The following is a 65,173-nucleotide window of genomic DNA, read 5'->3' on the forward strand; positions in this document are numbered from 1 at the left end:
TGCCCAGAACACTCTACGCAAAAGATGCATTTCACTGCGTGTTTCGATGTACATGCGACTAATAAAGAAATCTCTATCTAATATCTAGTTAGCGCTTCCATACGGGGGTCCTGGCCTGGTTACAGGAGTACTGGAGGAATGCCGTACACACCACCCCCTCCCCACCCCAACCCCCCGGAGTGTGGGGGGGCGTGTACGGTGTTCCTCCAGTACTTTGGGATGTCCGCCGTGGGTAGCCCAAGTCTCAAACTTACAGGAGGGTAGCTTGGGACTGAGTTTGGGTTCCTGACCTTCAGACACCCGAAGGTTGTCCTGATGCAGGGCTTCGACCTGGAACGTCGACAATTCCATCCCCCCCCCCCACCACAGATGCTGCTCGAGCCACTGAGTTCCTCCAGTAGTTTGTTATTTTGCTCCAGATTCTGCAGTGTCCTGTGTCTCCCGTGTACCCAAAGGTTGTGCTGCTGTATCACAGGCATTGGTAAATGTCACCCGCAATGCCTGCCTTTGCTCAGGGATAGGGATAATACGGTTGACAGTAAAACCCTTTTTCCCATGGAGGGGTGTCTAAGTCAGAGTCACACAGCCCAGAAACAGGCCCTTCAGCCCAACCGCTCCATGCTGACCGAGATTCCCATCTAAGCCGGTCCCTTTTGGCCCGTATCCCTCTAAACCTTGCTCATTCATGGACCTGTTCAAGTGTCTTTTAAATGTTGTTAATGTACCTGCCTCACCCACTTCCCCTGGCAGCTCGTTCCACATATGGACCACCCTCTGTGTGAAAGAGTTGCCCCTCGGGTTCCTATTAAAATTTTCCCCCTCACCTTAAACCTGTGCCCTCTAGTTCTTGATTCCCCAACCCTGGGAAAAGACTGCGCATTCACCCTATCGATGCCCCTGGTGATTTTATACACCTCTGTAAGGTCACCCCTCAGTCTCTTACACTCCAAGGAATAAAGTCCCAGCCTGTCCAACCTCTCCCTATAACTCAGGCCTTCAAGTCCTGGCAACATCCGTGTAAATCTTTTCTGCACTCTTTCCAGTTTAATGACATCGTTCCTACAGCAGGGCGACCAAAACTGAACACAGTACTCCAAGTGCGGCCTCACCAGCGTCCTGTACAACCGCACCGTGACCTCCCAACTTTTATACTCAATGCCCTGACAGATGAAGGCCAGTGTGCCAAACGCCTTCTTCACCACCTGTCTGTGACTCCACTTTCAGGGAACTAGGTACTTGTACTCCCTCTGTTATGCAACACTCCCCAGGGCCCTACCGTTCACTGTGAAAATCCTACCTGGATTTGACTTTCCAAAATGCAACACCTCGCACTTATCCGAATTAAACTCCATTTGCCATTCGTCAGCCCACTTACCCAGCTGATCAAGATCCCCCTGTAATTTTTGATAATGTTCTTCACTGTCTACTGTACCACCTATTATAGTGCCATCTGCAAACTCACCATGCCTTGTGTATTCTTATCCAAATATAGATGACAAACAACTGGACCCAGCATCGACCCCTGGGGAACACCACTAGTCACGGGTCTCCAGTCCGAGAAACGACCTTTCACCATCACCCTCTGCTTCCCGCCATCAAGCCAATTGAGTATCCAATCAGCCAGCACTCCCTGGATCCCATGCGATCTCACCTTCCGGAGCAGCCTGCCATGTGGAACCTTGTCAAAGGCTTTACTGAAGTCCACATAGGCTACATCTACTGCCCTGCCCTCATCAACCTTCTTGGTCACATCATCAAAAAGCTCAATCAAGTTCGTAAGACATGATCTCCCGTGCACAAAGCCCTAACCAACCCCTGTCTTTCCGGATGTTCCTGTATCATATCCCTCAGAATCCTCTCCAGTAACTTACCCACCACAGATGTTAGACTTACTGGTCTATAATTCTCAGCTTTTTCTTTGCTGCCCTTCGTAAATAAAGGCACAACATTCACTCCCCTCCAGTCTACCGGCGCCTCACCCCTGGCTAACGATGGCACAGATATCTCAGCCAGAGCTCCTGTGATTTCTTCTCTAGCCTCCCACAGTGTCCATGGATACACATGGTCAGGCCCCAGAGATTTGTCCACCTTCATACATTTTAAGGCACCCAGCACCTCCTCCACTGTAATGCAGACTGTCCCCAAGACCTCCCCATTTCCCTTCCCTTGTTCCAAAGTCTTCATGTCTTTCTCCACGGTAAAAACACAGAAGTATCCACAAAGGACCTTGCCCATCTCCTGTGGTTCCACACAAAGGTGTCCCCTTTGAGGGGCCCAATTCTCTCTCGTTACCTTTTTCCCTTAATGTACATAAAATCTCTTTGGATAATTTTCTCTGCCAAAACTGTCTCATGCCCCCTTTTTGCCCTCCTGATTTCCTTCTTGAGTACACTCCTGCCTCCCCCTGTACTCCTCCAGGGAATCACTGGATCCCAGATGCCTGTACCTGACCCCCGCCTCCTTCTTTTTCCTGGCCAGGGCCTCAGTATCCCTTGTCATCCAGGGTTCCTTCCAGGGTACAAACTGTGAAAGGCCATCGTGAGAGCAAAAAGGCAATTCGGTGTGAAGACGGAGACACAATCGGACGCACGACAGCTGTAGCAGAGTTTATACGCCATGACTTCTGATAAGGTGAAACCTAACTGCATAAATAGCAGTGATGCTTCACTCCCTGATGAGCTCAACGCCTTTTGTGCACGCTTTGAAAGGGAGAACAACACTACACCTGTGCGAATCCTTACAGCATCTGACAACTCTGTGACCTGGAGATATCTTATCTCTCGTCTCTGTTTCGGAGGCCGACATCAGAACATCCTTCAAGAGGGTGAACCCGCGCAAGGTGTCAGGCCCCGACGGTGTACCTGGCAGGGAACTGAAAATCTGTGCCGACCAACTGGCTGAAATGTTCAAGGACATCTTCAACTTCTCACTGCTGCAGTCGGAGGTTCCCACCTGCTTCAAAAAGACATCAATCTTAAGAAGAGCAGGGTGAGCTGCCTCAGTGAATATCACCCGGTAGCGCTCACATCCACTGTGATGAAGTGCTTCCAGAGGTTGGTCGTGGCTAGAATTAACTCCTGCCTGAGCAAGGACCTGGACCTGCTGCAATTTGCCTACCGCCACAACAGGTCTACAGCGGACGCAATCTCACTGGCTCTCCACTCGGCTTTGGAGCACCTAGACAACAGCAAAACATACGCCAGGCTGCTGTTTATATCGATTACAGCTCAGCGTTCAACACCATCATCCCCTCGTACTAATCAACAAGCTTCAAGACCTGGGGCTCTGTACCTCCCTCTGCAATTGGATCCTCGACTTCCTTATCGGGAGACCACAGTCAGTGCGGATCGGTGATAACATCTCCTCCTCGCTGACAATCAACACAGGCGCACCTCAAGGATGCGTGCTTAGCCCACTGTTCTACTCTCTCTACACTCATGACCGTGTGTCTAGGCACACCTCAAACACCATCTGTAAATTCACCAATGACACCGCTGTTGTTGGCAGAATCTCAGACGGCGACGAGGAAGTGTACAGGAGTGAGATAGATCGGCTGGTTAAGTGGTGTTGCAACAACAACCTCGCGCTCAACATCGGTAAGACCAAGGAACTAATTGTGGACTTCAGGAAGGGGAAGTCGGGAGAACACGCACCAGCCCTCATTGAGGGGGGTTAGCGGTGGAAAGGGTGAGCAGCTTCAAGTTCCTGGGCGTCAACATCTCAGAGGATCTATCCTGGGCCCAACACATTGATGCAATCATGAAGAATGCACGCCAGTGGCTCTACTGCGTTAGGAGTTTGAGGTGATTTGGTACGTCACCAAAGACTTTTGCAAATTTCTACATATGTACAGTGGAGAGCATTCTGACTGGTTGTATCACCGCCTGGTACGGAGGCTCCAATGCACAGGATCGCAAGAGGCTGCAGAGGGTTGTAGACTCAGCCAGCTCCATCACGGGCACAACCCTCCCCACCATCAAGGACATCTTCAAGAGGCAGTGCCTCAAGAAGGCGGCATCCGTCACTAAGGACCCTCACCACCCGGGACGTGCCCTCTTCTCGTTACTACCATCAGGGAGGAGGTACAGGAGCCTGAAGGCCCGCACTCAACGATTCAGGAACAGCTTCTTCCCCTCCACCGTCAGATTCCTGAATGGTCCGTGAACACCACCTTGTCAAATTCCTTTTTTTTGCACTTTTTTTTGTAATTTATAGATTTTTAGGTACTTGCAATGGGTCCTGCAGCCTCAAAACAACAAATTCCACATCATATGCAGTGATAATAAACCTGATTCTGATCTCCTCCCTCAGTGCTGAAGTGACTCACTCCCCCCTCTCTCTCCCCCGAACGTCCTGCCCCCTGGGATACTGAGTTACTAGTCCTGCCCATCCCTCAACCATGTCTCAGGGACGGCAACAACATCATCGAGCCCCTCGTGTACATTTACCCCCCCATTCTGCCTGCTGGACTTGCCAGTCTTTTCTCCTCAAGGTGACTGGACATCCCCATCGGGACATCTGAGTGCCTCTCCCCTGCCGTCTCAGTTTAAACCTTCCCCGACAGCCCTGTAAACCTCCCCACAGGGACAGAGACACGAGAGTGCAGATGCGGAGCAACACGCACAAAGCACTGTCCATCTCCCTCCATAGGTGCTGCCTGACCCGCTGAGTTCCTCCAGCATTCCCCACAAGGATGTTGGCCCCGGTCCACAGTCCCACCTTCCCCAGAAAGGGTCACAATGATCCAGGAACATACAGCCTCCTGCCCCTGCACCCCCCTCCCTCCCCAGCCACACATACTCCACTCACCCGCTTGTGTGGCCCTGAAACCAATCCAGAGATTCCAACCATCGAGGTCCACTCTTCAAAGGCTGCCCAGGGCAGGCACAGTAGTGTAGCGGTCAGTGTAACACGCCAGCGACCCGGGTTCAATTCCGGCTGCTGTCTGTAAGGAGTTTGTACGTTCTCCCCGTGTCTGCGTGGGTTTCCTCCGGGTGCTCCAGTTTCCTCCCGTATTCCAAAGACGTACGGGTTAGGAAGTTGTGGGCGTGTTATGTTGGCGCCGGAAGCGTGGCGACACTTGCGGGCTGACCCCCAGAACACTCTACGCAAAAGATGCATTTCACTGTGGGTTTCGATGTACGTGTGACTAATAAAGAAATCTTATCTACTACTTATCTTATCCTCAACCTCCTACTGCAGGACCTAATCTCTTCTCCCACCCATGATCTGGTACTCTACATGGACCCCATCCTCTTTTGGGATGTCCCGCAGCCCCCTCGGACATCCTTGACCCCAGGACCAGGGAGACAACACTCCATCCTGGAGCCTCACTTGCGGCCGCAGAAATGCCTGTCTGTCCCCTTACGGTCAGAAATCCTAACCACAGCCGCTCTCCCAGACATGTCTCCCCTGCTGCGTAGCAGATCCCTCCGTGATGCCACAAACGTGTACCCGTGAGAGAGGGGCATGACTACAGGGGACTGCGGCACTACCTGCCTGGTGGTCACCCGTCCCCCCTCTGCCTGCGTCCACAGTGTGACCATTACACGCACAACCCGTCACATTTTCCCCATGCGGATACTGCAGCGGGAGTTCCGTGTGGGTCTGACGGGAGCTGTAACTGGACACACTTCCCACGTTGGAAGTGTCCCTGATCCCCCGCATCCTGCATCCCAATGCTCAACCTTCCGTGACCTGAACAAGAGAGAAGAAATAAGGACCTGCCTTGTCACTGCTCACCGTCCTCACCAAGGCCCACACTTTGACCTCACTGGTCCTCTCAAAATGGCCACACGCGACTGCATGTGATGGGTTGATGTAGAGGAGCTTTACCCTGTGTCTGACCCCCAGAGTGTGTGATGGGACGGTGTGGAGGGAGCTTCACTCTGTGTCTGACCCCGGGAGTGTGTGATGGGACGGTGCGGAGGGAGCTTCACCCTGTGTCTGACCCCGGGAGTGTGTGATGGGACGGTGCGGAGGGAGCTTCACCCTGTGTCTGACCCCGGGAGTGTGTGATGGGACGGTGCGGAGGGAGCTTCACCCTGTGTCTGACCCCGGGAGTGTGTGATGGGACGGTGCGGAGGGAGCTTCACCCTGTGTCTGACCCCGGGAGTGTGTGATGGGACGGTGCGGAGGGAGCTTCACTCTGTGTCTGACCCCGGGAGTGTGTGATGGGACGGTGCGGAGGGAGCTTCACCCTGTGTCTGACCCCGGGAGTGTGTGATGGGACGGTGCGGAGGGAGCTTCACCCTGTGTCTGACCCCGGGAGTGTGTGATGGGACGGTGCGGAGGGAGCTTCACCCTGTGTCTGACCCCGGGAGTGTGTGATGGGACGGTGCGGAGGGAGCTTCACCCTGTGTCTGACCCCAGGAGTGGAACAGTGTAGAGGGTGTGGTGGGTGGGCTGGAGGGGTGGAGGGGGTGATGGGACTATTCTGTCTCTCGCCTGTCTGTCTCACCGAACGCTCCCGGCGAAGGGACTGTCGGAGAGAAGCAAGGATTGCATCACAAGTGCTTGCAATCCCTCTGCTCCTCTCCCCGAACGTTCCCCCTCCGTCCCGTGTTAACGAGCTGCAACTGTCACTGGCAGGGCCGTCGGGAGGTGAATTGGCCGTGACCAGCACTGCTCCCAGTTGTGTGTGTGTGTGTGTGTGTGTGTGTGTGTGTGTGTGTGTGTGTGTGTGTGTGTGTGTGTGTGTGTGGTATTTGTGCGTCTGTCTATGTGGGAGTATGTGCGTGAGACTGTGTATATGTGTGTGTTACTTTGTATGTGTATTGTGGGACTGTGTGTCTGTTGTGTTTGTATGTGTGTCACTGTGTGTGTGTGTGGGAGTGTGTATGTGTGTGTGTGTGTGTGTGTGTGTGTGTGTGTGTGTGTGTGTGTGTGTGGAGCTTCTCAGAGTCAGTGAGATGAACCTGAATCACATTCCCGTTCCCCAAGGCCAGGCTCCCACGGAGACAGATACAGACCCTGTGAGCAGGGACTGTGAGACCTGGTCTCGGGGGGTGGGGGTGACCCAACCCGATCACAAGCAGCACCGACCGACAGCTCGAGAGACGCAGCAACCTGTTCTGTACACAGCAGGTCGCAACACCCCCCCTCCCTCTCCCCTCCCACCCCCTCCCTCCCCCCTCCCACCCCCTCCCTCCCCAACCCCCACCCGTTCCCTCCCAACCCCTTCCCTCCCTCTCCCCTCCCACCCCCTCCCCCTCCTCCTCCCTCTCCCTCTCCCCTCCCACCCCCTCCCCCTCCTCCTCCCTCTCCCTCTCCCCTCCCACCCCCTCCCACCCCTCCCCCTCCCCCCCTCCCCCTCCCCCCTCCCTCCCCTCCCCTCCCCCTCCCCCCCTCCCTCCCCTCCCACCCCTCTCCTCACCTCTCCCTCCCCCTGCCCCCACCTCCTGCTGTCCCCCTCTGCTGCCTCCCTCCCTCCACCCTTCCCGGGTTGCTGCCCAACCCTGCTCCCTCTGGGAAACGAGGTCCCTCCCGCAGACCGCGGGAGTTCACGGAACGGCAGGAGGCCCCTCAGCTCCTTCCCCCACCATCCATGCTGCATGAGAACGAGCCAGATTAATCCGCCTTCCTGCTCCTGCAGGGAACGTCCCACCCAGGAGCCTTCCTGACGGACACCAGCTCTTCCTGATCCCAGGAAACCCCTTAAATCTGTCCGCTGGCCACCGGCCACTGACGTCCCCTGAGGGTGAGGGATAAGGGGATGGCAGTCGTCGCGACACTGCCGGAGACCATTTGGCCCACTGAGTGTGTACTGGCCCCAGGCGAGGACCATCCGGCCAATCCCACTGCTGCACTCAAGTGGAGGGAGGGAACTCCACGGGCACTGGGGAACCAAGCACGATGGAGAGGGTACAGGAGGTTCACCTGGACGTTCCTGGGACTGAAGGGCTGGAGTTATAAGGAGAGGCCGGACGGGCCGGGACTGTTTTCCCTGGAGCAAAGGAGGCTGAGGGGTGACCTTATGGAGCTTGCTAAAATCATGAGGGGCATGGATAAGGTGGACGGGCACAGTCTTTTCCCCCAGGGTAGAGGAGTCTAAAACTAGAGGGCACAGGTTTAGGGTGGGACGGGAGAGATTTAAAGATAAGATTTCTTTATTAGTCACATGTACATCGGAACACACAGTGAAATGCATCTTTTGCGTAGAGTGTTCTGGGGGCAGCCCGCAAGTGTCGCCACGCTTCCGGCGCCAACATAGCACGCCCACAACTTCCTAACCCGTACGTCTTTGGAATGTGGGAGGAAACCGGAGCACCCGGAGGAAACCCACGCAGACACGGGGAGGACGTACAAACTCCTTACAGACAGCGGCGGGAATTGAACCTGGGTCGTGGGTGCTGTAATAGCGTCGCGCTAACTGCTACACTGAGGGGCAAGTTTTTCACCCAGAGGGTGGTCCGTATATGGAACGAGCTGCCAGAGGAAGTGGTTGAGGCAGGTACATTCACAACATTGAACAAACACTTGGGCAGGTCCATGGATAAGTGACAGGTATTAGAATTGGTTTATTATTGTCACTTGTTCCGAGGTACAGTGAAAAACTTGTCTTGTATACCGATCGTACAGGTCAATTCATTACACAGTGCAGTTACATTGGGTTAGTACAGAGTGCATTGAGGTAGTACAGGTAAAAACAATAACAGTACAGAGTAAAGTGTCCCAGCTACAGAGAAAGTGCAGTGCAATAAGGTGCAAGGTCACAACAAGGTAGATCGTGAGGTCAGAGTCCAGCTCATCGCCACAAATACGGGCAAATGGGACTGGCTGAGAAAGGCCACTTGTCCGGCAGGGACGAGTTGGGCCGAAGGGCCTGATTCCGTGCCGTCCGACTCCGTGAATCGCTGACAACTGGGGCGTCCGCAGATTCCCCAGGGCTCGCTGAGAGGCTCCAGTGGGACTCTGCCCGTGGCCCCGTCCCGCAGAGAGGTCCCTGGCTCCGGCGTCAGTGCCCCAGGTCCACGCCGTCAGCAGGCCCCGCGGCATCCAACAAACATCCGGATCCCAGGGGGTGAGGGACAGATCCCACCTCCGCTACCAGGAGCCCAGAGAAGGGGAGTTTCAGGTACGGACCTCAGCTGCCATGTAGTAGCTGCCTCAAACCACGAGGGCGATGCGAGGGTCAGTCCAATGCCGTCAGCTGCACCGAGGCCTCTCCCTGGCCAAGTCCTCCCTGGACCCCCCCACCCAAAGGCCAGAGGTCGGAGCTCCCCAAACTTGGGGGGGTAGTGGGGGGGGAGCAGGGCCACCGTGGGCACCGTTCTCCCTGGCACATTGGCTCCCGAGAGGCGCGCACGATCTCCCGGCTGCGGTCTTCCCTCAGGAGGGACGGCCTCGATGGGCTGAAGGGCCTGGGGCATACCTCTGCCACTGGGGAGCACCCTTTCCAGAAGCAACTTCACTGAGTCAGTCCATTCGGCCCATCTTGTCCCTGCCGACCGTGCGGCCCGTCTACACTGCTCCCGTTTGCCTGCGTTAGTCCCGGATCCCTCCACACTTTTCCCCTCCGTGTGTCTGTCCGGTGCCTTTTCATTGCGCCCGCCTCTACCACCTCCTCTGGGAGCTCGTTCCAGAAACCCCCCCCCCCCCCACCCCAGCCCTCTGGGTGTGGAAAACTGATCCCTCGGGTCCCCTCTTAAACTCCTCCCCTCTCAACTTCAACCTGTGCCTTCGAGTTCCAGACTCGCTTACACTCACCCTGGTCAGGCCGCACTTGGAGCACTGTGTGCAGTTCTGGTTGCCCCATTACAGGAGGGGTGCGGGGGCTTTGGAGAGGGTGCAGGAGAGGTTCACCAGGACGCTGCCTGGATTCGAGGGCACGAGCTATAAGGAGAGGTCGGACAAACGTGGGTTGTTTTCTCTGGAGAGGTGGAGCCCTGATGGAGGTTTATAATATTATGAGAGGCACAGATAGAGCAGACAGCCAGTATCTTTTCCCTAAGGTCGAAATCTCAAGTATGAGAGGGCATGTACTGAAGGTGAGAGGGGGAAAGTGTGGGGCAGGTTTTTTTTACACAGAGAGCGGTGGGTGCCTGGAATGTGCTGCCAGGGGTGGGGGTGGAGGCAGATACGATGGAGAGGGTTAAGAGGCCTTTAGATAGACATGTGAATGTACAGAGAATGGAGCGAGATGGGTCAAGATGTATAGATAGATAGAGGTATAGATAGATGTATAGATAGATAGATAGATAGATAGATAGATGTATAGATAGATAGATGTATAGATAGATAGATGTATAGATAGATGTATAGATGTATAGATGTATAGATAGATAGATAGATAGATAGATAGATAGATAGATAGATAGATAGATAGATAGATAGATAGATAGATAGATAGATAGATAGATAGATAGATAGATAGATAGATAGATAGATAGATAGATAGATAGATAGATAGATAGATAGATAGATAGATAGATAGATAGATAGATAGATAGATAGATAGATAGATAGATAGTTAGTTCAAGTTACTTTATAGTCATTCATCCATGCTATAAAATGTCGTCTCCCCCAGACTCACACAACATACATAGAACAGAAGACATACAATAAACGCAGACAAAAAAAATAGTGGAAGCGCAAATAGTGCAAAGAACAGAATATACAGAATACAAATTTAGTGCAGGGTTAGTGCAAAACCGAGTTGGACAAAGAAAAATACAAGCTCAGTGTGCTGCACTAATTGTAGACATGTCCAGCAGCAGCCAAAGTTCTTATACGCCGTTGTGCAAACCAGGGCTTTTGACGGGGCATTTGTCTGAAACTGTCTCCAGGGGATTCAGGAGCCTGACAGCCTGGGGGAAGAAACTGTCGTGCAGTCTAGTAGCTCTGGTCCGGATGATCTGGTACCACTTGCCAGACAGCAGTGGGACAAATAGGTCGTAGGAGGGATGAGAAGGGTCATCTATGATTCTGTAGACCTGTAGATAGATAGACAGATAGAGAGACAGACAGACATAGAGATAGATAGACAGATAGATAAAGATAGATAGAGAGAGAGAGATAGACCGAGCATGTGTACACCAAAACACACAGTGAAATGCGTCAGTCTGCGCTACCGAGCATGTTCTGGGGACAGCCCGCAAGTGTCGCCACGCTTCCGGCGCCAACATAGCATGCCCACAACTTCCTAACCCGTACGTCTTTGGAATGTGGGAGGAAACCGGAGCACCCGGAGGAAACCCACGCAGACACGGGGAGAACGTACAAACTCCTTACAGGCAGCGGCCGGAATCGAACCCAGGTCGCGGGTGCTGCAATAGTGTTACGCTGACCGCCACACTACCGCGCCGCCCTCTGGTTTAATTCAGCGCCCTCAGACACGGTGGGCTGAAGGGCCTGTTCCTGAGCTGAACCGTTCCGTGTTGGATCTGCGAGGTCGCCTGCCCCCCGCCGCACGTCGCACCCTGGCCACCGCTTGTCCAACAGCAGAAGCCCACCGTGAGACCCCGGCACACCCGGACCCCGGCACACCGTTCTGTGTGCCAGCGCTGACCTCAGCCGTCCAAGGAAAAGTGCGAGTGAAGATCACATCCTCCCTCAAACCTGGCGCGAAGCCTGTGGACTGCCAGCGGCTGACTCTGGGACACGGGCCACACGGAGCGGGCACTGGGATAGAACCCCCCCACTGCCTCAGCAAGATCCTCCAGACGGCCTGGAAGGACAGGTGAACCAGCGCCATTCCCAGCGCCAAAGGCCTCACTGCAATCAGTCAGCCCCATCGGACAGGCAACGTCGCTGCTCTCCTGACAGCAGAACCCCCACTAGGGACCTTCTGTCAGAACACAGAGCAGTACAGCACAGGAACAGACCCTTCGGCCCATCGTCTGTGCCGACCAAATTAAACTAATCCCGTCTCCCTGCACGTGGTCCATATCCCTCCATTCCCGGCCTGTTCTTGGGTCTGTCTGAATGCCTCTCAAATGTTATCGTTGTATCTGCTTCCCCTGGCAGCAATTCCAGGCACCCACCACTCTCTGTGTTAAAAAAAACTTTAAACTTTTCCCCTCTCACCTTAAAGCTGTGCCCTCCAGTATCTAACATTTCCATCCTGGGAAAAAGATTCTGAATGTCTACTCCATCCGTGCCTCTCATCATTTTATAAACCTCTACCGGGTCTCCCCTCAGCCCCCGCTGCTCCAGAGATAACAACCCAATTTGTCCGACCTCTCCTTATAGATGCTCTCTAATCCAGGCAGCGTCCTGGTGAACCCCTTCTGCACCCTCACCACACACCCTTCCTGTAATGGGGCGACCAGAACTGCGCACAATACTCCAGAAGTTTTACACAGCTTCCCGATTTTATCCTCAGCGCCCCAGCTGATGAAGGACAGTGTGCCGCACGCCTTGTTTACCGCCCGGAGGGAGCTGTGGCCCTCGCCCTAACATCCCTCTGTACATCAGTGCCCCTCAGAGTCCCACCATTTACTGTAGACTTTCCTCTTACACTTGAACCTCAACTCACACTTGTTCAGATTAAACTCCATCTGCCGGCTCTCTGCCCACGTCCAACTGATCTGCTGCACCCTTTGAAAACTCTGCTCATTTTCGTGTCATCTGCAAACTTACTAAACAGCCCACCTGCCTTTCTGTCCAACTAATTTCTATCCATCACACACAGCAGAGGTCCCAGCAGGGACCCCTGCGGAACACCACTGGTCACGGACCTCCAGCCGGAATAAGTCCCCTCCACCACTACCCTCTTCTGTGGCCAAGCCGATTTTGCATTCAACTTATCAGCTCGCTGTGGATCACATGTGACTTATTCTTTTGGACCAGTCTTTTCCAATAAGGGACCTTATTGAAAGCTTTACTGAAGACCACATAAACCAACATCCCCGTGAATTATCTTTGTCACCTCCTCAATAAACTCAGTCGTTGGGAAGACGTGAGCTCCCCTGTACAAAGCCATGCCGACTGTTCCCAGTAAGTCCATGCCTTTCCAAATCCTACCCCTACAAATCTCCCCCAGTAATTCCCCTCCCACTGAGGTAAGGCTCACTGGCCTATCATTTCCCGGTTTGTCCCACTTACTGGGGACTTGTCCACTTAAGGAGACGCAACACCTCCTTGATCTGAGCATGTCCGAGATGATCAGTAACCCCCACACTGACCTCCCCACCACTCTGTCCTTCTCCTTGGAGCCCAGGAACGGGACAGACAGGAACACCTTGTCCATGCCGACCGTGATGTTTACCTACTTGCTTGCGTTTGGCCCTCCAAACCTTTCCAATCCACCAACCTGCCCGAAAGCCTTTTAAACCTTGCAATTGTACCCACCCCCGCCACACCTCGTTCCATGTACCCACTCCCTCTCTGGGTGAAAAAGTTGCCCCTCAGGTCCCTTTAAATTCCTCTAAACCTGGCTTCGTGCTCCCCTGCCCTGGGAAAAACATTCTGACTGCCCACCTTTGTCTTTTTGCCCCTCGTGACGTTATGAACCTCCGTAGGGTCCCCCTGCAACCTCCCGCAGTCCAGTGGGAACAAACGCAGCCTTATCCAGCCTCTCCCAATGACTGCAGCCCTTTATTCCAGGCACGTCCTTCCTGTACTCTCTATCTTTCACCTCTCTCTCTCTGACCCTTGCCTCTGCCTCCATCTCTCCCTCCCTGCCCTCTTATCTCTCTCTACCTCTCTCTTCCTCTCTCTCATGGAGTCACAGAGCCCTACGGCGCAGAGGCCCTTTGGCCCATCCAGTCCATGCCAGCCTGATTTTCTGCCTAGCCCCACCTACCTGCACCCGGACCATATCCCTCCAAACCCCTCCCATCCGTGTACCTTTCCAAACCTCTCTTAAATGTTACAATTGAACCCGCATCTACCACTTTCGCTGGCAGCTCGTTCCACACTCGCACCACCCTCTGAGTGAGGAAGTTTCCCCTCAGATTTCCTTTATATCTTTCACCTTTCACCCTAAACCTATGTCCTCTAGTTCTAGTCTCACCCAACCTGAGGGGGAAAAGCCTGCATGCATTCACCCTATCTATATCCCTCATCATTTTGTATCCCTCTATAAGATCTCCCCTCATTCTCCTGCGCTCCAGGGAATAAAGTCCTCACCTATTCAACCTTTCCCTATAACTCAGGTCCTCAAGTCCCGGCAACATCCATGTAAATTTTCTCTGCACTCTTTCAAACTTACCGATATCTTTCCTGTAGGTAGGTGACCAGAACTGCGCACAATACTCTAAATTCGGCCTCACCAACGTCTTATACGACTTCAACGTAACATCCCAACTCCTGTACTCAGCGCCCTGATTTATGAAGGCCAAAGTGCCAAAAGCTCTCTTTACGACCCTAGGGACTTATAAGGAACTATGGATCTGTATTCCCGGGTCCCTTTGTTCTACTGCACACCTCAGAGCCCTACCATTCACTGTGTAAGTCTTACCTTGGTTTGTCTTCCCAAAGTGCATCACCTCACACTTGTCTGCATTAAATTCCATCTACCGTTTTTCAGCCCATTTTCCTAGCTGGTCAAGATCACGCTGCAACCTTTGATAGCCTTCCTCGCTATCCACTGCGCCCCCAATCTTGGCGTCATCTGCACATTTGCTGATCCAGTTTACCACGTTATTATCTAAATTATTAATATAATGATAAACAAGGCCCAGCACTGATCGCTGTGGCAAGTTTGTCCGCTTTGCCTACAATAATCCTTGCATTGAAATAGCTGCAACTCAGAACATCTGTCCCACCACACTCAGGTTCCATTTTTGTTTGTAGTCTTAACATCTACTTTCCCCGCAGCCCTCTCCACTAGCTGCCCTATCTCTCTGGTTCTCTCTCTCTCCTTCTGTCTCTGTCTCTGTCCCTGTCTCTGTCTCTCTCTTTCCTCTCTTGTTGGGAGGTGTATGGGATGAGGCCTGTGTCGGCATCAATAGAGAAACGATAACCCGGTTTGGTGCTAGCGTCCACAGCCGATGCCAAGATTGGGGGGTTGAACTCGGATTGTGGAGTTTTCGGCAGCCGGGTGAACAGGTAATTCCCGTGTGACAGAGACACGGAGGCAGATCGTCCATAAATCCCTGGATCGCCTGAGATGAATCTGCAGAGAGCTCGGACTCCCGGTGACAGGGAACCTACTCGTGGAGAATTGTTATTGGATGTGTTTCCGAACAAAGAGAAGACACCAATTGGGAGATCATGTTGCATCCGCAGGGAACTTCGGTTGTACACAGAGCACAGTTGGAGTCATGGAGAGATCCAGCAGGGGAAGAGGCCCTTCGGCCCACCCAGTCTGTGCTAACCACCAACCACCCACTTCCACCCATCCCCACGCCACTCTCCCCACACTCCCACCAACTTCCCCCAGGTTCTCCCCCTCACCCACACACTAGGGGGGGGGGGGGCGATTCACAGCAGCCGATTAACCCATCGACCCCGCATGTCGGTGGAGTGTGGGAGGGAACCGGAGCCCCCCCGGGGGGGCGAAACCCACGGGGTCACAGAATGAGAATCAGGTTTATTATCACTGACTTCGATGATGTGAAATGTGTTGTTTTGCGGCAGCAGTACAGGGCAAAGATGTAAAATTACTTTAAGTTACAAAAATAAATAAATATTGCAAAAGAGGAATAACGAGGGAGTGTTCATGGGTTCATGGACCGTTCAGGAATCTGATGGCAGAGGGGAAGGAGCTGTTCCTGAATCGTTGAGTGCGGGTCTTCAGGCTCCTGTACCTCCTCCCCGATGGTAGTAACGAGAAGAGGGCAAGTCCCGGGTGGTGAGGGTCCTCAGTGACGGACGCCGCCTTCTTGAGGCGCCGCCTCTTGAAGTTGTCCTCGATGGCAGGGAGGGTTGCGCCCGTGATGGAGCTGGGCTGAGTCTACAACCCTCTGCGGCCTCCTGTGCATTGGAGCCTCCGTACCAGGCGGTGATGCAACCAGTCAGGATGCTCTCCACTGTACGTCTGTAGAAATTTGCAAGGGTCTTTGGTGAAATACCGAATCTCCTCAAACTCCTAATGAAGTAGAGCTGCTGGCGTGCCTTCTTCGTGATTGCATCAATGTGTTGGGCCTGGGATAGATCCTCTGAGATGTTGACGCCCAGGAACTTGAAGCCTGAATTTGAGGAACATGAAGAACGTACAAACGATGCACAGAGAGCACCAGAGGTCAGGATCGAACCCGGGTCTCTGGAGCTGTGAGGCAGTGGCTCTGCCCGCTGTGTCACTGAGCTGCCCTGTTCTGATCCACATTACAAGTGGCACTGGAGAAAGTCCAGAGAGCATTTACCCAGATGTTGACAGAGCTGTATCCAACTGTGCCAAGTGTGTCCTCTCCAGCCACAGGTAAGAGTCCCAGAGGACTGGTGAGTAGCTAATGTTCCATTATTCATGAAGGGAAACCGGGATAATCCTGGAAATTATAGACCGGTGAGTCTCACGTCAATGGTGGGGAAGATATTAGAGAGGATTCTTAGGGATAGGATTTATGAGCATTTGGAAAACTGTGGCCTGATTAGATACAGTAAGCATGGCTCTGTGCAGGGCAAGTGTGTCTTACTAACTTGAGTTATTGGAAGAGGTAATGAAGGTGATTGATGAAGGTAGAGCTGTGGATGTCATCTACATGGATTTTAGTAAGTGTTTGACAAGGTCCCTCGTAGGGGGCTCATCTGGAAGATCAAGCTGCATGGGATCCACAGTGACTCGGCCGTTTGGATTCGGAATTGGCTCGCCCGTAGAAGACAGTGGTCGATGGGAGTTATTCTGGCTGGAGGTGCGTGACCGGTGGTGTTGCGCAGGGATCCGTACCGGGATCTCTGCTGTTTGTGATGTATATATAAATGACCTGGATGAAAATGTAGATGGGTGGATTAGCAAGTTGACAGACAATAACAAAGATTGCTGGTGTTGTGGATAGTGTAGGAGGTTGCCAAAGGATACCGCGGGAGATGGATCGGTTGAAGATATGGGCGGAGAAATGGCAGATGGAGTTTAATCCAGGCAAGTGTGAGGTGTTACACTTTGGGAGATCAAATGTAAAGGGACAGTGCACTGTTAATGGCAGGACCCTTAATAGTCTTGATGTACAGAGGGACCTTGGGGTCCAAGTCCATTGCTCTCTGAAAGTGACTTACAAAGATTGACAGGGTGGTAAAGCATGGGTATGGCATGCCTGCCTTTATTAGTTGAGGTATTGAGTTCAAGAGTTGGGAAGTTATGTTGCAGCTGGATCGGCCTCATCTGGAGTATTGCATTCAGTTCTGGTCGCCCTGTTACAGGAAGGATGTGTAGGCTTTGGAGAGGGCGCAGAAGAGGTTCACCAGGATGCTGCCTGGGTTAAAGGGTATGAGCTATAAGGAGAGGTTGGACAAACTTGGGTTGTTTTCTCTGGAGCAGCGGAGATGTGATAGAGGTGTATAAGTGTAAGATTATGAGAGACATAGAGTAGACAGCCGGTATCTTTTTCCCAGGATTAGAATGTCTAATACTAGATGGCATGCATTTAAGGTGAGAGAGGATAAGTTCAAAGGAGATGTGTGGGGCAAGTTGTTTTACACAGAGGGTGGTGGGTGCCTGGAATGTGCTGCCAGGGGTGGGGGTGGAGGCAGATATGATAGAGGGGTTTAAGAGGCTCTTGGACGTGCAGGGAAGGGAGGGAGATGGACACTGTGTCGGCAGAAGGGATGAGTTTAGTCAGGCGTTTAATTAGCTCAGCACAGCCTGATGGGCTAAAGGGCCTGTTTCTGTGCTGTACCTGAGTGAATCACCCCAGCCCACAATTGACACATCCTGGCTGGACTCGAAGCAGCCGAGGCCAGGCCAACCACGGAGGAAGAAGGTGTTAGGTGCCATGCATCTGCTCACCCCGGTGTAAGGGAACACCCAGAGTCATGCAGCAGCGTTCTTGTGAGGAGACGCGTCCACTAACGAGGAGCTGAGCTGGGATTGGACGGGAGGCCGGCGAGCACTGGGAGACAGAACGTCCCCCGCCACACACCGGACAAGAGGACCTCCTGCAGGGTCCCCAAGAACCAACACAGTCAATCCCCGGGATCCAGCGCCGTGGTGAGAGGCAGACCGGGTAATGCCACCTCGTCCATCCCCTGACCAAGGAAGAGCTGCGTGTGGCTCAGTACCTTGACTACAGTGACTGGCGCATCCGTGGAGACTTTGGTGAAGGACCAGGAAGGACTGAGCAGGAGTCACATGCAAAGCCTTTTAGTGACGAGGATGAGGTTTCCTGCTCAGAGAGACACAAATATTGGAATTGGTTTATTATTGTCACTTGTACCGAGGTACAGTGAAAAACTTGTCTTGCAAACCCATCCTACGGGTCAATTCATTACACAGTGTAGTTACATTGAGTTAGTACAGAGTGCATTGAGGTAGTACAGGTAAAAACAATAACAGTACAGAGTAAAGTGTTACAGCTACAGGGAAGTGCGTTGCAGGTAGACAATAAGGTGCAAGGTCACAACAAGGTAGATTGTGAGGTCGAGCGTCCATCTCATTGTATAAGGGAACCGTTCAATAGTCTTATAACAGTGGGATAGAAGCTGTCCTTGAGCCTGGTGGTACGTGCCCTCAGGCTCCTGAATCTTCTGCCTGATGGAAGAGGGGAGGAGAGAGAATGACCCGGGTGGGTGGGGTCTTTGATTATGATTTGGTTATGATTATAAAGGCACACAGATCAATGAGAGAGCTTAAGAGGCTGGGACTGTTTTCCCTGGAGCGTAGGGAACTGAGGGGTGACCTTATAGAGGTGTATAAAATCATGAGGGGCATCGATAGGGTGAATGGTCTCAGTCCTTTCCGTAGGGTTGGGGAGTCTAAAACTGGAGAGCACAGGTTTAAGGTGAGAGGGGAGAGATTTAAAGGGGACCCGAGGGGCAAATGTTTCACAGAGAGTGTTGCGTATAGAACACAGAACAGTTCAGCACGGGAACAGGCCCTTCGGCCCACCTTGTCTGTACCGAACACGAAGCCAAATTAAATGAATCCCTTCTGCCTGCACACGACCCACCTCCCTCCATTCCCTGCGTACTTGTGTGTTTATCTAAAAGCCTCGTGAACCCCTCTATCGTATCTGCCTCCACCCCCACCCCTGGCAGCACATTCCAGGCACCCACCGCTGTGCGTGTGAAAAGACTTGCCCCACAAGTATTTGACATTAATATTTGACATTTCCACCCTGGGGGAAAGGAAAAAGATTACCTCCCCTTTCTAAGCCTCTCATAAACTTCTAATCCAGGCAGCATCCTGGTGAACCTCTTCTGCACCCTCTCCAAAGCCCCCACACCCTCCCGTAACAGGGCGACCAGAACTGCACGCAGAGCTTTTTTTTTAATACGGCTGCAAGGTGACTTCCCGACTTTGATACTCAACGCGGTGACCAATGCCATACTTACGGAACGAGCTGCCAGAGGAACTGGTCGGGGCGGGTACAATTACAAGGTTTAAATAGCACTTGGACAGGTAGACGGATGGGAAAGGCTGAGGCGGGCGTGGGACTGGCTGAGATGGCACCTTGGTGGGCATGGACGAGCTGGGCCTGTTTCCGCGCTGCGCGACTCTGCGTCTCGTGTCCTCTGCGCTTTCCGTTACCTAAATCCTATCAATCGCAGATTTCAAGTAACCATTTGACCAGGTGGCCACTACGGACGGAGGTTCCCAACTTCCACAACCCTTCTGTACTTGAGTTTGGGGTGTGAAGGGTGCAGGGCGACAGATGTGATTGGGCTGGGGGAATGGGGCAGAGGCGGCTGCTTGGGCCGGCGGGGATGCAAAAGACTCGTTAAGGTTTGCACAGTTGAATTGTTAAACATTTCTACGTAATATTCCTCTTGCCTGTCACGTTCCAGTTGGAAATGAATGTAGACACTGCTTCTGTTCCCTGGTAGATGCAACTCCCTTGTTTAATCAGAGACACAGAGACTGCAGATGCTGAAACGCAGAGGGTTGTTTTTTCCTCTTTTATTTAACGAACATATAATCGCTGTTAAGCTGGGAGCAGTCTCCTTTCCAAACATGCCCAGCCGGATAGCAGCTTTTCCAACCTCCAAAGCACCTGAACCCACCGTTGAGGACATAAGATCAGTCTTCCGGGGAGTGAACCCGCGGGAAACATCTGGCCTGGATGCTGTCCCCAGCCGTGTCCTCAGATCCTGCACAGATCAGCTGGTGGGGGGATTTGCAGACATTTTTAACCTCTGAGGTTAAATCCTTCAATCTGAGGTTCCCACCCGCTTTAAGAAGACCACTATCATCCCCGTATCTGAGAAAGATATGGAAACGTGCCTCACTGACTCCCGCCCAGAGGCTCTGACATCCACCATCATGAAGTGCCTCGAGAGGCTGGTCACAGCACGCATCAACTCCAGCCTCCCAGACAACCTCGACCCACTGCGATTCGCCTATCGCTGAAACAGGTCTACGGCAGACACCATCTCCCTGGCCCTACACTCAGCTCTGAACCCTGTCCCTGTTATGTTTTGGGGGGGGGTGGGGAATGGGGCGAGGGCAGACATACGGGAAGTAAGAGAGACGCCGGTGAGGCTGCATCGATAGCAATGGGGTGGGGATGTGGATCCCCGTTTGCTTAACAAGGGGGACATCTCGGATGTCCTGGAATGGAAAGCCTCATCATCACAACAGATGCGGCAGAAGCAGAGGAAATGAGAGAAGGGAACAGCGTCTTTCTGAGCGTGACGGTGGGAGGAGGTGCAGTGGAGGTAATTGTGGGAGTCAGTGGGTTTGTAGAAGATGTTGGTGGATAATCTGTCTCCCCGGATGGAGACAGAGAGATCAAGAAAGGGGAGGGAGGTGTCGGAGATGGTCCAGGTGAACCTGAGGGCAGGGTGGGAGTCGACAGTGAAGCTGATGCAGCTGGCGAGCCCTGCGAGGGCGCAGGAAGCAGCCCCAGTGCGGTCGCCGGCGCCGCGGAGGAGGGAGCTGGGGAGCGGTGCCGGTGTAGGTTTGGAACGTGGACTGCTCTACGTAGCCAACAAAGCGCCGCTGGGGCCCGGCCCAGAGCTGCCGCGGGCGCCGCTCAGCACACGTCACGGGCGCCAGCCTCCCCTCCCGCGGGCTCCGTCTACACTTCCCGCTGCCCCGGAACAGCAGCCGGCCTCGTCAAAGACCCCCACCCCACCCCACCCCACCCCACCCCGGACGTCCTCTCGTCTCCGCTCTCCCGTCGGGCAGGAGGTACAAACGCCCGAGGGCACGTACGACCAGGCTGAAGGGCGGCTTCCACCCCGCCGTTATAGGACGGTTGAACGGTAAGGCGGACTCTTGACCTCAGGACCCCCCCTCGCCGTGGCCCTCGCACCGTACTGCCCTCTCCCCGTAGCTGGGACGCTCTACGTCCCGCACGGCTTCCCCTGTGCAATGAGGGGAGCTGGGCGGACGGCACGCAGGCCACGGTGCTCCACGGCGGACCGGGGCGCGGTGCCGGCCCCCCAGCCCCCTGCCTCCCAGCACTGGGGGGGGGGGGGGGGGGGTGCCCAGGGACCATCCCAGCGCCCTTCACAAGATGGCCGCCGTTCCCTTACCAAGATGGCCGCGGGCTGACCCCACCTCCCCTTCACAAGATGGCGGAGGATGGGCCAACCTTCCCCTCACCGACGGGCCGAGCGTCCACCGAAGCGCTGTCGCCTGGAGGGACCTGACGGGGCGGCACCGGCGGCACCGCGGCCACCCGACGGCCGCTCACGTGGTCGGGAGGCCCGGCGGCGCGGGGACTACATCCCCCAGAGTTCCGCGCGCGGCGCTTCCGGTGCGGCTTCCGGTGGCTCCGACAGGATGCTGAGGCCCAAGGCTCTGACCCAGGTCCTGAGTCAGGCGAACACGGCGGGGGTGCAGAGCACCCTGTGAGTGAGGGTCAGGGGGCAGGGGGCAGGGGGCAGGGGGGAGGGGTGGGCACCCTGTGAGGGAGGGGGGAGGGGTCGGCACCCTGTGAGGGGGGGAGGTGGGTCAGTACCCTGTGAGAAGGGTGAGGGGTCAGCACCCTGTGGGTGAGGGGGGAGGGGTCAGTACCCTGTGGGTGAGGGGTGAGGGGGTCAGCACCCTGTGGGTGAGGGGGGAGGGGTCAGTACCCTGTGGGTGAGGGGGGAGGGGTCAGTACCCTGTGGGTGAGGGGGGAGGGGGGGTCAGTACCCTGTGGGTGAGGGGGGAGGGGGGGTCAGTACCCTGTGGGTGAAGGGGGAGGGGGGGGGTCAGTACCCTGTGGGTGAGGGGGGAGGGGTCAGCACCCTGTGGGTGAGGGGGGAGGGGTCAGTACCCTGTGGGTGAGGGGGGAGGGGGGGTCAGTACCCTGTGGGTGAGGGGGGGTCAGCACCCTGTGGGTGAGGGGGGAGGGGGTCAGTACCCTGTGAGTGAGGGGGGAGGGGGGGTCAGTACCCTGTGAGTGAGGGGGGAGGGGTGGTCAGTACCCTGTGAGTGAGGGGGGAGGGGTCAGTATCCTGTGAGTGAGGGGGGAGGGAGGTCAGTACCCTGTGAGTGAGGGGGTGGGGGGCAGAGTACCATGGTTGGGGTGTGGGGGATGGATTTCCCTGTGTGGTTGTGGGGGGGGGGGGGGGGGGGGGGAGTGAGGTCAACATGGCAGGGGTGCAGAGTTCATTGGGGGTGGGGGGGGGAGGTGGGTGTCGGTACCTGTGAGTGAGGGGTGGTGTGAGGGAGCCTATGTGTGTGTGGGGGGGGGCGGTGGTGGTGGAGGGCAGTCAGGCCAACGCAACAGGGGTGCTGAGTACATTGTGACGGGGTGAAGGAGGGGGGCAAGAGGGAGGCAGTGGGGGGGGCAGAGTACCCTTTGAGTGCACGGGGGAGAGGGAGGGAGTTGGGGGGAGAGGGAGCCTGTGTGTGGGAATGGCGAGGGAAGGAGGGAGTGGGGGGCTGAGAGAGGGAGGGAGCCTGTACGTGCATGGGGAGGGGGGGGAGTCGGGCCCAAACAGTGAGGGTGCTGACTACCCTGTGAGTGGGGAGGGGATGGCATCCTGTGTGTGTGTGTGGTGGGGGGTGGGGTGGGGAGCACTCGGGGTGGGGCACTGGCGTCCTGGGGGGTGGGGGGAGGGAAGGGAATGTTGGGTGGGAATGTTTTGAGGGAGGGAAGGGAGGGTCTGACACCTGCTGCCATTTCACCGGGTTCCCTGGTCTGCTCCACAGCCCAGTGACTATTCAACTGTGGAAGGCAGCACCAGCTACATGATGCTTTGCTCCATTTGGCTCCACATTCCCCCTTGCCTTGCTCCCTCACCCCCCCCTTCCCTGGCTCTCCCCGCCCCCGTTCCCGATTACCCCACAAAGAGAAACATTCCTCATCTTCCCTGTCCTCCCTGTGTTTGGGGAGGATCCCCTTCACCTTGCGTTCCCAGCAGACCCGCCCTGCTTGGGGATCGGCTGCCAAGCTGCACGAGCTGGGTCAGGGTTACCGAGCCTGCAGGGACTGGTTCACCCAGTACGTGTGTCCAATTAAATGACTGAGAACAATTCGTTGGTGAGACCACACCTGGGGTACTGTCTGCAGGTTTGGTCGCCCTGCTATAGGAAAGGCGTCACTAAAGTGGAAAGAGTGCAGAGGAGATTTACGAGGATGTTGCCAGGACTCGAGGGCCTGAGTTATAGGGAGAAGTTGGGCAGGCTGGGACTTTATTCTGCAGGAGGATGAGGGGTGAATTTATAGAGGTGTAGAAAATAACGAGGGGCATCGATAGGGTGAATGCGCACAGTCTTTCCCCCCAGGGTTGGGGAATTGAGAACTAGAGGGCACAGGTTTAAGGTGAGAGGGGGAGAGATTTAATAGGAACCTGAGGAGCAACTTCTTCACCCAGAGGGTGGTCTGTATGCGGAATGAGCTGCCAGAGGGAGTGGGTGAGGCGGGTGGTCAGTGGGTTAATCGGCCGCTGTAAATTGTCCCGTGTGTGTGGGTGGGGGGTAGAATGTTGGGGGAGTTGGTGGGAGTGGAATGGGGATGGGTGTAAGTGGGTGGTCGGTGGTCAGCACGGACTGGGTGGGCCGAAGGGCCTGTTCCCGAGCTGGAGATGACCGACTCATTGGCCATGGTCCCCCGGCTGGGCTGACGGGTGGATTTGAAAAGGTTCAGCAGTGGGTCGGTCGTAAAGTCCGGAGTCGCGCTTGTGTGTGTACATGCGCGCGCAAGGTGAGTCTGTGTGTGTGTGCGCGCGCGCGCGGTGTGTGTGGTGAATCTGCGTGTGTGTGCGTGTGCACGCGGTAAGTCTGCGCGCACGCAGTGAGTCAGTGTGTGTGCGTGGTGAGAGCTTGCTCTTCCTGTCTGACCGCCTGTAGTACACCCGCCCAGTTGATGCTGCAGGAGCTCTGACTGTGCTTCCCCACCCCCCACCACAGGCTGCTGAATAACGAGGGCTCCCTGCTCGCCTACTCCGGCTACGGAGACACAGACGCGCGGGTCACCGCCGCCATCGCCAGCAACATCTGGGCGGCGTACGCCAAGAATGGACACCAGGCCTTCAACGAGGACAAGCTGAAGTTCATCCTCATGGACTGCATGGTGAGGGCTGGTGTGGGCCGGCGGGCTGCCTGAGTGGTACAGCTGCCGGTGTGGCCACCGTTCCGCACACCGAACCGCGCGCCCTTCCGGCCCCGTTACCCAGGGAACGGTGCGGTAATGTGGGGTTAGACAGGGCAGATGTGGGGAGCTTTCCACCAGTGGGAGACTCGCAAACAGAGGGGAGGGGGAGGGGAGGGAGGTTGGGAGGGTGAGTGAGGGAGGGTGGAGTGGAGGAGGGACAGGAGGGGAGGGATGGAGGTGGGACGAGGGAGGGCAGCCCGTGTGTTGACGGCCTCTCCTCTGTTGCAGGAAGGCCGAGTTGCGATAACGCGGGTGGCCAACCTGCTGCTGTGCATGTACGCAAAGGAGACGGTGGGCTTCGGCATGCTGCAGGCCAAGGTACCCGGTCGGGGAGGGGAGGGGTCGGTCGGGGAGGGGAGTGGGGGGCTTCGGTGGGGGGAGAGTCAGTTGGGGAGGGGGTGGTCAGTCGGGGAGGGTGGGGGTCAGTGAGGTGGGGGAATCTGCCGGTGAGGGGAGCGGTTGGTCAGGGAGGGTGGGGGTCAGTGAGGTGAGGAGGTTGGGGGCTGCTGGTGAGGGGAGCAGGTTGGTCAGAGGGGGCAGAAGACCCTCTCCGTTACCTGTGCTCCGCTGGCGCTCAGACCCCTGGCAGTGGGGCACCTGGGGCACCTTTCCCTGTCCCCGGGACGTCCCGAAACCCTGGCAGCCAATGAGGATGGTCCAAGTGCGTGGTCCAGGAAAGGCAAACCCTGCAGGTGTGGGTCATGGGGTTAGCTCCTTCCTCCTTTCAGATCCCTCCAAGCACCAACACCTTTCAATCTCTCATTGTTTAAATAAAATACGCTGTATTCTACCCGGGAGCGTGACCCCGGTGTTGTACCCGGGAGCGTGACCCCGGTGTTGTACCCGGGAGCGTGAACTCGGTGTTCCAGCTTGTCCATCACTGAGCCTGCCCAGATCTCCTCAATCTTGCAGCAGGCTATTGCCTCCGAACTTTGGGCATCAGTAAAATTGTTTATATTACACTTGATACCCTCTTCCACACCATTGCAACAGGTGGTGAGTAACTGTGGCCTCAATAGCCATCGTGTCCCAACCCACCGTTTCCCATCCGTTATCCAGGCCCAGTCTGGATGTCACCCCAGCCCCTGCACACCAAGGCTTTCTGCAAATAAATGACTGACCCTCACCCGTTGCGACCTTGCCTGGAACCGCTCCGTGAATTCATCCTCCCCTCTGAAGGCAGTCCTTGTCATCCTGGTGATGCATTTCCCCTATCCATGCGGTGTTTGACCGCTGCCGTTTGGAGCCCTTTGTACCACCTGCAGCAATGTTCCTGCCCCTTGTTTCTGAGCTCCACCCCAACTCGTTCTCAGCCGGGGTGCCCTCCTCCCCCTTGACTGCCTTCCTCCCAGTATCAGGCTACTCGTTTTCCATTCGGTCAGCCACATTCAAGGCAAAGTAATCCAGGAATATTTCATTCCAAACCTTGGTCGCTTTGCAGCCCAGTCTCTGTATCAGCTACAGATGAGCATGTGGGTATAACAGCTACTCAGGATACAAATCTTACCCATTTATGTCCACATTCCATGAGTTCACAGACACTTGTTTTGAATGCAGTGTACATTTGGATAAAGAGCCTTCAGTTTTGTACAACCTTGCCCTGTTCTGTAACGATACTGGTGCGTCTGTATATACCATCCCTTCCTGACGTACTCTGATTATCGTTACCTGTTACACCATGTTGTTTTGCCCTCTAACCTTAAATTTCTCCTTGGAACCTCTCCCTCAGGTTAGAACATAGAACAGAAAACAGTACAGCACAGAACAGGCCCTTCGGCCCACAATGTTGTGCTGACATAGCTAATCCCTCCTACCTACAGAATGCCCATATCCGTCTTCATGTACCCATCCAAGCCCCTCTTAAAAGCCCCCAATGAATTTGCCTCCACCCTATCAGGCAACGCATTCCAGGCATCCACCACTCTCTCAGTTAAAAAACGTACCCCTCGCGTCTGTTCTGAACCTACCCCCTCTCAAATGCATGCCCTCTGGTATTGGATCACTCAATAATGGGGAAAAAGATATTGCTTGTCCACCCTATCTATGCCCCTCATAATTTTATACACTTCCAACAGATCACCCCTCAGCCTCCACCGCTCCAGAGAAAAGAGCCCAAGTTTGTCCAACCTCTCCTGATAGCACATGCCCTCTAATCCAGGCGGCATCCTAGTAAACCTCCTCTGCACCCTCTCTAAAGCCTCAACATCCTTCCTGTAGTGAGGTGACCAGAATTGCACGCAATACTCTAAATGCAGCCTAACCAGAGTTCTATAGAGATGCATCAATACTTCTTGACTCCTGTACTCAATACCCCGATTAATAAATGCAAGCATTCCATAAGCCTTCTTAACCACCCTGTCTACCTGTGTAGCCACTTTCAGTGAGTCATGGACTTGCACCCCAAGGTCTCTGCTCTTCAACACTGTTAAGGGTCTTGCCCTTAGGGTGTACTGCCTCTTGGCATTAGTCCCACCAAGGTGCAGCATCTCACATTTATCCTGGTTAAACTCCATCTGCCATTTCTCTGCCCACATCTGCAGCTGATCTATATCACGCTGTATCCTTCGCCAGTCTTCTACACTATTCACAACTCCACCAATCTTGGTATCGTCTGCAAACTTACTAACCCACCCATCAACATACTCATCCAGGTCATTTATGTACATCCCAAACAGCAGAGGTCCCAGCACAGATCCCCGCGGAACACCACTACTCACAGGGCTCCAGCCTGAATAAGTCCCTTCAACCATCTAAGGCCTTATCCACAGGCTGAGGTTATTTGATCCCCTCGGATTCCAGTTCGGGTGACGCCAGACCCAGTGGACCTGCTCCCTCCTCCCTCAGTACCGGTGCCCCCACGGAGTTAACGGCCTTTGGCCACACCAGGCTCTAAGATCAAAGATAAGGGCAGATAAGGGCAGGAGTCAGTCACTCAGCCCTTCCAAGTTATTCCGTCAGTCCATCTGATCCTCTACCTCAATCCTGGATCTCACTCCTGGATCTTTCCTCATCTGCCGTTGGCTCCCGGGTGACCGTCCCTGGTCTGCCGTTGGCTCCCGGGTGACCGTCCCTGGTCTGCCGTTGGCTCCCGGGTGACCGTCCCTGGTCTGCCGTTGGCTCCCGGGTGACCGTCCCTGGTCTGCCGTTGGCTCCCGGGTGACCGTCCCTGGTCTGCCGTTGGCTCCCGGGTGACCATTCCTTGGCTCCCATTGGCTCCCACGGGTCCATGCCCACTGGATCTTTTCCCCTCCCCGTCTGGCGCTGAGGAGATGTCCCCAACCAGGCGAGCGGGGGTCGTTCTCCAGGAGGGTTTGATAGAAGGGGAACAAGGCGGACGGGTTTAGAAGGGGGGGAGAGCTGCTCCCATTCCTGGATGGAAAGGGACCAGAGGACACGTGAGATTCCGGCAAAAAGCTGGGCACAGGAGGTGAGAGAATCCCATGGAACGCAGGCTGCTGACAGTCAGGAGCTCTGCCTGTGTCCCACCGGAAGCTGAACCATCCGGAGGGGAATTGGACAGGTGGTGAGAGCGAGGAATGTGTCCACTCCGGGGGGAGAGGCTGACTGCCGTTTCTCTGCCCAGGAGCAGGCACAGGTTTGATGGGCCGAACAGCCTCCTGTTCTGTAAGGATCGCGTGTCTTGGGTGAAAAGGTGCGTCTGATTTTTCTTTCCCTCTCTCTCTCTCTCTCTCCCTCTCCCCCCCCCCCCCCCCCCCCCCCCCCCCCCCCCCCACAGGCTGAAGCCCTGGTTCAGTACCTGGAGGAACCTCTGACCCAGGTGGCTGCGTCGTAGGAGGGGTCATTGGAGCGGTGTTCTGGGAGGGAGGGAGCCCCAGGGACCTGGGGGATTTAACGGGATGGGCTGGAGACAGGGCCCTCTGCACTTTGCAAAACTGCTGGAAATTCTGCCAAGTTCGGTGTCAGTGAAAGAATAAACGTGGAAGGAAGGAGTCGGGTGGACTGTGTGGAACACCAGCCAGAGGGGCTGTGGCTTCGTGCCCGGCGGGGGGGACGGGACGGGGATGGAGGGGCTGTGGGTGGGGGTGGGGTGGAAGGGATGGAGACGGGAGGGGGTGGAGGTCCCGGGGACGGGACAGGGAGGGGAGGGGGTGGGGCGGAGGGGAGGGGATGGGGACGGGGAGGGGACGGAGACAAGGGGAGGGGACGGGGCAGGGAAGGACGGAGAGGACGAGGTGATGGGGAGGGGACGGGGCAGAGGGGGACGGGGTGGGGAGGGGAAGGGTCGGGGCTGAGGAGGGGAGGGGATGGAGACGGGACGGGGCGGCTGGGCTCAGGCATCTGATTCCACAGACTGACTACGCCCCTTGTGTTGGTCGGTCGCGACCCGGACGTTGTCCTGGGGCGGGAGGCTCCCGTTTGGGGCGGCATCTCAACCGAGTTCCAGCAGTGTAAACTGGCAGCGCCCCCTCCCGCCCCTTTCCTGCCGACGTCCCAAAACGTTTTGGGATGGGTTCCCCGTGTCTAAAGCGTTCCTCTCCTGTGGTCCAGCTGAAGCTTACGGAGCCCGTGGGCGTTGTGGCGAACGGCTGGCTGTGCCATGAGTCACAGGAACACTGGGAATGGAGAGGGGAACAGGCCATTTGGCCCATTGCACCCAGTCTACCTCCCCGTAGCACCATGGCTGACCCTCACCCCACGTCCCTTCATTCCTTTAACAATGCAGCAGTATAGTGAGCGCAAAACATTGGAATGGTGCAAGGTACAGTGGGGCAGTGCGGGGCAGTGCAGTCTGCACCTGTGCAGTGCGAGACAGTGCGGTGTGGGGCAGGTGAGGTCTGCGCCAGTGCAGGGCAGTGCTGTCTGCGCCGGGGCGGTGCGGTCTGCGCTGGTGTTCGGGCCAGTGCGGTCTGTGCCGGGGCGGTGCGGCCTGCGCCGGGGCGGTGCAAAAGGAAATACTAAAGTGACAATAACAGAATCACCGAGAGGGAGAAGTCAGAGTCCGAGAACGTGGGACCACCGGGAAGGGGATATGAGAGAGACGACTGGTTCAGGAGTCTGACCGCAGTGGAGAAGGAGCCGTTCCTGAGTCTGGACACCCGGAGCTTGTATTTTCTCCCAGAAGGCGGAAGAGAGGAAATGGAACGGCCGGGGTGGGGAGTGGGGAGGGGGCATCCTCGACGGTACCGTCGGCCTTCCTGACACAACGCACGGTGTAGACAGGCCGGATGGAGGGAAGGGAGGAGCCTGTGACGGACTGGGCCGTGGTTACCGCTCTCCGCAGGTCCCGCGGGCCCAGAGCAGTTGCCGTACCGGGGCTGGGATACAACCCGTCAGGGTCCTGGCTGTAGAAGTTCGAGGGAGTCCCCGTGGACAAGCCGAACCTTCTCTCACACTGAACAAAGTGCAGAAGCTGGTGTGCCTTCCTGATCACTGCATCAGTGTGGAGGTATTAGTATTGGTTTATTATTGTCACTTGTACTGAGGTACAGTGAAAAACTTGTCTTGCATACCGATCGTACAGGTCAATTCATTACACAGTGCATCGAGGTAGTACAGGTAAAAACAATAACAGAATACAGAGTAAAGTGTCACAGGTACAGGGAAGTGCGTTGCAGGCAGACAATAAGGTGAGGGTCACCACAAGGTAGATTGTGAGGTCATCTTAGTGTACTAGGGAACTGTTCAATAGTCTTCTTACAGCAGGATAGAAGCTGTCCTTGAGCCTGGTGGTATGTGCTTGCAGGTAGACAATAAGGTACAAGGCCATAACAAGATAGATTGTGAGGTGAAGAGTCCTGACCAGGACTAGGAGGGGTTGCTGGTGACATGGGTGCCCAGGAACCTGAAAGCTGTTGATGAGATCAGGGTTGTGTTCACCCCCTCCCCACTTCCTCAGGTCAACAACCAGCTCTTTGTCTGTTGACGTTAAGGGCTAGGTTCTTTTTGTTTAGACAAATGTTTATTCGCTAAAAGCACTCCAAACGGACATCCAGTGTCAAAACTACAACTAATACAAGAAAGAAACTATGGAGGCAGATTCTAACTACAGCAAATAACTATCAGAAAACGCACCACTTCAGATGAGAATCCCATTCACACCATCCACGACACGCGATCCCGTGAGGGGCCCACCCATTGCAGAACTCAACCAGGGTGCCCACGGAGACTGTGCGCTCCCTCTCTAGGGACACCTGCGCACGGACGTAAGCCCGGAAGATGGGCAGGCAGGCGGACCGGCCGGAACCCTCAGCCACCCGCCGCTGGGACCGTGGATGGCCAGCTTGGCCAGGCCCAGCAGAAGACCCACCAGGAGATCCCCCGGGCGACTCGTTCCCCGCCACACCGGCTGAAGTGCAGCCAGAACTTGAGCAGCAGCCCCTTCAAATGGGCGAAGAGGGGCTGCAACCTCTCGCGCGCTCCATATAGACGTGGTACACCGTCTCCTCCCGGCCACACAGGTGACAGGCGTCTGGGGTAGGTTGTTCTCACACCATGACACCAGGTTCGCGATCTCCCCTGTACCCTGTCTCGTTGTCGTTGACCCGGATGCCAACGGTGTCATCGGTGACCATGAAGATTGGGCTGCTGCTGTGGTTTGGCCACACGGTGATGGTTGTACGAGAGAGAAGTGCAGGGGACTGAGCACGCAGCCCTGGGGAGCGGAAATGTTGAGGGGGTGGGAACTGGCGGGAAGGGTTCCCTAAAATTAAAGACTCCTTGTGGTCCCAGATTCCAGCCTCTGCAAACCTCGCGTCCCCAGGAGTTCAACTCCCTTCCATCTTCTGAACTATGGTGTGTCGGCCCACACCTCAAACAGGTAGCCCTTTGTGGCAACTATCTCCTCCCTTGTACCTGCACCCAGTTCTGCACCAGGGCTCCCGATGATCGGAGTGAGGGAGCTGGAATGTCGTTGCTCCCACAGTTAAGACCAACCGTCAGTAACTGGGGAACAAAGATGCCGTGCTCTCTGTCCTGCAGGACATCATGGAGCAACAGCTGCTCGCCCTGCTCAAGGCTGACTGGTGAGGAGGAGCCACCGACTGCCCAGGACAGTGCGGGGGCGGCGCCGAATCAGCACAGTTAAGGTTAATGTATGTCTGGGGTCCGTCCTGTCCGTGAGCTTAGCCAGTCTGTGTCACTACTCGTTTCACCACTTTTGTGACATCACCCAACTGCCCCAGTCTCAGGTGAGCTGTGTCCAGGTGAGGGAGGCAGGGAAGGGTTTCAGTGATGTGTCCAGGTGAGGGAGGCGGGGAGCGGTTTCAGTGATGTGTCCAGGTGAGGGAGGCGGGGAAGGGTTTCAGTGATGTGTCCAGGTGAGGGAGGCGGGGAAGGGTTTCAGTGATGTGTCCAGGTGAGGGAGGCGGGGAAGGGTTTCAGTGATGTGTCCAGGTGAGGGAGGCGGGGAAGGGTTTCAGTGATGTGTCCAGGTGAGGGAGGCGGGGAAGGGTTTCAGTGATGTGTCCAGGTGAGGGAGGCGGGGAACGGTTTCAGTGATGTGTCCAGGTGAGGGAGGCGGGGAAGGGTTTCAGTGATGTGTCCAGGTGAGGGAGGCGGGGAGCGGTTTCAGTGATGTGTCCAGGTGAGGGAGGCGGGGAAGGGTTTCAGTGATGTGTCCAGGTGAGGGAGGCGGGGAAGGGTTTCAGTGATGTGTCCAGGTGAGGGAGGCGGGGAAGGGTTTCAGTGATGTGTCCAGGTGAGGGAGGCGGGGAAGGGTTTCAGTGATGTGTCCAGGTGAGGGAGGCGGGGACGGGTTTCAGTGATGTGTCCAGGTGAGGGAGGCGGGGAAGGGTTTCAGTGATGTGTCCAGGTGAGGGAGGCGGGGAAGGGTTTCAGTGATGTGTCCAGGTGAGGGAGGCGGGGAAGGGTTTCAGTGATGTGTCCAGGTGAGGGAGGCGGGGAACGGTTTCAGTGATGTGTCCAGGTGAGGGAGGCGGGGAAGGGTTTCAGTGATGTGTCCAGGTGAGGGAGGCGGGGAAGGGTTTCAGTGATGTGTCCAGGTGAGGGAGGCGGGGAAGGGTTTCAGTGATGTGTCCAGGTGAGGGAGGCGGGGAAGGGGTTCAGTGATGTGTCCAGGTGAGGGAGGCGGGGAAGGGTTTCAGTGATGTGTCCAGGTGAGGGAGGCGGGGAAGGGTTTCAGTGATGTGTCCAGGTGAGGGAGGCGGGGAGCGGTTTCAGTGATGTGTCCAGGTGAGGGAGGCGGGGAAGGGTTTCAGTGATGTGTCCAGGTGAGGGAGGCGGGGAGCGGTTTCAGTGATGTGTCCAGGTGAGGGAGGCGGGGAAGGGTTTCAGTGATGTGTCCAGGTGAGGGAGGCGGGGAACGATTTCAGTGAGCCATTTTCTGTTGAGGGTGTTGCGAGGGTGGGGGGCGTGAACAGTGCTTGGTCTGTTGTGGGGGGCACGGCATTCGCTAGAAATCTGAAATGTCGGAGAAACCTGCAAACACTGAGCAGACCAGGCAGCGTCTGTGCAGAGAAAAGCTGTTCATGTGACAAGTGTTGTCCAATTCCCACGCACTCGAACATCTGGTTACCTGATATTGTGCAGTAGAGAAACAGGCCCTTCAGCCTGACACATCCATGCTGACCCTCCAGTCCACATCCACACTGATTCCATTCCCCAGCCTTGGGTCCGTCCCCTTCCCTGCCCTGGTGATTCAAGGGCTGGTCCGGGTACTACTACTTTGTTGGGAGGGTGTCTGTCTCCTCCAGCCCCTCAGGCAGTGCGTTCCTGATTCCAAACCCCGCTTCTGGGGGGAGAAAAACCCTCTGATCCCCTCTGAACATCTCCCGCCCACCCCAAACCTCTGCCAGTTTTAGATGGGCATCTCCTGCTAATCATTCCCGCCCACCCCTCTCTCCAGCAGTGTGTTCCAGGTACTCGCCACTCTGGGTGAATTCGGGCCCCCCTCACATCCCCATGATAAGAGATGTGTTGACCTTTCCCCATGGTTGAGGTGTGTGGAACTGGAGGGCATGGATTTCAAACTGCAGAGAGTTGTGGACACAGCTCAGCACCTCACGGACACCAGCCTCCCCTGCACGGATTCTGTCTACACTTCCCGCTGCTGCGGTGAAGCAGCCGACATAACCAAAGACCCCCACCTACCCTGGACATTCCCTCTTCTCCCTCCCATCGGGCGGAAGACACAAAAGCCTGAGAGCAGGTACCACCAGGCTCAAGGACAGCTTCTATCCCCCTGTTGGACGGTCTCCCAGTACGTGAGATGGACTCTTGAGCTCACAAGCTGCCTGGGTGTGACCTCGCACCTTGCTGTCTGCCTGCAGTCGGTTTTCACGGGTCCCCGGTTGGTGCTGAACCAACCTCGGGTGGAGGGAGGTTTGGAGGGGATCTGGGGGTGATTCCCCCCGGGGGGACGGGGGTGGGATCGGGCCGGAGACCCTCACCGCCTGAATCTCCCAGGCAGAGACCGGGACGGGCCGGGTGCTGGGGGATGGGATGGGTGCGGATGGTCAGCACGGCCGCAATGGGCCGAAGGGCCTGGTTCCGCGCTCTTGACAATGACGGGTGGGGGCGGGGCCCCAGGGGGCGGGGCCAGGCGACGGGACGGGGCCCAGTGACGGGATCAGGTGTTGGGGGTGGCGGCAGGGGGCGGGGCCAGGTGTCGGGGCCAGTGGCAGGGGGCGGGGCCAGTGGCAGGGGGCGGGGCCAGGTGTTGGGGGGCGGGGTCGTCGGCGGGGGGGCGGGGCCAGCGCTCGGGGACGGGGCGGGGTCAGCGGAGGGGGGCGGGGCCACTGTCGGGGCGGGGTCAGCGGAGGGGGGCGGGGTCCAGCGGCGGGGGGCGGGGCCAGGTGTCGGGGGCGGGGCCGGACCGCCCGCTTCACCTGCGCGGGGGAACAGGTCGGACCGGAGTTGGAGCCCGAACCAGGAAGTGGCGGCGGGGACGGGACGGGCTGGGCTGGGCCGGGACGGGACGGGACGGGACAGGGAGCGGCTGTCCCGGGAGGGGAGCGGCCGAGCGCTGGGCCGGCACCGAGCGGCTGCAGGATGAGTTCGGCCGAGCACGACTACAGTTTTGTGTTTAAAGGTGAGAGGCGGGAGGTGGAGCGAGCAGGTCATGGCGGAGGGACCGAGCCCTCGGGCTCAACCTAACTAGTAACTATCCCCCCCCCCCCCCCCGGGCTCACCTTAACTAATCACTATCCCCCCCGGGGCTCACCTGAATTAGTAACCCACCTCCCCGGGGCTCACCTTAACTAGTAACCGCCCTCCCCAGGGCTCACCTTAACTAGTAACCCACCCCCACAGGGCTCACCTTAACTAGTAACTCTCTACCCCGCCCCGCCCCCCCCCCCCCGGCTCACCTTAACTAATGAAACCCCAGGGCTCAGCTTTAGTGACCCCCACCCCACCCCAGGGCTCACCTCAACCAGTAAACCCCCCTCCCCAGGGCTCACCTTAACCAACAGTACAAACGTGATCTGACACTGACCACTGATCTGGTCACCCAACCTCAGCCTCAACCTGAACCCACAGCACTAACCATAACCAGTATCCTGTAACCAGCTCCTGAGCAGTCACCTGAATCTGTAACCACCACTAAACCTAACAACTGCAGGCACCAGCCATGGTCACTTGTCCTCACCACTAACCTGTCCACCTCATTCTGTCCTGAACTAATAACTTGAATCACTAACCTTAACCAACACTTAACCAGACCAGTGGCCATAACCTTGATCAAACCCGGCCAACGATCTGCAACCTAACTCTGCACAAGCTTCAACCAGGGACCCTGAACCCTAAACTGTTGGAGAACTGACCTGATCCCCGAACCCGTCCCCTCTCTGCATCCCCCAACACAGGTGACATCCAGCCCCAAGCCCTGACCAGTGAAAGGTTTGAAGGGGGCCTGAGGGACAAGTTTGGTACAGAGTTTGGTCCGTTCATGTGAGCAGCAGCCCGAGGAAGGAGTAGAGATAGGTACAGCTACGATGTTTTAAAAACACATTGGACAAGTACATGGATGGGAGAGGTCTCGATGGATGTGGGACTGGCTCAGGTGGACAACTTGGTCAGCATGGATGACTTGGGCTGAAGGGCCTGTTTCTGTGCCGTGTGACAGTGCAACGAACCCGGATCTCCTGACCACAAACCCGACCACGACCAGGTCACCCACGTTAGCCCCAATCCTGCCCTGTCCTGTCACAACCCGCAGCCCCAACCAGAGCTCCGTCCGCGAGGGAGGGTCAGGAATCAGGGCAAGGGTCCCGTGCACCTTCTTCACCAGCCGGTCCACCTGTTCCACCTTCCGGGATCCGTTTCTGTACTCCAAGCTCCCTCTGTTCCTCAGTACTCCCTACCGTCCACAGTGTGTGTCCTACCCCTGTACACCCAGCTCCCTCTGTTCCTCAGTACTCCCTACCGTCCACAGTGTGTGTCCTACCCCTGTACACCCAGCTCCCTCTGTTCCTCAGTACTCCCTACTGTTCACAGTGTGTGTCCTACCCTTGTACACCGTCCCTCTGTTCCTCATTACTCCCTACCATTCACAGTGTGTCCTACCCTTGTACACCGAGGTCCCTCTGTTCCTCAGTACTCCCCACCGTTCACGGTGTGTGTCCTACCCTCGTACACCGAGGTCCCTCTGTTCCTCGGTACTCCCCAGGGCCCCATCACTCATTCATTGTGTACCCCCTGTTATTGACGTCAGGGCCAAGCTCCATCTGCCATTGGTCAGCCCATCCTGCCAGCTGACCACCTCAGTGTCACCATCACTCAGGTCCGGGGTCTGTGGGAGTGTCACGTTACTTCGAGGAGGCTCTGAGCTCGTCCTTGGATCTGTTCCTCGGTTCGTCTGGCAACCTTTTCTGGTGGCGGAGTTGGGAGTGGAGGGTGCGATTCAGGAGTTCGTGCACGATGTGCCTCTGGGACAGGCCACTGATCTCCCTTCCCTTATCCCAGCAGTATGGTGGAGTCACACAGCAGGGAAACAGGCCCTTCGGCCCAACCGGTCCATGCCGACCAAGATTCCCATCCAAGCCAGTCCCATTTGCCCGTGTTTGGCCCATATCCCTCTCAACCTTTCCCCTCCATGGACCTGTCCAAATATCTTTTAAATGTTGTTAATGTACCTGCCTTGCCCACTTCCTCTGGCAGCTCGTTCCACATACGGACCACCCTCTGGGTGGGAAAAACTTGCCCCTTTCAATCTTACCCCTCTCACCCTAAACCTGTGCCCTCTGGTTTTAGGCTCCCCTCCCCGGGGAAAAGACTATGACCGTCCACCTTATCCATGCCCCTCGTGGTTTTATAAACCTCCATAAGGTCACCCCTCAGCCTCCTTCGCTCCAGGGAAAACAGTCCCGGCCCGTCCAGCCTCTCCTTGTAACTCAAGCCCTCCAGTCCCAGTAGCATCCTGGTGAATCTTTCCTGCCCCCCTCTCCAGCTCAATGACGTCCTTCCTAAGGCTGGGCGACCAGAACTGCACGCAGTGCTCCAAAGTTGGTCTCACCTCGATCAGCTGGGTAAGGGGGCTAAGGATGGTTTTCAATTCGGATAAGTGCGAGGTCTTGTATTTTGGGAAGTCAAACCAGGCTGGGATTTTGGCAGTGAACGGTGGGGCCCTGGGGAGTGCTGTAGAACAGAGGGACCTGGGTCTACAGGTACCTGGCTCCCTTAAAGTGGAGTCACAGGTAGACAGGGCAGTGAAGAAGGCATTTAGCATGCTGGCCTTCATCAGTCAGGGCACTGAGTACAGGAGTTGGGACGTTATGTTACAGTGGTACAGGACATTGGTGAGGCCGCACCCGGAGTGTTGTGTCCGGTTTTGGTTATCTTCCTATAGGAAAGACGTCACTAAACTAGCAGGTGAGCAGAGAAGATTTACGAGGACGTTGCCAGGACTTGAGGGCCTGAGTTATAGGGAGAGGTCGGCCAGGCTGGGACTTGGGAGCGTAGGTGACTGAGGGGTGACATTATGGAGGTGTATAAAACCATGAGGGGCATCGATAGGGTCAATGCGCACAGTCTGTTTCCCCAGGGTTGGGGAATCAAAAATTAGGGTTTCGGTTGACAGGGAAGAGATTTAAAGGGGACCTGCGGGGTGGTCCATATATGGAACGAGCTGCCACAGGGAGTGGGTGAGGCAGGTACATTAACAACATGTAAAATACACTCAGACGGGTCCACGGATTGGAAAGGTTTAGAGGGATACGGGCCAAACGCGGGCAGATGGGACTGGCTTAGGTGGGAATCCTGGGTCAGCATGGATGAGTTGGGCTGAAGGGCCTGTTTCTGTGCTCTTTGACTCTGTGACCTTCTGCGATCGTAACCTTGTGCTCAGTGCCCTGACCTGCGCCAGATGCCACTACCGGTGTCGGCCCTGCCGCTCTCTGCGGAAGTCCTGCCCCGTGACAAAATGCAACACCCCCGCGCTTGTCCGAGTTAAATTCCATCCGCTGTTCCTTGGCCCGTTGCCTCGCGGCTCCAGAGACCCCGGTTCGATCCCCAACTCCGGCGCTGTGTGCGGGTGGAATTTTCACCTTCTCCCAGTGACCGCGTGGGGTTCCCTTCCCCCTCCCCCCCCCTCCACCCCCAGACAACGTGCGGGGGTCAGTGGGTTCATCGGCCCCTGCGAATTGCCCCCTCCCTGAGTGTGTGGGTGAGGGCAGGTGTTGGTGGGAGAGTTGGGGAATTGGATTGAAGGGAAAGCCGTGAGCTAGCCTGGACTCGATGGGCCGATTGGCTGCCCTGGTGCACAGAAGGCAGTGCTGAACCTCCTCGTCGGCCTGCCTCCTCCGAGAGGTGGTCCCCGAGCTACGGGAAGGGCCGGGCGTTTTCTCTGAGACTCGCTGTGGGCAGAGGGGGCGGTGGGGGGGGGGGGGGGCGGAGGGGTAATCAGGGCCGCGGTTACGCCGCCTCCCCCCTCCCGTGCTTCAGCGAGTGATCCGACTTGGCCACACAGCCACAGCTGGATCACTGACCCCGGGGTGCGGTCACCACAGCTTCGACCATTTCCCATCCATTCCGGAGGCGGAGATTGAGGGAGGAGAGGGAGCCCAATGCTGCATGAGAACGAGCGAGGGAAGTGCCCGGTGTTTCTTTACATAAGCGCCCTGAGTCACAGAAACAGGCCTTTCAGCCCATCTCGTCCATGCTGACCAAGGTGCCCATCCAAGCCAGTCGCATTTGGTCCATATCCTTCTATCCCGACCATTGACGTGTCCAAGTGTCTTTTAAATGTTGTTGTTGTACCCACCTCACCCACTTCCTCTGGCAGCTCGTTCCATGTGTGCGCCACTCTCTGGGTGAAGAAGTTGCCCCTCGGGTCCCCTCTCACATTAAACCTGCACCCTCTAGTTCTCGATTCCCCAACCCTGAGGAAAAGACAGGGTGAATGCGCACCATCGATGCCCCTCATGATTTGATACACCTCTAGAAGGTCACCCCTCAGTCTCCTACCCTCCAGGGAATAAAGCCCCAGCCTGCCCAACCTCTTCTGTAACTCAGGCCCTCGGCTCCCCTCCTCGTAAATCCCCTCTGCGCCTTTTTCAGCTTAATGATGTCACTCCTGCAACAAGGTGACCAGAATTGTTCACAGTACTCCAGAGCCTCAAATAGCCTCCAACCCAGTTAAAAGTTCTACATGGCTGTAACTCAGTCCCAGGGCGGCGCAGTGGGTAGTGCTGCTACCTCACGGCTCCGGAGACCCGGGTTCGATCCCGACCTCCGGCGCTGTCTGTGTTGTGTGTGGAGTTTGCACGTTCTCCCTGTGACCGCGTGGGTTTCCCCCACCCCTCAGGGGCTCCGGTTCCCTCCCAACAAATGACGTGCAGGGTCGGTGGGTTAATCGGCCCCTGTGAATTGTGTAGGTGGGTGTGTAAGAGGGAACAGGTTCCAGCAATTGACGTGGGGAGCAGGATGACATGATGATCCAGTACAGACTCTGTGGGCCGAATGGACAAACACCTATTTTGTGAGCAACTTAAAACGTGAGAAATGAGATTCCAGTCTATAATTCCCGGCAAGTTTCTGATACCCTACATATTATCCGCGTTAACCACTCTTAAATTTCAGCCTGTAACTCACTCCCGGTATCTGGTATCACCACTGGCTGTTGTTGGGGACCTGTAACTCAGTGTACAACCTCCAACACTACATGAGTACAATCGTAGCCTGTAATTCAGCCCTGGGTGTGTTTGTTGTTTAATACATAGCTCCCCAAAACCTTGGCTAAGATCCCAGCCTGTAACCTCGCCCCAGAGATCTGTTATTCTATATATAAACCCCCCAAACCCCAGGATTAGATCCCAGCCTGTAACCCACTCCCGGGGACCTGTTATTCAATATATAAACCCTGATCCCCTGGATCAGATCCCAGCCTGTAACCCACTCCCGGGGACCTGTTATTCGATATATAAACCCCTGATCCCCTGGATCAGATCCCAGCCTGTAACCCACTCCCGGGGATCTGTTATTCGATATATAAACTCCTGATCCCCTGGATCAGATCCCAGCCTGTAACTCTCTCCTGGAGATCCATTATTCTCTGTATAAACTCTCCCAGTCCCATTTGCCCGTGTTTTGCCCACATCCCTTTAAACCCTACCTATCCATGGACCTGTCCAAGTGCCTTTTAAAACGTTGTAATTGTACCTGCCTCACCCACTCCCTCTGGCAGCTCGTTCCCGATACCCATCACCTGTGTGGAAAACTTGCCCCTCAGTTCCCCTTTAAATCTTTCCCCTCTCACCTTATACCTGTGCCCTCTGGTTTTAGACTCCCCTCTCCGGGGAAAAGACTGAGATCATCCACCTTGTCCATGCCCCTCATGATGTTATAAACCTCCAAAAGGTCACCCCTCAGCCTCCTTCGCTCCAGGGAAAACAGTCCCGGCCCGTCCAGCCTCTCCTTGTAACTCGAGCCCTCCAGTCCCGGTAACGTCCCCGTGAATCGTCTCTGCCCCCTCTCCAGCTCAGTGACGTCCTTCCTATAGCTGGGTGACCAGAACTGCACACAGCGCTCCAAGTGCGGTCTCACCAATGTCCCGTACAGCTGTAACAGGACGTCCCAACTCCTGCCCTGACCAATGAAGGTCAGCGTGCCAAACGTTCTTCGCCACCCTGTCTACCTGTGACGCCACTTTCAGGGAACTATGAACTTGTACCCCCAGGCCTCTCTGTTCCACAACACTCCCCATGCTACTGCCAGTTACTGTGTACGTTTTGCCCTGGTTTGACTTTCCAAAATGCACCACTTCATATTTGTCCAAGTTAAACTCCGTCTGCCGTTCCTTGGCCCACTTCCCCAGTTGATCCAGATCCCATTGTAACCCTAGACACCCGTCCTCACTGTCCACCGCACCGCCAATTCTGGTGTCATTCTGGTGATCTATGCAACCAACGATAAACCCAGCGCTGATAGCTGTGGCACACTGCCGGTCGGTGTGAAAGGCAGCCCTCCCCCACCGCCCCCTGCCTCCTCCCACCAAGCCCTTGTTGCTTCCAGGAGACAGCAGATGCTTGGACCTGGAGCAATATGACACGCTGCTGGAGGAACTCAGCGGGTCGAGCAGCATCCGTGGGGGGGGGGAATGGACAGCTGACATTTCGGGTGGAGACCAAATTTGGCTATCTTGTCATGGATCCCATGGGTTCTAACCTTCTCGACCAGCCTACCATGTGGGACCTTGTCAGGAAGAGTCCCACCAGAGGCATCCACCCCTCTGCTCTTGGTTCCCGCTTCAAAAAAAAATGCACTCGAATTTGCGAGACGTGATCTCCCACCACCATGGCCACCCCGACGATTCTTATTCGTTCCTCAGTCATGGAGAGAGAAAATGTTCCTGTCAGACTGGAGATTTCACATTTCCCCAGATTATTTTCCATTTGCCACGTCCTTTGCCCGCTCACAGAACTCGCCTACGTCCTCCTTTCGTCTGCTTCCCTACCCGCTGACCTTTGCAATTTTAGCAACTGTACCGTTATCAAATTGCGTTAAGAGTTAGGGTCCCGGTGCTGATCTCTGTGGCACCCCTCTCGTTAGATATTGCCAACCAGAGACTGACCGGTTCCTGTCTCCTATCAGCCGGCCAATCTCCCATCCAAACCTCCTGCAGCCTGATCTCTCAGTTTCTGCGATAACCTTTGTGGCACCTTATCAGATGCCTTCTAGAAATCTAAGTACATGACATCTATCGGGTCCCCTTTATCGACACACACGTCTCTCCTTCTGAAAACTGGCCGGTGTGTGTTTTTGGTGGTGACCCCTGTGTTGTTTGCAGTGGTGCTGATCGGGGAGTCCGGCGTCGGGAAGAGCAACCTTCTCTCTCGCTTCACCCGCAACGAGTTCAACCACGACAGCCGGACCACCATCGGAGTGGAGTTCTCCACACGCACTGTCACCATCGACGGAGTGGCCGTGAAGACACAGATCTGGGACACGGCCGGGCTGGAGCGTTACCGAGCCATCACCTCCGCGTACGTATGCCCCCATGGGGCGGGGTGCTGGGGTACCCAGAGGCATGGGCGATGCGGACTTCCGCTGTGCTCAGGCAGTGGGCTGAATGGCCTCATACTGTTCCTACCCCCCCCCCCCCCCACCCAATGTCAGCCGTCTCTCCACTCCCTTCCCTTAGAACACAGGCCATTCAATCAGGGCCATGCTATCCCGTTATCCCCGTCATCTCTCTCTGGTCCCGGGACAACTCTCGAACGCCCTTTCCTTCAACCCTTTTGCCATTTTCCTGCTGGACTGGGGGGGGGGGGGGGTGGGTGCAATTCACAGCGACCGATTAATCCACTGACCCCGCACGCGGGAGGGAACCGGAGCCCCCGGGGAAACCCACGCGGTCACAGGGAAAGCGTGCAGACTCCATGCAGACACACACACATAAACGCACACACGGGTGCACACACACAGGTGCGTACACAAACACAGGCACAGGCACGCGCACATAGACACACAGGTGTGCACAGACACTGTGCCGCCCTGCACAACCCCTTCCAGCCCTCCCTGAGTTCAGGATGGGGGGGGGGGGGGGGTCCCGTCGTTCCGAGGAGAGGTTGGCTGGGGCTGGGTTTGTTCCCACTGGGATTTCGGAGGCTGAAGGGAGACAGTCCCGAACGGCATGGAAGGGGTAGACAGTATTCGCCCCCCCCCACCCCCAAGGGTCAGGGAGCCAAGAACCAGAAGGCACAGGTTTAAGGGGAGCGATTTAAAGGGGACCTGAGGAGCAGGTTGTTTATCCGGAGGGTGGGTGGGCGCATGAATGGAATTTGGGCAGGTATGTGGGTGGAAGAGGGGTATATCCAGGGCTAATGTGGGCAAATGGGTTCTGGGTAGGTTAGCACTGGGGGCCAGCATGGACCAGGTGGGCCGAAGGGCCGCCTCCTGTGCTGCACCGTCCTGTGACTTGGTAAACGCAGCCACAGGAGGGAAGTCCACGTCACTCGGACGGGGAACAGTGTGGCCTCGGGGCTGGAAGGTTCATCGAACGTAGAACGGTACAGGCCCTTCGGCCCACCATGTTGTGCCAGCCCATGTAAACCTTATCCCCATTCTACCTCTCTCCTTCACCTCCTATAACCCTTTTCCTTTTGTCCATGTGCCCATCTCTTAAATGACCCTATCGTATCGGCCCCTACCACCCCCCGCACCCCCCCCCACCACAGTGCGTTCCAGGCACCCACCACTCTCTGTGTAAAAAAAAAACCCACCTCAGACACCAACCCCCCCCCCCCCACCAAACTTTCCTCCACACACCTTAAACAGGCAACCTCTGGTATTGGCCATTGCTGTCCTGGGGAAAAGGTGCTGGCCGTCCACTCTGTCTATGCCTCTCATGATCTTATACACCTCTATCAAGTCGCCTCTCATCCTGCGTCGCTCCAAAGAGAAAAGCCCCAGCTCGCTCAACCTATCCTCATAAGACATGCTCTCCAATCCAGGCAGCATCCTGGTAACTCTCCTCTGCACCCTCTCTAAAGCTTCCCCATCCTTCCTATAATGAGGCGACCAGAACTGAACACAATACTCCAAGTGCGGTCTGACCAGAGTTCTACAGAGCTGCAACATCACATTGTGGCTCTTGAACTCAATCCCCCGACTAATGAAGGCCAACACTCCATACGCCTTCTTAACAACCTGATCAACTTGCGCGGCAATCTTGAGGGATCTATGGACGTGGACCCCAGGATCCCTCTGTTCCTCCACACTGCTCAGAGTCCTGCCATTAACCTTGTATTCTGCCTTCAAATTCGATCTCCCAAAGTGTATCACTTCACACTTAGAACATAGAACAGTACAGCACAGGAACAGGCCCTTCAGCCCACAATGTCTGTGCTGAACAAGATGCCAAATTAAACTAAATCTCTTCTGCCTGCACGTGATCCATCTCCCTCCGTTGCCCGTATATTCATGTGTCTATCTGAAAGCCCCTCAAACGCCTCTTGTATTTGCCTCCACCTCCACCCCTAGCAGCACATTCCAGGCACCCACCGCTCTCTGTGTGTAAACAAAAACTTGCCCCGCACATCTTTAAACTCCCCCCCCCCCCCCCTCACCTTAAATGCATGCGCTTTAGTATTTGACACTTCTACCCTGGGGATAAAGGTTCTGACTGTCTACCCTATCTATGCCTCTCATAAACATCAGGCCTCTCCTCAACCTCTGCCGCTCCAGAGAAAACACCCCACGTTTGTCCAATCTCTCCTTACGTCTAACACTCTCTAACCCAGGCAGCATCCTGGTGAACCTCTTCTGCACCCTCCACATCCTTCCTGTAACGGGGCGACTAGAAATGCACACAATAGTCCAAGTGCAACCGAACCAAAGTTTTACACGGCTGCCGCACGACTTCCTGACTCTTAAGCTCAATGCCTCTTCCTTGCATGTGGAATCCAGCCGACCCTTTTGTAATTTTAAGGTCCTCTAGGCCCAAATCCAGTGGCAGGCAGAATCGTCAGGGCGAATGCAACAACGGGGGAACACTGGATTAAACACACAGGAGACTTTAAAGGTGATACACGTGGCAGATGGAATCTAATGTGGGCAAAATGTGAGATTATTCACTTCAGTGCATAAAACAGAAAAAAGCGCACTTTAAATTTGAATGGTGAGAGTTTCAACAGGACCCGGGCAACACCGTACACAGGTTACAGTTTCTCCGGATCGAAATCCACCTGCCACTTCTCCGCCCAACTCTGCATCCTGTCTCCTTTTCGTTGTGACCCACGACGACCTCCCACACTATCCGCAGCCCCTCCGACCCTAGCGCCGTCCGCAAACCTACCAGCCCACCCTTCCACTTCCTCGTCCAAGTCATTTCTGAAAGCCACGAGGAGCAGGGGCCCCAGAACGGATCCCTGCGGAGTGCCAGCTCCGGGTCGGGTACTCCCCTTCTACGACCGCCCTCCGCCTCCTGTGGGCAAGCCGGTTCCGAGTCCACGGACCCCATACCTCATGACTTTCTGGATGAGCCTACCATCGGGAGGGAAGTTCAGGGAATCCTGGATGTCAGGGGATGGGAGGGGAGCACCCTCGGCTGTTGAGAGTCAGGGGTACAAGGAGAAACGAGGAGGCACGTAGTATCATTGGCACACAAGAGGAAGATACATCCCAAGGCGTTTTAAACGTATCTTAAGAACAAGGGTAACCAGCAGTATGTGTGTGTGTGTGGAGCCAGGTCTTCACATCCGCACTCACTGAGGAGAAGGACGTTGTCGTTGGAGAATTTGGGAGGGTAGGGGGAGTTGGATAAATCTCTTGGGCCTGACGAGAAGTGTCCCGGGCTATCGTGGGGGGGGGGGGGGTGAGGGAGGAGGTTGTCAGACCCAGGACGTTGGAGCCTGTTCTACTAGGCTGCTTCTGGTTGCTTGTAGCAACGGAGGGAATAAGAGGAGCTCCGGTCCCTCGCCCTCCGCATTTGTGGCTGACCGGCTGTCTCTCCCCCCCCCCCCCCCCCCCACCACCACCACTCCTGATCTCTTCCCTACATCCCCAGTGTTGAGAAAGACCTGCCCCCTCCCCGCATGCGTCCAGCGTCGGCCCCCAAGGTGAGAAGCCACAGGCGCACCCCCACCCTGGCTGACTCACACCCCTCCTGCCTCCAACCCTGAGGTCGTTACCATGGTTCTGGATTCTGCAGCCGCCGGGAACATCCTCCCCCCGTGCCTGGTCCTGTTGAAGGTTCCTGGGTGTCCGCAAAGGTCCCATCTGCCTCCCCGACCCCGGTCCTGTCAGCCCAGGGACCGGCCCGGAGAACCTCCGGACTCCCTCGCCCGCGGGACCGTCCTCAGAGAAGGGGGGGTTGGAAACGGCCGGTGATACCGGGGGGGAGGGGGTGTGGGGTGGATGGGTGGGGTGTGGGGGGGTAGGGGGGGGTGTGGGGGGATCCTCACCGAAACTGCATCCACCCTGGACTTACCATTCACCCGGTGACTGCATCACATGGGGGTGTCTTTGTTCTACCCCCTGGTGCCCCCTCTCGCTCCCCCCCCGCGGCCCCTCTCACACCCCTCCCCTCATCCCTGCTCCACCCCACAGCTCCTCCCCCTCACCCTTCCATCGTACGACCTCTGCACCCCCTCACTCCACCCCTCCCTCACTCCCCCACCCCTCCCCTCCCCTCCCACCACTCCCCCCCACCTCTCCCTACTCCCCCCACCCCCCTCGCTCTCCTCCCTGCCACTGCCCTCAACTACACCCCCCCCCCCCCACTGCCTGGCCCCTGGTGAAGGTCTGCTGACCAGTCCTACCGACTCCAACCCCCCACCCCTCCCTCTTACCCTCAAAGATGTCCACCCACGCCCCACCCATGGATCTCCCTCGTCACCGACCCGTCGCACCCTCGGAGAACTCCGGGGGGTTGGGGGGGGCGGGGGGGTTTGTTAAACATGGTTTCCATGTCCCGGACCTGCGCGGGCCTCGCCTGGTCCCAGTCACGCCTTCCGAGTGTTGGGCTCAGCTCTGGTCCCACCGCCCCGCGCCCTCCGGCCTCTCCCCACCCCTGACATTTGTCTGACTCCCTGTGCTCACACTTCCCACTGCAGCCCCTGGGGGGGCACCCAGCCCATCCCCCTGCACTCCCCCCCACCACCCCCCCCCACCCCCCCACACCCCGACTCTACCATTCACAGGGGGACGGTTCACAGCGGCCGATTAACCCACCGATCCCGCACGTTCGTTGGGATGTGGGAGGGAACCGGAGCCCCTGGGGGAAACCCACGGGGTCACAGGGAGAGCGTGCAAACTCCACGTGTACACACACACACACACACACACACACACACACACACACACACACACACACACAGCGCCGGAGGTGGGGATCGAACCCAGGTCCCTGGAGCCGTGAGGCAGCGGCTGAGCCTGCTGCACCGCCCGTGTTACCTGGGTGTCTGTGGGTGCTGCAGGTATTACCGAGGGGCTGTGGGAGCGCTGCTGGTGTACGACATCTCCAAGCACCAGACATACGAGAACGTGGAACGGTGGCTGACTGAGCTTCTGGACAATGCAGACAACAACCTGGTGGTGATGCTGGTCGGGAACAAGAGCGACCTGGCGGACGTCCGCACCGTGCCCGTCGATGAGGCCATGTCCTTCGCAGGTACACGGCAGGGCGTCACCGAGGGGGCCGGGGCTGGGGAACCCAACCGAGGTATATAAGATTGCGAGAGGCACAGACAGAGTAGACAGCCGGTATCTTTCTCCCCCAGGGTCGAAATGTCTAACACCAGAGGGCAGGCATTTAAGGTGAGAGGAGGAAAGTTCAAAGGAGATGTGTGGGGCAGGTTTCCTCCCCACAGAGAGCGGTGGGTGCCTGGAATGTGCTGCCAGGGGTGGGGGTGGAGGCAGATACGATAGAGGCGTTTCAGAGGGTCTTAGATGTGCGGGGAATGGAGGGAGGTGGACACTGTGCAGGCAGAAGGGATTAAGGTGTCATTAGCTTAATGAGTTCAGCACAACGTGGTGGGCCGAAGGGCCTGTTCCTCTGCTGTTGTATAAAACGGGGTGGGCAGGTACTGAGGGGGCCACAAAGGTGCCACCTGATACAACGCAGGGCTCTCCTCCTCCTGACAGAGAGCTGCAGGGCACCCTACCTTCCCCATCTTTTATAATCACTGACTTATATGAGGTGAGATTTATTGTCTTGCGGCAGCAGTACAGTGCAGAGACACAACATTACTATAAATTACAAAAATAGTGCAAAAAATAAAGAGAAATAACGTTCATGGGTTCACGGACCGTTCAGGAATCTGACGGCGGAGGGGAAGGAGCTGTTCCTGAGTCGTTGAGTGCGGGTCTTCAGGCTCCTGTACCTCCTCCCTGATGGTAGTAACGAGAAGAGGGCACGTCCCGGGTGGTGAGGGTCCTCAGTGACGGATGCCGCCTTCTTGAGGCACCACCTCTTGAAGATGTCCTCGATGGCGGGGAGGGTTGCACCCGTGATGGAGCTGGCTGAGTCGACAACACTCTGCAGTCTCTTGCGATCCTGCGCATTGGAGCCTCCGTACCAGGCGGTGATGCAACCAGTCAGAATGCTCTCCGCCGTACATCTGTAGAAATTTGCAAGAGTGTTTGGTGACGTACCAAATCTCCTCAAACTCCTAACGCAGTAGAGCTGCTGGCGTGCCTTCTTCGTGGTTGCATCAATGTGTTGGGCCCGGGATAGATCCTCTGAGATGTTGACGCCCAGGAACTTGAAGCTGCTCCCCCTTTCCACCGCTGACCCCTCAATGAGGGCTGGTGCGTGTTCTCCCGACTTCCCCTTCCTGAAGTCCACAATCAGTTCCTTGGTCTTGCCGACGTTGAGCGAGGTTGTTGTTGCGACACCACTTAACCAGCCGATCTCTCTCACTCCTGTACGACTCCTCATCGCCGTCTGAGATCCTGCCAACAACAGCGGTGTCACCGGCGAATTTATAGCTGGCGTTTGAGCTGTGCCGAGCCGCACAGTGCTGAGTGTAGAGCAGTGGGCTAAGCAGTATTGCCGCCCCTCCTGCTGGGGGGAGCCAGAGCCCCCGGGGGGGGGGGGGGGGGGACCCACGGGGTGACGGAGGACGGGCAGACTCCCCTTCAGGAAGGTGCTGGAATGACCGTCCAACACCTACGGCTACAGAAAGTTCCCTGGTGTCGGCGTCAGGGTGGGTTCAGGGATGCCCGTGGGTCAGGGGTCGGGGTCACAGTTGGGATTGGGGTCAGGGGTCGGTGTCGGGGTGGTTCAGGAACTTTCACAGGTCGGGGTCAGGGGTCAGTGTTAGGGTGAGGGTGGGTGCGGGAACACCCATGGGTGGGGGTCAGAGTGGGTTCAACCCCCACCAATGGGTGATCTGCAAGTGGGGGAGGAGTCGGCTGTGATGTCACAGCAGGGATGAACCAGGCTGGGCGGCTGATTGGCTGCCGGCCTCCTCCTCCTCCGCACCCATGGCCTCCGCTGATTGGCTGCCGGCCTCCTCCTCCGCACCTGAGGCCTCCGCTGATTGGCTGCCGGCCTCCTCCTCCGCACCCTCCGCTGATTGGCTGCCGGCCTCCTCCTCCTCCGCACCCGCGGCCTCCGCTGATTGGCTGCCGGCCTCCTCCTCCTCCGCACCCGCGGCCTCCGCTGATTGGCTGCCGGCCTCCTCCTCCTCCGCACCCGCGGCCTCCGCTGATTGGCTGCCGGCCTCCTCCTCCTCCGCACCCGAGGCCTCCGCTGATTGGCTGCCGGCCTCCTCCTCCTCCGCACCCGCGGCCTCCGCTGATTGGCTGCCGGCCTCCTCCTCCGCACCCGCGGCCTCCGCTGATTGGCTGCTGGTTTGTGTGTGCAGAGAAACACCAGATGTTGTTCATGGAGACGTCGGCGCTGGACTCGACCAACGTGGAGCCGGCCTTCCAGTCCGTCATCTCAGGTAGGGCTCACGGGTGACCAACCCCCCCCCCCCCCACCACACAGTGTCCGCCCCCTCCCGCACACCCCCTCCTCCACACAGTCTGCACCCCCAAACATCGGCGCCCCCCACCCCCACCGAGGGTTAATCTGGGATTGGTGGAATGTGTCAGCCAACGGGCATGGAGGGAGGGCTTGGGTCAGCGTTGCCCCACTGGATGGGCCGAATGGCCGCCTCTGGCTCCTGTCCCGGGTTGTGGCCTTTCCATGAGCCGCTGGGGGGAGGAGGGGGGAGAGGAGGAGGGGTGGTGGTGGTGGTGGGGCAGTGGGTGTGGGGAAGGGTGGCTACACTGTGGAATCTTCCTGTGCCCTGACCTGCTGTTGCTAACCCCCCCCCCCCCCCCCCACAGAGATCTTCCGTCGCCGGGCGGAGGGGCGAGCGAGCCAGGCCACCCGGACAACCGTCGCCCTCAACCCCAACAGCGTCCCCAACGACGGGACGACGGCCGAGACCAGGAAACCCTGCTGCCAGAACATCTGAGGGCTGGCACCTCCTCCCACCCCCCCCCCCCCCCACCTCCCTCCCACCTCCCCTCCCCCAGAACCACCGCCCCCCCAGCACATCCCTCCCCAAATCTCCCCCATCTCCTCCCCCAACACCTCCCGCTCCCCCAACTACCCCCCCAGCACCGTACACACCCCCCTCCCACACCTCCACCCACCCACCTTCCCCTCCTGCCCCCAGCACCTCCCCCCTCCCCTGCTCCCCCACCCCCTCCCCCCAAGCCCCATCCCCTACCCCCCTCGTCCCCTCCCTCCAGCACCTCCCCAACCCAGCACCTCCTCACCTCCCTCTCTCCCCTCCCCTCACCCACCCCCCGCCCCCACCCCCAGCACCCTCCCAGGTCCGGGAGGCAGGGTCCCAACTCCACACCACCACCCTCGGGACCTCCCTGCACTCCAGGAGCCTCCTTGACACACAGTTCCCCGATCCTCTGCCGAGGGAGGTGGTGGCTCTCACCGGGAGCTCCAGCTGAGTGTTTCTCTCAGGGTCCGGCGAGGTGGGTGGGAGGGGCGGGGGAGGTGGTCGGGTGGTTCTCCCGGTGAAGGGCCCTGGGCCCACCCCCAGAGTCAGCTGTACACAGTGACTGGACAACACAGGTAACCTGAGATTGGACTGAGACCCAACATGGCAGCAAAGGGCCTCGCTGTCCCTCACTGTCCCCACCAAGGGCCACACCGGCAGTGTGTGACGGGACGGTGCGGAGGGAGCTTCACCCTGTGTCTGACCCCGGGAGTGTGTGACGGGACGGTGCGGAGGGAGCTTCACCCTGTGTCTGACCCCGGGAGTGTGTGACGGGACGGTGCGGAGGGAGCTTCACCCTGTGTCTGACCCCGGGAGTGTGTGACGGGACGGTGCGGGGGGAGCCTCACCCTCTGTCTGACCCCGGGAGTGTGTGACGGGACGGTGCGGAGGGAGCTTCACCCTGTGTCTGACCCCAGGAGTGTGTGACGGGACGGTGCGGAGGGAGCTTCACCCTGTGTCTGACCCCGGGAGTGTGTGACGGGACGGTGCGGAGGGAGCTTCACCCTGTGTCTGACCCCGGGAGTGTGTGATGGGATGGTGGCAGACGGGACGGTGTGCGGGTCCAGCTTTACGGAACATCCCGGATACCAGGTGGAGGGTGATGCAATGGCTGGTTTACTGGTTTTCTGTGAAGACGAGGGACAACCACACATTAATCTATGTAATTTACTAAGTCTTTGTGTATCCAATAGTAGAATAAAAAGAATTTCTTCTGGTGTTATAACACAAAGTGGTTTTTGTATCAAACACTGACTGAAGTTGGCTGAAAATATCCGGCAGGAATTGGGTGTGAAGCAGTGTCCCTGAGTCCTGGTGAGCCTGCCCTGGGGGTGGGGGTGGTGGTGTCCCGGTGAGCCTGCCCTCGGGGCAAGGGGGGGGCGTGCTTGTCCCGGTGAGCCTGCCCTGGGACTATGGAAGAAGATGAACAACAGGGTGATGCTCCACCGCTGCCGAATCCGTCAAGAGCCTTCTACCACTTGAATGAATTGTGCAGGTAGGGTTGGATATTTTGCCACCGCCTTCACGGGTCAGCATCTGATGTTTGGGTGACCCCGCACGGGTCGACGAACACAGAACAGCACAGGAACAGGCCCTTCTGCCCACAATGTCTGTGCCGAACGCGATGCCAAATTAATCTAAGTCCCTTCTGCCTGTACATGACCCATCTCCCTCCATTCCCTGCACATTGACGGGTCTGTCTGAAAGCCTCTTAAACCCCTCTATCGTATCTGCCTCCGCCCCCACTCCTGGCAGCACATTCCAGGCACCCACCGCTCTCTGTGTAAAACAACTTGCCCCACACATCTCCTTTGAACTTTCCCCCTCTCACCTTAAATGCACGCCCTCTGGTATTGGACATCTCAACCCTGGGGGAAAGATTTTTGTTAAGTTTTTTGGAAAAACAGTCTACTCTATCTTTGCCTTAAACCTCGATCAGGTCTCTGCCGTTCCAGAGAAAACAACCCAAGTTTTTCTGACCTCTCCTTATAGCTCATCCGGGCAGCATCCTGGTGAACCTCTTCTGCACCCTCTCCAAAGCCTCCACATCCTTCCTGTAACGGGGCGAGCAGAACTGAATGCAATACTCCAGATGCAGCCTGACCAGAGTTTTATAAAGCTGCAACATAACCTTCCTGACTCTTGGCTGTGGATAGTTCAGCAAGGAAAAACAAACTCAAAGAGGAGGAATTGTAAGAAAGGAGTTGGGTTGGTTTTGGATAGAGGGCAGGGTGCTTTCCCCGAGCTGCTCCCTTGGGAGCGAGACGATAAGAGAAGGATTTTGCTGTTGACGGTCGGCATGCTGGAGTTACGACAGTTTATTTGGAGGTCCTGAGCGACGGCAGAGGGCTCAGCCGACGTACAGGTAAAGGGAAGGGTTTGCCTTGCGCGAGGTTCTGCCCTCGGGACAGGAGGTCTCCGCCCTTGGCCAACTGTTGAGACAGAATGCGTCGATTAGCCTCAGACGCCTGAGGGTGGACGTGAGACGTGTAAAGTACAGAGTTCGAGCCCCCTGTGAAGGAAACGCGAGAATCCATCGCAGGGTTAGAGGTCCTGAGGCCAAAGGAATAACGGGAGGATCGGTGTGGGGGTGTTGGACCCACTGAGGGAACACCGGTGGTTCGCGAGGTCTACAGTATGTCAGAAAATGGGTTCAGTGGACGAGATAATGGGAAGCCCTTCCCTCCGGCGGGAATCTTCAATTGGAGCGGGGGTAGAGACACGAGCGGAAACCGTGAAGGGTGGAGAGTAAAACCGCGGGGCGCGCGGCGTATTGGAGCTGTCGGCAGGAGCCGGAGAAACGGGAGGGGGAATCGCGGAGAGCGAGGCATTGCAGGAGCAGGCAGCGAGAGGGAAGGGAAAGGAGGGACGAGGGAAGTAACGAGCCGGAATTCCGGTCGGGAAAGAGGCCGGCTGGGAGGGGAAGGCCATCCCACGCGTCAAGCAGACAGCGATCGGGGTCAGGAAGGCGACTGGGCCGGAGGGTGACCCCCCACCCCCCCCCCCCAACCCTGAGGGTGCTGCAGGCCCTCGGGCATCACCACCTCTGCCCTCGGTGCCGTCCCACATCCCCGCCCCCCCCACCGCCCCCACGATACGTCCCTTGGGAACCGGACTCCCGCCCTCCCCACCACCACCCTCGAGGATCCCCGGAGGTCGGGCCACGAACCCGCACGAGCCCTCCAGACCACCAACGAGAGCCTTTCCGGGCCCCAGATGGAAACCCCGTCCACGTTTATCGGCCCCTGGACTCTCTCCGGATGGAGGGCCACACCAGAGTCCCTGCCTGATCCTAAGGAAGACGTGACAAGGTCCCGGCAGAAGGCAGGAGATTGGACAGAGGTGCCACAGTCCCACTGAGGTGCAGAAGAAGATTATTGAACGGTTCCCTTATACGATGAGACGGACTCTTGACCTCACGATCTACCTTGTTGTGACCTTGCACCTTATTGTCTACCTGCAACGCACTTCCCTGTAGCTGTGACACTTTACTCTGTCATTGTTTCACCCTGTACTACCTCGATGCAGTGTACGAACGGTATGCAAGGCAAGTTTTTCACTGTATTGTGAAAGTGGACCCACACTGTAATAAATCAGACAGCAGCAGAACCAAAGAACTTACCATCAATGCTTTACTATTTTAACGCTGGCGGGAGTGAGGGACACAGAGAAAGAGTAAACCATGTAACCCGAGCTCTGTACTGATCCCCACTCGGAGATTTACCGGTTAGTGTCCCTCCTTTTATACCCACTTCGTGGGAAACCTCTGTGGGAAGCTGCACGCATTACGGCAGTTGCGTATAACAAAGATTTTAGCAAAACGAGATATGCCTAAAAAACTTCTTTCTCACCTGCACCTGGACCTTTGACCAGCCATAACCGTGGTCACCCCATGGCTGAGGCAATATCACACCACGGGAAGAATTCCCTTCACATTGCCAGTTGTTAACCCTTGCACGTCCAGTTATCTTTTACAGTTCCTCGGTACCAGTGACAATAATAAACCGATACCAATACACCTGCTCAGGGACTATGAAATAGAGGCAGGTACACAATCAGTGCAACTGGCCACAGAGCCCTGTGTCGGAGGCTGAGCTAAATACCTGAAGGGGTAATGTCCCGACCGCGGTGAAGGAATGTTTCCCGTCCACGACTGGATTGGTGCAAAGTCGACAGCACCTGGCAAAATTCGGACCGGGACGTTGGCCATCGCGTTGAGGTGCGTGAAAGGAATTGGACAGTCCGTTAGACCTTGGCCGTAATCAGGGCGGGTGCCATTGCCAACGGATTCCAACCCGTGTGTTGGGCGAATGTTCCGTGTTGGATGGGAGGCCGAGGTCGTGGCTTTGCCGGCGCCGAGTCCACCGTCAGCCGCGGGAGCGGAGGGCCCGGTTCGACGAGGTCTTATCCGCAGGCCCAACGGGACCGCGTATCGCAAGAGAAACAAGGGACTGCGGACGCTGGGATCCGGATGAAAAACACGATGATGCTGGAGGAACTCAGCAGGCCAGGCAGTATCCGTGGAGAAAAGCAGGCGGTCGAGGTTTCGGGTCGGGACTGAGATGGGAAAGGGGAAGCCTGATATACAGGAGGAAAGAGCAGAGCAGTGATAGGCGGACAAATGTGGGGAGGCAGGGTGGTGATAGGTAGACGCAGGTAAGAGACAGTGTGGGCAGGTACGGGGGAGGAGGGGAGAGCTCCGAGGGAGAAACGCCTGCTTTAATTGAGGTCGGTTCAGTCGCTGTTAAACGTCCAGCGGAGAGTCTGCTCTCTGCAGCAAGGAAGCCAAGGCCCTTTTACAATGAACAATCCACTGGGGCCGTCCCCACAAAGCCAGCCCCTTCCAGAGGTTCTTCCAGTTAGCAGCGACTACGCCGAATGGTCAAACCCCTGGTTTTCCTTACCATAAATGGCCAAACTAAAGAATTCCTCACAGACGCGGGGGGATGACCTACTCCACTGTTAAAGAATCTGATGATCTGCGCAAACTGCTGAACTTTTTGATCTTACTAGAGCTTGTATCCAGGCACGGTAGTGTAGCGGTTAGCGTAACGCTATTACAGCGCCAGTGACCTGGGTTCAATTCTCGCCGCTGTCTGCAAGGAGTTTGTACGTTCTCCCCGTGTCTGCGTGGGTTTCCTCCGGGTGCTCCGGTTTCCTCCCACATTCCAAAGGCGTACGGGTTAGGAAGTTGTGGGCGTGCTATGTTGGCACCGGAAGTGTGGCGACACTTGCGGGCTGCCCCCAGAACACTCTACACCAAAAGATGCACCTCACTGTGCGTTTCGATGTACGTGGGACTAATAAAGAAATCTTATCCTGAACGTCAGTCAATATTTGCGTGGTGTTGTCCGCAATTTTGGGAAACTGTGGAAACGGAGTTTTGTGACCCCGTCTGGTACTCGGGGTTAAGCACGACCTTCTTGTCCAGGCAAGCTCCCCTTGACCGCGGGTGCCCGTAAATCTTCCGCCCACACCAATGGTAGGGGCGATGTCTCTCCTGCAAACGCCAGAGCTGATACGGCGGCCATGGGGCAGCGGAGACCCGGTGCGGAGTAACCTCGTGGCCTTTCCCGGTCCTTTTCTCTTGATGAAGTGGCAGGTTTGCAAAATGCTGCCGCTGACGGGGGAGAAAACCGACTTGGCGGGAGGCTGGTTGTCATCAAACAGCCAAGGGTCCTTGTGGCCCCCATGACGACCGGGTGGTTGCCCCAAGGAACCTTCTCCCTTGCCTTGCCATGTGTGTCACTCTTGGGGAGGGCGGGGAGGATGAATCATACTATTCAACAGACCTGGTGTGTCGCAGGCTTCGCTGCTTCCACCGATAAAACTAGTAGGAAGTGTAAGATTTGCCAGAAATATAACCCGGGGTAAAACACCTCGCGTTCGGTCTGCTCGCTGTGCGCAGATGCAAATGGACTTTCTACGGATGCCCGAACGCATGAGAGCACAGTAGGTCCTGGTGTCAACGGATATGTTCTCTGGATGGGAGAAATTATTGCCACAACTGTGGCTAGAGAGATCGTTCCTGGATTTGGAAGCCCGGAGATGACATCGAGCGATAACAGTCCACACTACAAGTGGTAAAAGAAACAACAGAAGGTTTACAGTGTAAGCCACACTTTTTTTTAAAATTACAAATGTTCATTTGCTGAAAACACAACAAAAGGACATCCCGCGTCAAAACTACAACAACTAATACAAGAAAGTAGAAAAAAAACTATGCAAACTACAGAACTGCAGCCAAGGACTAACAACCGCAAAACGCACACGCAACACCTCAGATGAGAATCGCATTCTCACCGTCCACGACACACGCGATCCCTGGAGGGGCCCGCCCATCGTGGAACTCAACCAGGGCGCCCGCGGACACCGCGCGCTCCCTCTCCGGGGACACCCACGCGCAGACGTGAGCCCGGAAGACGGGGCAGACGGGAGGCCCGGCTGGAACCCTCGGCCGCCCGGACCCGTGGACGGCCAGCTTGGCCAGACCGAAGAGCAGACCCACCGGGACGTCCCCCGAGCGAGCCGGCCCCCTTAACGCCCCCCCCCCCCCCCCCCGGGGTGTATGCGACACTTGTCGTGCCCGTTCCATCCGCAGCCTACGGGGGCAGCAGCGAGGCAGGGAGGAATTCTGAAGACCAAACTGGCTGATTTACAATGGCGGAAGGTCACGGCCAAAGTGCTCCTGCTTGATGAGGTCCTGTCCTGGTGGAGTGACTGGACAGTCTCCCCACGAGGGCCACCCAATGAAACTGGCGGCCAGTGTCCCCTGTCCGTTAAGGCGATGGATGTACGCAGCATGAGCGAGGACACGTTGACCCACTTCTGCAGCGCTGACCCCATCCTTGAGACGTTTTCGTCCGCAGGTATCGCTAGGAAGGCGTTTGATAAGGTTCCTCGTGGAAGGCTCATTTGGAAAGTCAGGAGGCACGGGATCCAGGGAAACTTGGCTGTGTGGATTCTGAAATGGTTCGCCCCCAGAACACAGAGGGTGGTGATAGATGGAGCATATCCTGCCTGGAGGTCAGTGACCAGTGGTGTTCCGCAGGGATCTGTTCTGGGACCCCTGCTCTTTGTGATTTTTATAAATGACTTGGATGAGGACGTGGAAGGGTGGGTTAGTTAGTTTGCTGATGATACAAAGGTTGGTGGTGGCGTGGATAGTGTAGAAGGTTGCTGTAGGTTACAACAGGACATTGATAGGATGCAGAGCTGGGCTGAGAAGTGGCAGATGCAGTTCAACTCGGATAAGTGTGAAGTGATAGACTTCGGAAGATCGAATTTGAAGGCAGAATACAAGGTTAATGGCAGGACTCTGAGCAGTGTGGAGGAACAGAGGGATCTTGGGGTCCACATCCAGAGATCCCTCAAGGTTGCCGCGCAGGTCAATAGGGTTGTTAAGAAGGCGTATGGAGTGTTGGCCTTCATTAGTCGGGGTATTGAGTTCAAGAGCCACAATGTGATGTTGCAGCTCTATAGATCTCTGGTCAGACCACACTTGGAGTATTGTGTTCAGTTCTGGTCGCCTCATTATAGGAAGGATGTGGAAGCTTTAGAGAGGGTGCAGAGGAGATTTAGCAGATGCTGCCTGGATTGGAGAGCATGTCTTATGAGGATAGGTTGAGCGAGCTAGGGCTTTTCTCTTTGGAGAGGAGGATGAGAGGTGACTTGATAGAGGTGCACAAGAGGCATGGATCGAGTGGACAGTCAGAGACTTTTTCCCAGGGCGACAATGGCTAACACGAAGGGACATAATTTTAAGGTGATTGGAGGAAGGTATAAGGGGGATGTCAGGGGTAAGTATTTTACACAGAGAGTGATGGGTGTGTGGAATGCACTGCCGGCAGAGGTTGTGGGGGCAGATACATTAGGGACATTTAAGAGACTCTTAGATAGACACATGAATGATAGAGAAATGGAGGGCTATGTGGGAGGGAAGGGTTAGATAGATCTTAGAGCAGGATAAAATGTCAGCACAACACTGTGGGCCGAAGGGCCTGTACTGTGCTGTAGTGTTCTGTGTTCTATCAGAAGCACAGGAGGAGGCAACTAGCGAGATCTGCCATGTCCACAAGCTGGCGGAAAGCGTTTTCGTTAGACGATATCGGAGAAAGAATTTCTCAGTCCCACGGTGGGATGGACTGTGCTGAATTCTACTGACGCCCCCCCCCCCCCCAACCCGTCCACCCCACACCGCGGTGAAGCTCACACTGCAAGCACGCCCCCGGCGTTGGACTGATGTTCGATGTTGACTCTCACCAACTTTTATCGATGCACCACAGAAAGCATCCTATCCGGGTGTATCTCTGCTTGGGACGGCAACTGCTCTGCCCAGGGCCACAAGAAACTGCAGAGAGTTGTGGACACAGCCCAGCGCGTCACAGACACCAGCCTCCCCTCCTTGGACTCTGTCTTTACCTCTCGCTGCCTTGATGAAGCAGCCGGCATAATCAAAGACCCCACCCACCCGGGACATTCTCTCTCCTCTCCTCTCCCATCAGGCAGAAGATACAGGAGCCTGAGGTCACGTACCACCAGGCTCAAGGACAGCTTCTAACCCACTGTGATAAGACTATTGAACGGTTCCCTTATACGATGAGATGGACTCTGACCTCACGATCTACCTTGTTGTGACCTTGCACCTTATTGCACTGCACTTTCTCTGTAGCTGTGACACTTTACTCTGTACTGTTATTGTTTTTACCTGTACTACATCAATGCACTCTGTACTAACTCAATGTAACTGCACTGTGTAGTGAATTGACCTGTACGATCAGTATGCAAGACAAGTTTTTCACTGGACCTCAGTACGTGACAATAATAAACCAATACCAATTCCAAAGCTTTAGCGAGAACAATTCCACCTCCTGTTCGTGGCGGATTGAAGCCACCGCGAGCCGTCCCGACCTCACAGTCCTGAGACTGGCGCCCACCTGCAGGATCAGGTAGGACCGACGACAGGCCCCCTCCGCCGGGATCGGGAATTCCCCCCACCACACGGAACGCTGGGTGTCACCAGTTTATCCGAGCTCTGTTACCTGGCTTGGGGTTGGCGGGGTTGGAGAAGGCCGTGATTAATATTTCGGCTGCCATAGAATGGATAGAGAATAACACCATGGATGCTACCCAGGCCTCGAAAACTGAAACAAAATCCTGATCTAAAGTGGTGCTTCAGAACGGTATACATAGAACACAGAACTGTACAGCGCAGAACAGGCCCTTCGGCCCACAATGTTGTGCTGATACAGCTATTCCTACCTACAGAATGCCCACATCCCTCCATTTTCCATGTGCCCAGCCAAGATCCTCTTAAAAGCCCCCCAGTGAATTTGCCTCCACCACCCGATCAGGCAACGCATTCCAGGCATCCACCGCTCTCTCAGTAAAAAATGGACCCCTCACGTCTGTTCTGAACCTACCCCCTCTCACCTTAAATGCATGCCCTCTGGTATTGGATCGCTCAATAATGGAGAAAGGATATTGCTTGTCCACCCTATCTACGCCCCTCATCATTTTATACACCTCCAACAGATCGCCCCTCGGCCTCTGCCGCTCCAAGTTTGTCCGGCCTCCCCTGATAGCACGTGCCCTCTAATCCAGGCAGCGTCGCAGTAAACCTCCTCTGGCCCCTCTCTAAAGCTTCGACATCCTTCCTGTAGTGAGGTGACCAGAATTGCACGCAATACTCTGGATAAGGCCTAACCAGAGTTCTGCAGAGATGCATCATAATGGATCATAACGGTCTGGCCCGAGACTTCCTTCTGACAGCCAGCGGAGGGGCGTGCGCTGGTGTCAGTGAGCCTCGCTGTGACTTTGGAGATCAGAGTGGATGTATAACAGATGTGCCGCTGTACAACAGCAGCCTACGGTTCTGCATGAAGGAGCAGAGGAAAAGCCCTTTGACTGGGAGGGATGGAGACCAAGATGCAGAGGGAGTGGTTGCGAGGAAATGTTAAACGTCTGATAAAATACGTAAATTGTTATAAATAGGTTTATTATTGTCACTTGTACTGAGGTCCAGTGAAAAACCTGTCTTGCATACCGTTTACTAGCGGTTAGTGTAACACTATTACAGCCCCAGCGACCCGGGTTCAATTCCCGCCGCTGTCTGTAAGGAGTTTGTACGTTCTCCCCGTGTCTGCGTGGGTTTCCTCCGGGTGCTCCGGTTTCCTCCCACGTTCCAAAGACGTTCGGGTTAGGAAGTTGTGGGCGTGTTATGTTGGCGCCGGAGGCGTGGCGACACTTGCGGGCTGCCCCCAGAACACTCTGCGCAAAAGGCTCATTTCACTGTGTGTTTTGATCTACATGTGACTAATAAAGATCTTATCTTTTTCATACAGATCGATTCATTACTCAGTGCATTGAGGTAGTACAGGGTAAAACAATAACAGAATGCAGAATAAAGTGTTATAGTTACAGAGAAAGTGCAGTGCAGGCAGACAATAAGGTGCAAGGTCATAACGAGGTAGATTGTGAGGTCAAGAGACCATCTTATCATATTAGGGTTCAATAGTGTTATAACAGCGGGATAGAAGCTGTCCTTGAGCCTGGTGGTACGTGCTTTCAGGCTTTTGTATCTTCTGCCCGATGGGAGAGGGGAGAAGAGAGAATGTCCGGGGTGGGTGGGGTCTCTGATTATGCTGGCAGTGGGAAGTGTAGACAGAGTCCACAGAGGGGAGGCTGGTGTCCGTGACGCGCTGGGCTGTGTCCACAACTCTGCGGTTTCTTGCGGTCCCGGGCAGAGCAGTTGCCGTCCCAAGCCGTGATGCATCCGGATAGGATGCTTTCTATGGCGCATCGATAAAAGTTGGTGAGGGTCAAAGGGGGACATGCCGAATTTCTTCAGCCTCCTGAGGAAGGAGCTTTTGCAGATTCTGCAGAGCAAAATCCCATTGACTGGTGGGGATGGAGACTGGATGTTGTGTGGGGGGGGGGGGGGGGAGGGATGCTGCTCCGATCTCCTCATTGTGTTGGCCACAATAGTGGTGACCCACACGTCCATCCAGATCGCACTGTGCCAAGGCCGCGCCCTACGTGGGACGATACGACGGTGAAGGCCCCCTGAACCGAGAGCGTTCCCCGTGTTCCCTGTAAAGAAACTTTCAATCGAAACCGAGGAAGAAGCCCCCTCTGCCTTGATGCACATACAGTGTGATGAAGGTTCAGAGCTCATTGCTGTGGGAGAGTACGGACAACGTTATTGTGTCAGGTGGATGATTAGCCACACATCCTTGCTCCACCGCTGCCAAATCTGTCAAGAACCTTCAACCGCTTGAATGAATTGTGTGGTCCGGGTCGGATATTTTGCCACCACCTTCACTGGTCAGCATCTGACTTCTGGGTGACTCCGCACAGGTCGTGGAGAGTTCCTGAACACAGAAAAGACTGCAGAAGAAGGAATGACATGGGGTTGAATTGGCTCTGGGTGGAGAGCAGGGCGCCTTCCCTGAACTGCTCCCTTGCAGGCAAGATAATCAGAGGAAGATTGTGCTGTGTACGGTCGGTGTGCTCGGGTTGGTCACAGCATCGGGGTGGGTCAGCCTCAGACTGTTCCACATGTCCTACACCTGTCTGTCACGGTTGGTGCGTCCGCTGTTGCCTGTACTGGGTGGGTCTGTCCCACCACCTGATCATTGCTGCCACCTTCAGGGATCCGTGGACTGTACACTCAGGTCTCTCTGTTCCTCAGCACCCCCCACCGTTCACGGTGTGTGTCCTGCCCTTGTACACCGAGGTCCCTCTGTTCCTCAGTACCCCCCACGTTCACAGTGAGTGTCCTGCCCTTGTACACCGAGCTCCCTCTGTTCCTCAGTACCCCCCACCGTTCACGGTGTGTGTCCTGCCCTTGTACACCGAGCTCCCTCTGTTCCTCAGCACCCCCCACCGTTCACGGTGTGTGTCCTGCCCTTGTACACTGAGCTCCCTCTGTTCCTCAGTGCTCCCCACTGTTCACGGTGTGTGTCCTTTCCTTATTAAATTCCCAAAGTGCATCAGCTCACGCTCATCAGGATTAAAGTCCATCTGCCACTCACCTGCCCTCCTAACCAGCCGATCAACATCTCTCTGTCAACACCAGAGGCCGCAGACACTGGAGCAGCTCAGCGGGCCGAGCAGCGTCTGTGGAGGGAAATGGACAGTGCACTCTTCAGGTGGAGACCCTTCATCAGGACTTAAAGATAGAGGGAGGATAGTTGGCATAAAGTGGTGAGGGGAAGGGGTGGGGCTAGATATGGCATGTATAAAGGGAGGGAGGACACTATCACAGAGCCAGCGACCCAGGTTTGATTCCGGCCGCTGTCTGTAAGGAGTTTGTACGTTCTCCCCGTGTCTGTGTGGGTTTCCTCCGGGTGCTCCGGTTTCCTCCCACATTCCAAAGACGTACGGGTTAGGAAGTTGTGGGCGTGCTATGTTGGCGCCAGAAGCGTGGCGACACTTGCGGGCTGCCCCCAGAACACTCCACGCAACAGATGCATCTCACTGTGTGTTTCGATGTACGTGGGACTGCCTTATAACTGTGGGAGGAGTGTGTGGGTGATGGGCAGAGAGAGGACGAGGGGAAATAGAGGTGATGGGGGCTGGTGGATCAGGAGGAGAGAGGGATGCGCAGTTACCAGAAGTTTGAGGATTCAAAGTTCAAAGTTTTTCATTGCACAACAACGAAGCCAATTTAGTCTAATCCCATCCGCCTGCGTGTGGTCCATCTCCCTCCGTCCCCTGCACGTCCATGGGCCTGTGTAACAGCCTCTTACACACGTCTGTCGTACCTGCCTCCACCCTGACCCCTGGCAGCACATTCCGGGCCCCCACCGCTGTCTGTGTAAAACAACCTGCCCCTCTCACCATAAACCTGAGCGCTGGTGTTTGACATTTCCACCCTGGGAGAAAGGCTCTGACCGTCCACCCGGTCTCAGCCTCTCGTCAGCGTATAAACTTCCATCAGTGGGTCCATGGGTCTGCTCAGTGCCGGGACTGGTCAACCCCAAGTCGCTCAGTGCCGGGACTGGTCAACCCCGAGTCGCTCAGTGCCGGGACTGGTCAACCCCGAGTCGCTCTGTCCTGGGATTGATCAATCCCGAGTTGCTCAGTCCCGGGACTGGTCAATCCCGAGTCGCTCTGTCCCGGGACTGGTCAACCCCGAGTCGCCCTGTCCTGGGATTGGTCAGCCCCTCAAGTTGCTCTGTCACGGGATTGGTCAGTCCCTCGTGTCGCTCAGTCCCAGGATTGGTCAGTCTCCTGAGTTGCTCTGTCGCGGGATTGGTCATTCTGGAGTTGCTCTGTCCCAGGATTGGTCAGTCCCCAGAGTCACTCTGTCTCGGTATTGGTCAGTCCAGAGTCGCTCTGTCCCGGGATTGGTCAATCTCCTGAGTCGCTCTGTCCCAGGGTTGGTCAGTGCCCTGAGTCTCTCTGTCCCAGGATTGGTCAGTCCCCCTGAGTCGCTCTGTCCCGGGATTGGTCAATCTCCCCAAGTCGCTCTGTCCCAGGATTGGTCAGTCCCCAGAGTCGCTCTGTCCCGGGATTGGTTAGCCCCTCAATTCGCTCTGTCTTGGGATTGGTCAGTCCCCAGAGTCACTCTGTCGCGGGATTGGTCAGTCTGGAGTCGCTCTGTCCTGTGATTGGTCGCTCAGACCTGGGACCTCTCCCCGGCAGGGCTCCGCCTTCCCCACGTGTTTCCCCACCTGGTTGGGTCACCTGACCCGTCTGGTGGGTCCCGGGCCGCCGCCCCGATCCCGATTGGTCCGCTGGTGCGGCGTGGGCGTGTCCAATATCGGTAAGTGGGCGGGGCTCCTCTCGCCGATTGGTCAAGGCCGCGCTGCCCGTCCCCGATTGGTCGGTCGGGACCCCGCCCATTGGCGGAGTTGGTGCTGAGTCCGCGGGGAGTGATCACCTGTTCCAGGGTGACCCCCCCCCCCCCCCCCCGGGGCAGGGTCTCCCCCCCCCCATCTAACCCCCCCACCTCACCCCCCCGGGACAGGGTCTCCCCCCCCACACCCCACCTGTTCCAGGGTGACCCCCCCCCGGGACAGGGTCTCCCCCCCCCCCAAGCACCCCCCCCCACCTCACCCCACCTGTTCCTGGGTGACCCCCCCCGGGACAGGGTCTCCCCCCCCCAACCTCACCCCCCCCACCTCACCCCACCTGTTCCAGGGTGACCCCCCCACCCCTGGGACAGGGTCCCCCCCCAACCTAACCCCCCCCCGGGACAGAGTCCCACCCACCTCACCCCACCTGTTCAAGGGTGACCCCCCCGGGACAGGGTCTCCCCCCACCTGTTCAAGGGTGACCCCCACCCACCCCCACCTCACCCCCCTTGAAGACAGGGTCCCCCCCATCCCCCCACCCCCACCTCAACTGTTCAAGGGTGAGCCCCCCCCCGGGGACAGGGTCCCCCCCACCCCACCTCACCTCACCACAACCCCCCACCCACCCCACCTGTTCAAGGGAAGCGCCCCCCCCCGGGGACAAGGTCCACCCCCACCCCACCTCACCCCAGCTCAACCCCCCCACCCCACCTGTTCAAGAGTGAGCCCCCCACCCCCGCACCCCAACCACACCCACCCCCCCACCTGTTCAAGGGTGAGCCCCCCCAGGTCAGGTTCCCCCCCCACCTGTTCAAGGGTGTTTCCCCCCACCCCCCAGGTCAGGGACTGTACCCCCCCACCTGTTCAAGGGTGAGCCCCCCACCACCTATTCAAGGGTGAGCCCCCCCCCCATGTCACCTTTTCAAGGGTGAGCCCCCCCCACCTGTTCAAGGGTGAGCCCCTCCCGGGTCAGGGTCCCCCCCCCCACCTGTTCAAGGGTGAGCCCCCCCCCGCCCCACCTGTTCAAGGGTGTCCCCCCACCTGGTTCAAGGGTGAGCCTCCCCTGGGTCAGGTCCCCCCCTCACCTTTTCAAGGGTGAGCACCCCCACCCCCCGGGGTCAGGTCCCCACCCCAACCTGTTCGAGGGTGAGCTCCCCCCCACTCCACCTTTTCAAGGGTGAGCCCACCCCCCGGGTCAGGGTCTGTCCCCCCCCACCCCCCGGGGTCAGGTCTACCCCCCACGCCAACTGTTCAAGGGTGAGCCCCCCCCCCGGGTCAGGGACTGTCCCCCCCACCCATTCAAGGGTGAGCCCCCCGGGTCAGGTCCCGCCCCCCCCCACTTCCAGGGTGAGCCCCCTGGGTCAGGTTCCCCCCCCACTTCAAGGGTGAGCCTCCCCCAGGTCAGGGACTGCCCCCCACCCGTTCAAGG

At 56.7% G+C, this 65,173-nt stretch overlaps 3 protein-coding genes across 3 annotated transcripts in view; 2 read left to right on the forward strand and 1 right to left on the reverse strand.

Annotated features, from left to right (window-relative positions):
* LOC127587386 (RNA-binding protein MEX3B-like) overlaps nt 1-7,260 on the reverse strand; it is a gene marked incomplete at its 5' end in the record, with an annotated part of 14,445 nt that extends 7,185 nt beyond the window's left edge. Inside the window, 2 exons of the mRNA XM_052045685.1 lie at nt 6,461-6,481; nt 7,204-7,260. Coding sequence (XP_051901645.1) covers nt 6,461-6,481; nt 7,204-7,260 — 78 coding nt within the window. The remainder of the gene's footprint in view (nt 1-6,460; nt 6,482-7,203) is intronic.
* Nucleotides 7,261-21,604: 14,344 nt separating this feature from the next.
* Nucleotides 21,605-28,520, forward strand: lamtor2 (late endosomal/lysosomal adaptor, MAPK and MTOR activator 2). The gene is made up of 4 exons (XM_052045770.1): nt 21,605-21,834; nt 24,326-24,488; nt 24,798-24,887; nt 28,306-28,520. Exons 1-4 carry the CDS (start codon nt 21,767-21,769, stop codon nt 28,360-28,362), a joined length of 378 nt encoding a protein of 125 aa, XP_051901730.1. The 5' UTR covers nt 21,605-21,766; the 3' UTR covers nt 28,363-28,520.
* A 5,937-nt stretch (nt 28,521-34,457) lies between these two features.
* Nucleotides 34,458-51,161, forward strand: rab25b (RAB25, member RAS oncogene family b). The gene is made up of 5 exons (XM_052045784.1): nt 34,458-34,578; nt 41,773-41,968; nt 46,904-47,097; nt 49,298-49,378; nt 49,767-51,161. The coding sequence occupies exons 1-5, from the start codon at nt 34,539-34,541 to the stop codon at nt 49,895-49,897; spliced, it is 642 nt and encodes a 213-aa protein (XP_051901744.1). The 5' UTR covers nt 34,458-34,538; the 3' UTR covers nt 49,898-51,161.
* The last annotated feature ends 14,012 nt before the right edge of the window (nt 51,162-65,173 follow it).

Source organism: Pristis pectinata, chromosome 40, assembly GCF_009764475.1.
Source record: "Pristis pectinata isolate sPriPec2 chromosome 40, sPriPec2.1.pri, whole genome shotgun sequence".
Lineage (NCBI taxonomy): Eukaryota > Metazoa > Chordata > Chondrichthyes > Rhinopristiformes > Pristidae > Pristis > Pristis pectinata.

Coding starts and splice junctions, on each gene's coding strand:
- lamtor2 (XM_052045770.1), top strand. CDS start 21,767: ATGCTGAGGCCCAAGGCTCTGACCCAGGTCCTGAGTCAGGCGAACACG. Junction 24,489..24,797: donor TCATCCTCATGGACTGCATG/GTGAGGGCTGGT, acceptor CCTCTGTTGCAG/GAAGGCCGAGTTGCGATAAC. Junction 24,888..28,305: donor TCGGCATGCTGCAGGCCAAG/GTACCCGGTCGG, acceptor CCCCCCCCACAG/GCTGAAGCCCTGGTTCAGTA.
- rab25b (XM_052045784.1), top strand. CDS start 34,539: ATGAGTTCGGCCGAGCACGACTACAGTTTTGTGTTTAAAG. Junction 41,969..46,903: donor TACCGAGCCATCACCTCCGC/GTACGTATGCCC, acceptor TGGGTGCTGCAG/GTATTACCGAGGGGCTGTGG. Junction 49,379..49,766: donor CTTCCAGTCCGTCATCTCAG/GTAGGGCTCACG, acceptor CCCCCCCCACAG/AGATCTTCCGTCGCCGGGCG.